The 60948-nt window shown below is 31.7% G+C and overlaps 6 protein-coding genes across 6 annotated transcripts; all 6 read right to left on the reverse strand.

Moving 5' to 3' along the window:
• Positions 1-13852: 13852 nt before the first annotated feature.
• On the reverse strand, positions 13853-18283 carry LOC133702426 (uncharacterized protein At4g06598-like). Its single transcript, XM_062126784.1, has 5 exons — positions 18095-18283; positions 16226-16958; positions 15144-15223; positions 14912-15034; positions 13853-14517 (listed from the first exon to the last, which is right to left on the reverse strand). The coding sequence occupies exons 2-5, from the start codon at positions 16936-16938 to the stop codon at positions 14327-14329; spliced, it is 1107 nt and encodes a 368-aa protein (XP_061982768.1). The 5' UTR covers positions 16939-16958; positions 18095-18283; the 3' UTR covers positions 13853-14326.
• A 3349-nt stretch (positions 18284-21632) lies between these two features.
• LOC133701091 (sm-like protein LSM2) lies at positions 21633-23901 on the reverse strand. Its single transcript, XM_062124886.1, has 3 exons — positions 23780-23901; positions 23537-23695; positions 21633-21953 (listed from the first exon to the last, which is right to left on the reverse strand). Exons 1-3 carry the CDS (start codon positions 23780-23782, stop codon positions 21834-21836), a joined length of 282 nt encoding a protein of 93 aa, XP_061980870.1. The 5' UTR covers positions 23783-23901; the 3' UTR covers positions 21633-21833.
• Positions 23902-30708: 6807 nt separating this feature from the next.
• Positions 30709-42192, reverse strand: LOC133701150 (phospholipase D delta-like). Its single transcript, XM_062124971.1, has 11 exons — positions 41549-42192; positions 39174-40455; positions 38622-38738; positions 38342-38536; positions 36328-36594; positions 36165-36233; positions 35850-35997; positions 35303-35451; positions 34660-34830; positions 33724-33921; positions 30709-31234 (listed from the first exon to the last, which is right to left on the reverse strand). The coding sequence occupies exons 2-11, from the start codon at positions 40125-40127 to the stop codon at positions 30941-30943; spliced, it is 2562 nt and encodes an 853-aa protein (XP_061980955.1). The 5' UTR covers positions 40128-40455; positions 41549-42192; the 3' UTR covers positions 30709-30940.
• A 1630-nt stretch (positions 42193-43822) lies between these two features.
• On the reverse strand, positions 43823-46574 carry LOC133702085 (multiple organellar RNA editing factor 1, mitochondrial). The gene is made up of 5 exons (XM_062126283.1): positions 46136-46574; positions 45959-46056; positions 45788-45853; positions 44689-45566; positions 43823-44296 (listed from the first exon to the last, which is right to left on the reverse strand). Exons 1-5 carry the CDS (start codon positions 46495-46497, stop codon positions 44285-44287), a joined length of 1416 nt encoding a protein of 471 aa, XP_061982267.1. The 5' UTR covers positions 46498-46574; the 3' UTR covers positions 43823-44284.
• Positions 46575-51193: 4619 nt separating this feature from the next.
• On the reverse strand, positions 51194-51948 carry LOC133700802 (ferredoxin-A-like). The gene has a single exon (XM_062124460.1). It carries the CDS (start codon positions 51819-51821, stop codon positions 51375-51377), a length of 447 nt encoding a protein of 148 aa, XP_061980444.1. The 5' UTR covers positions 51822-51948; the 3' UTR covers positions 51194-51374.
• A 1244-nt stretch (positions 51949-53192) lies between these two features.
• LOC133702292 (transmembrane 9 superfamily member 1-like) lies at positions 53193-60412 on the reverse strand. The gene is made up of 12 exons (XM_062126604.1): positions 60111-60412; positions 58964-59159; positions 58741-58845; positions 58395-58412; positions 58208-58305; positions 57972-58124; positions 57663-57800; positions 57208-57374; positions 55476-55570; positions 55020-55393; positions 53900-54173; positions 53193-53555 (listed from the first exon to the last, which is right to left on the reverse strand). The coding sequence occupies exons 1-12, from the start codon at positions 60204-60206 to the stop codon at positions 53488-53490; spliced, it is 1782 nt and encodes a 593-aa protein (XP_061982588.1). The 5' UTR covers positions 60207-60412; the 3' UTR covers positions 53193-53487.
• Positions 60413-60948: the final 536 nt, after the last annotated feature.

A 60948-nucleotide genomic window follows, 5' to 3' on the forward strand; every position in this document is an offset into this window, starting at 1 on the left:
ATATATGGATAAGAATATGAAATTTTAACTGAAAATATATTTTTTATCAATAATTTAATTGCTTAATTTCTAAAAAAATATCTATTTTAATCACTGTAAAAATTTTAAAAAATAAATTTAAAAAATCATGTCGCAAAGCATACTTTTTGGTATCATAGAAAGCAGGTTGTCTACTTTATACATATAAAACCAATATATAACATTTTGAATGTATGCTTGGGAACGAGATTTAAACTATGATTTTTTTTAATTTAAAAAAATATTATTTAAAATTAATTTTTTATGAAAAACTATCTGATAATATTAAAATAATTATTTAAAAATAAAAAAATATTATATATTTTTAAATAAAAAATACTTTAAATCATAACCACTGTACTAAAAACACAATCACAGTTTCTACCCACTATTTGCCATATGTCTTCGTGAACGCCGCCATCAAAACCACCGAACTATCAGGTTATGTCAACATCTCCTGTGGCATCCGGGGGGACCACCGTGATGAGTGATACGTGGTCACTTCCATCTGTCACCACATCATCCTCACCGGGACAAAAAAATGGCGACTCCTACTAACAATAGAATTCAGCACTGCCCCATCACTATCAACAAGCCACCATCTTTACTGCATCATTTAACCCACCGGAGAGGCTTGAAAGTTTTAATAAGAAGCATTTCTAGCATGGGATTGCTTAAAGAATTAAAGATGAGGTCTCTGTTGCAGTGTTGTTTAGCTTAATATATTCATCCAGAATCCAAGATATTCGAAACCAATTGACCGTCACATCAGAAATTAATTCAATTCCTTTATGTATATTGAATCTTGGTTCATCAATATTTACAATTGTGTTTGGTAGAAGTATGGATGGAAGTTGGCTACTGCCATGGAAAATGGTCCAAAAACCACAAGATACAGGGGATCCGTGAACAATGAGCCAGTGGACCCTTGCATCAGGAAAAAAAAAAAATTCTAGCTTCATAGTAGCTGGAAGAAACACGAGGATGGTACTGCAAAATGGGATGTAGAGGATTCCTAGGGAAACCAGGAAGTGCAGAAATTGGAGGCGTTCTGAGAGACCCATAGGGTCGTTTATTGTGCGTTTTCTCTTGCATGATTGAGGACATGGATTCAAATGACACTGAAGTTTGCCCCATTAAGATAGCATTAGAGATTAATTGGGTTGTGGAATCAGATTCGGTTAGCAGCCAGGCCATGGAGGATGCTGTATCTTTAATTCTATTTCCATTAATGGCAACTCTGAGAACAGTGGCCTTTCTTCACGTTTCGAGAGAGGGAAGTTGAGGCATGTCATTAGCAAAGCAGAGCTTGATTTCATAGCTAGTTTGACTATTACCTGTCCTGTTTTTTTCTTAATTTCTTTCCGCTGTTTCAGCCACTCACTTGATGGCTATTTTCTATAGCTTCCTTTTGAGTTAACGAACAAGGAAACAACAAATTAAAGGGATTACAACCAATCAATGAAGTCTAATGTAAGATTAACACTATTTTTGGCTAGTTGGTCTACTGCATAGTTAGCCCCTCTGTGTGAGTGAGCGTGTAAAAATTGTTTCCCTCAACTGTCTTCTTAACAATATATTGAAGCTCATAAAAGGTAAGTTTCCAGGATCTTAAGCTTGGGCTTTTTATATCGCCAGCAACTCTGCCTCACTCGAATCAATAAAGCCAGCAGTGCAGGAGAAATAACACATGAACCAGTCCCAGCGGGTCCTGGTTTCCCCCATTGATGCTCACTTGCATGGCTTGTTGGAAAAGACTTTTAGTTATTTTTATTAGCTTCAATATTACATTCTTTCGATTCAAAGCTCATAGGGCACGAGGGGCACACATACATTAAGAAGAAAAGGAAAGAAACTTGAAAACCAAACAAGATACTAATTACACAGTAATATGCATGATATTGATTACCGCTAAGCAAATGGCCTAACTAGCCAGCTAGCTATAAGGTTACATTTACAAACTACTAGTGCAGTGGAAAGGACTATTTTCGTATGAACAACGTGTACGTCAAACTCTTCAAAGACCATACAGGGGAAGATCCTCGACATCGACCCAAACATCTTGCCCCATCAAGATCATCACTTTCCGTTGAGCTCTAACCGTGTACCTCCTGACCATGTCATCTCTCTCCATGAAGAAGACAACCCTGTCTTCGGGAGCAAGGCCTTTCTGCTCTACAAAACGATGCCAAGAAGAGCGTAGAAGAACGGGTTTGGGGTATGCTCCAGTCAGACGGGTTGACAAGCAAAACCTCCATACATTATCAGTAGCATCGACTGCTTCAAATTTCATCATATGGGCTCCTTCAGGAAATGGAAAAGCCTCAAGGACATGGGTTGGAACTGAAAGAGTATATCCTATATGGGTTGGTTTTAGTTTCTTCGTGAAGAGATGTACTTGTTCCATTCTTTTCAGGAGATACAAGATTTTCTGTGAAGAGAGAAAGCTAGGGTACTGGGTGTTATATTAATAGACACTAGGAAACAAACTCAGGGGGGGGGGGGGGGGGAGAGAGAGAGAGAGAGAGATGCCACATGTAACTTAAAGAGATATTTGATCACAATGTGTGTTTAACCAATCATTGGAGTGTACGTAATTATTCCTAATAAATTTTGGGCTTTTAATTATCTTTATCACTAATCAGTCATTAATAAATATGTGTATGTGATTATTGCAGTTTTAAAATAGCTGACAATTTAGAAACATTCCAAGTTTCCAACCCTCTTTTCACCCATTGATGCCCCTTTTTATGTTTTTTGGTTTGTTTTCATCTCCTTCTCGACCGCGTAAACCAACAAGCTTTAGAAAAAGTTTGCAATGGTTTAATGGCCGGCCAATCCAACGAGTGCGGTGGTACAATATTTCAGTGGCCCACGACAATAAGCAATTCCCAGCTGAGCTGTATCAGAGTGTGTTCTTCGATAGATCAGTTTTGTGAGCCATCAAATCTCCCATATAAGTTAAAAATAGATTGCTCTCCATGTGATTGACTTAATTTAGAAGTCATAAGGGTACCTATGGCTAGGGATCTATAGAGATAAAGTGAAGTGGGGATTTGGTGTTTTCGACCATTTATCTCCTAAAATTACTATTTGTAATTGTGACATTTAATGAAAAAGATGGTATAGATTGTTGATTTATGCGTCACTAGTTTATATCAATTATTTTTATTAAAATAACAATATTTTTTTAAAAGGAGATATTCGACCCGACATAATTTGAGTTTGATTTAATTAAATAAATAAAATCATTAATGTTTTATTGGTTAATTAAAAACTTAGGTTTCAAATCCCAAGTGAGGCTGGATTAAACAATTATGATTATAATGAAAGGGTTCACAGCCACATTCATGGCCATGATCTCACTTTCAGAATCGTATTAAAGGAACTTTTCTTTTATCCTTTGCTTTGAAAGTCTTGAAAACTATGATTAATTTGAGCACGACCTGGTCAGTTATTATATATTAATTATTAGAAGCTTCATTGCACTTCTAGCATTTACGTATCGGACACAAGGTGCGGGCAGTTTGAGAATGTATTTAAAATTATATTTTAAAAAAAAAAATTATTTTTTTAAAAATTATTTTTTTTATTTTCTCATATTATTTTAATATGTTAATGTCAAAAATATATTTTTTAAAAAAAATTATTATTTTAATATATTTTTAAATTAAAAAATACTTTGAAAAATAATCATTATCAAAACATCAAACTCGTAGTTAATTTCCTCCTTCAATATAAACATTATTTCATTGCCTTGAGGAATTTTCAGAGTGTAATTTCTAGGTTATTTACGTGAAAATATAATGTTAAGAATATTAAATTAAAAAAAAACAGATGAAGACATTGTGTTGACTATGAGAAATCAAGCTAGTACTATCTCAATTAATACTATGTACATGTAAGAGTAATAGGTAAGAGTAATGACAATTTAATTTCTAAATGTAGCTAGCTATAGTTTTCTTCACTTTACTTATTAACAATCTCGGATATCGTTTTATATTTGGTGTACAGTGTATTTTTGTATCTTTTTATTTTTTTTATTTTTAAGTTGGTAGGATATTTCCAAGTTATATAAGCAAGAATAGAAATGGTTTATATTGTTTTTTAATGAGTTTTTAAAAAAATATTTGTAGCTATTGTAAAAAAAATAATTAGATTTTTATAATTTTTGTAACTATTGGGTCAAAGCTAATTTTAAAAGTTATATCCAGGAAATTTGGTTAGATTTTATTAATTTTATACGAGTTAAATTTTATTTTACTGATTTTTAAGCTCTTAATTTTATTTTATACTTGGTATAATTTGACGAGTTGTAATTTTCAAAATTTATATTTTTGTGTAAGTGTAAGTATTTAATTGCACACAAAAAATCAAAAACAAATCTATATGCAATCACTTTTCAGTACACTCAAAAACTATAACTTATTTGATTGTTGTATTTTAGCTATATATAACCTTATGAAAAGCTTGTTTGGCAGTGTGGTTGTGGGTGTTTTTCAAATAATTTTTCGTGTCAAAATGCATGCCAATGATGTTTTTTTATTTTTTAAAAATCATTTTTTACATCAACACATCAAAACGATCCAAAACGTACAAATCATATTAAATTTTAGCAAAAATAAAATTTTAAATTTTTTGGAAACGCGGGTTGAACCGCGTTCCCAAACATGCTCGAAGACATGTATGCAGTGCTTCCTCTTAATATAAAGGTCACATGTATTCTTGGGGTATGAAGATCTTGATTTGATTGGAAAAACCAAGTCTTCATGAAAACATAAAAAAAAAAAAAAACTAGAAGAATTAAATAGTATAATTATGAACATAAGTTAATTTTAAGAGGTATAACTCAATTGATCAGGTCTTGGATTTGCTCCTTAGAAGTTACCAGTTCGAACTCCACAAATTTCAGGGTCATCACTGGAGGCTTACATTGTCGTTAATTTCAAGACCCGTGAGATTAATCGAGATACGCACAAGTTAGTCCGGACACCCATATTAATCAAAAAAAATTATGAACATCAGTCATGAATACTAATTAAATTAAATTCACATTGATGTAAAAAAAATAAAAACATATATCTAGCCTCAAGATTTTAATTATAAAGTACCTAGACATCAATATCTCAAGCAATAGCTACTATCATAATGATGATTATATCACTCCAAACAACTTTGGCTCACATGGACAACTTTAGGTTTTTCCTTTTTGACTATCCTAATATATAATATAGTTATTTGTTCATAATCAATCGATGTTAATGTATAGTGATTATTCCATAGATTTCGTAAGGATTAAGATTCCCAAAACAAAAAATATAAGATGTTCTTTTTTTTTTTGTAATCCGGGGTGTCCGGGCCAGCTTACGCGCACCACAACTAATCTCCGGACTCACTAAACACCCTGCAAGCCCAGTAGACAGGTAAGATACCGCGAAGATGACAGGCATTCACGCTGAGTCTCGAATCCAGGTGACAGAAGCAAGGAAACCTTGCCTCTGCCACTGGGCCAGAAGGCTCGATGCAACATAAGATGTTCTTATATATACCATTAGAGATATAGCTTCAATTGATAAGTGGATTTGTATTATAGTTATTGCTCAAAGTTTCGAATATCTTAAATCATGCGATCGCAAAGACTTGTAGTTTGTATGTTTTGAGAAAAAGGAAGGGAAATAAGAGTAATGTAAAAAAAAAATTAAGTCCCTTTTATTTATTTGTGAAAGAAATAAAAATAAAAAATCAAAGGAAAAGGAGAGGAAAATAAATCTTCGAGTTTCTTTTTTTTTTTTTTTGTAAACACAAGTTTAATTGATTTCTGCCCAAATTCAGAGAAAATTGGAGTAAATAAAAAAATAATAGGATTTTTCTCATAATATCCTCTAAAAAATTGTATTCATTTATTTCTTTTCCATCAATAATACATCTAAACAAACAAATTAAGCTTCATTTTCCCTCACTTTTCTTTAACCAAACGAAAATCCTTAATTTCTTCTCCTTATTTTAGTTTCTCTTCTAACCATCTCTTGCCATTTCTTATTTTCCATATAGATTATTAATTTATTTTTAATGTAAATTATCTATTTAAAATTTGATAAAAAGAAACTTGTTCTTCATATACCAAAGAAACTTATTTTCCACAATCATGCATGCCCTCATTGCAAATAATAATAATAAATAATAATAATAATAATAATAAGGTTTAACAGACCATTACTTCTTTAATAATTAACTTTGCTGATTCGAAAAATAAATAAAAAAAGACTAGTTAAAAGTTATTCATGCCATTAGACGTCACAAGCGTGGAAAAAACTTGAACGGTTGGTTTAGCGCCTGAAAATCTCGAGGAACCTGCCGACCGGGAAGTTTCCTCGATCGATCCTTCCACGACCAAGTCTATTTTATGTGGAACCCATAGAAGAAATTTGTGGCCATAATTTTTAGGTTTCTCAGTTAAGTAAAAACATGGACCCCCAAGGGCCAGTAAAGGTCGCTAGCCAGGGAGAAACCCAGGGAATAAATATCCCATGCTAAAATTAATTATTTCTATCGGTTAGCGTGATGCTCAAGCAAGACATGACCGTTGATCTCACACAATTCTTATAACCGTTCGACATAAAGATAACGTTGTTAAATGTGTAGTTAGCTAATTAGCATAGCTTGGATTAGATGAGGTTGTTTTCATGCCTGTTTTATAAGACCCCAAAGTTGTTGTTTTAGAGTTTCTTTTAATTTTTTTTCATTATTTTAAATTCATGTTTTTAATTAGATTTGAAATATTTATTTAATTCGGGTTTTATTAGTTATAAATAGTTTTTTATGTTATTGATATACAATTATTGACTTGCAGAATCATCAAATTAAGAGCTGCGTTTGAAAATGTGCGTCGACCCGTGTTTCTGTAAACCTTTAAATTTATTTTTTTAGCTAAAACTTAATTTTTTATATGTTTTGGATCATTTATATGCGATAATCTCAAAAATAATATTTAAAAAATAAAAAATATATTATTTTAATGCATTTCAGATAAAAAGCATTTTAAAAAGATAATCGCAACCACACTTCCAAATAGGCCCGAACTATGTAATGTAGACCTAATTTTAGAGTTTGTGAAACCTAAACTTTTTTTTTCATTTTCATTATACTACATTAATTAAAATAGATTAATGAAGCATAGAGTGTCATGCACTATATATATATAGTCTCGAAGTGCTATATGTTGCACATGAGGCATTAACATTTTAGTTTTGTACAGTAGGGAAAGACAAGTTTGTTCATTCATGGAGATTGAATGCTAAAATTCTTGTATTTTTTCAAAATTTTATTCATACGTGGATTAGCAATAGTGACTATGTATATAATTTGCCTCTGCCAAAAAGTATGATCTGACCATATATGTTCTTGATTATGATAATTTGCAAAAGGTCGGTGAAAGATACTTGGTATACTTTTAAAGCCTTTAATTAATGAGCTACCAATATTGTGGTTGTTATTTTTAATGCTGGACATAATTAATTAATTAGGTTAAATATCAATTGAATGAATCAATTTTCAACTTTATATCCTACTATAGGTTCATCGAATCTCATAAAATGCTACTATCATAGTTTTAGAAGTTTATTCAGTTAGAATATGTCAGGAATGAAAGAGTTAATTCAAGTTAACTTATTTAAAAAACAATCAATGAATTTTGACTTGGTTTTACTTGAGTAAACCCGGTCACGAGTTAACCCGGATATTTTATTGGGTCAATTCTTTACCTCATCTTTTTAACCTAGAATGGTATAGACACTAGGTTAAACAAGACCTGAGTCGACCTACCATGATGATTCAGGTTTTATAGTAGAGGCACTACGATGAAAACTACTTAAAAGATTATAAATTAGGTCCGATATGAACGCTGAAGCGCCTTCCCCTTTCTTTCTTTTTTAATTTTATTTTTTTCCCTTTTGATTTTATCCTTTTAAGATCTCATTCTATAAGATAAAATTTTCAATTGAATTAAAAAGACAATTTAAAGTAAGATGACACAAATGTAAAACATGGAGAAAATTTATGGTCGGTCTCAAAAAATTTATAAATCTTATTTTGGTTTAAAAAAAAAATTTTATTTTTTAATCTCTGAGTTAGAGAAAGAAGAGATAAACACATCAAATAACAACGAATGAAAGAGAAATTTTTCATTCGATCACAATCCGACCATAAAAAAAAAATTCTTGTGTCAATGGATTTCTCTTCTCGAGGGAAATTCATTAGAGCTGGTCCTTCCCTCTTAACAAATCAAGGAAGGCAGATCAAGTTCAATTTTTGTTTTATGAATTAGATTATTATTCTTTTTCTAGTGATTTTGGAGTTGTTGGGTGGTTTATATAGCTCTTATTGTAGTTTTGACATGTTTTAAGCTGATATTTTTCTATTTTTTATCCCTTTTTTTTTGTTATTTTTTGTTGTTTGTCTTCTATTGGGTTAGCCCCCTATTTTGTTTTCCAATATCACTCCTATCATTTTTTAATCTATAAATAGTATATCAAATTACAAATATTTTTTAATTTCATCCCTTATGATTTTATAATCTTTTAAATTTAGTCATCATTCTTTTAATTGCTATTTGTTTTATTTGGAATAATTTTTTAAATTGTATTTTTTTCAAATTTCATCATCCTTAGGTTTTTTCTATCAAATTGTATACTCTTTTTTTTTATGTTTTTTTTTTCAAGGTTTTTTAATTAATATTTTTTTACAATTTCATCCTTCAAAATTAAATTGATTGAGAATTAAGCTTCTTGATTGAACCTAGGTATATGATTTCACAAGTTACAACTTTTAGAAATTAGACTGGGTTTAAGAAGTTGGATCAAGTTTGCTTGTTTTTCTTCCTTTTTAAGCAGATGTTTTCTTATTTTTATCTTTTTTTTAGTTTTGCTTTGTTATTTTTTGTTATTTATCTTCTATTGGGTTATTCCCGAGTTCATAACCAAGATTACCAGTTTTAAATGTTAACGAAGGTTCACTTTTGTTTTTTAAAATTGATATATTTCAATTTCATCCTTCAAACTTTTTTCCTTACTTTTTTTTCTTCTATGAAATTATCTCAATTTTATGCTCATGGTCTTCAAGTTCACCTGATTTAATAGGGTTTTTTTTATTTATTTTTTTACAGCTTCTCTCTACAACAATGAGTTGTTTAATAATTTGGATAGGCTCAGATCTGGTTTTTTTATATTTTTTTTTATTGTTGCTTTTTTTGTTAGTTTATTTTTTGTTGTTATATTTGTTTTCATATTATTTAAATTACAAATTGAAGCAGTAACTCAGGATTTAGGTTTCTCTTGCCCTAGCATTTGTTCTTATTGTTGAAAAAACAATTACCCTGCACACAGCATAGTGCGGGCAACAAAACTAGTAAAAGTTCTATAGTTAATAGTATTGAGATTAATTTTTAAATGACTTTAATCCATATACGTTAAATCTAGTTAAAGACCCAAGTGTTTGAGTTATTGGATGAATTTAAAATAAGATTGTTTTAGTAGTTTTTTTTAATAAAATGATGTTGTTTTGAAAAAAAAAACAATAAATAAAAGTTAAATAATATTGTTTTAAGCAAAAAAATCTTTTAAAAAATTATATCAACCTCAAGAAATCTCACTCGAGTTGATCAGATCAACATCAACCTTGCTATTGATTGACCCACTAGATTACAGGGTTTAGCTAGGACAATGTCTGGTTTGAGAAAAACAACACGATCTAGGTTGGCGTCGCTGAGTTGACCAGGACAAGCTAGACCAGGATTAATAAATAATTACCTACTAGGACAAGGCTAGGCTTCATAATCATACTTTAATATAGGAGAGGTTTCGTAAGTTCAACTGGACACAAATAATGAATCTAAATTGTCACATTTAGGGGGACAAAAATGATGAACCTTTAGCATCTAAATAGTTTTAGGTTCAACTATATATGTTGCTCGCTCGTAGTGGATTAAAAAAAAAACTTTATGTAAAAAAAGTGATAGATTAAAAAAATTTAAATCTCAAATCATTGGTTAAATTGATAATTTAAATAATATAAAAAAAAAATAAAAATAAAATCACAAAAAACAATGAAAAAAAACACTTGAACTTTTTCGGATTATTAAACAACCCAATACTAACCTAATTGAAAAAAAAACGAGTCAAACTTAAAAATAAAAAAATATCAGCTTCAAAAAGGAAGGGGAAACCAGACGAACTTTCTAAATCTAGTCTAAGCTAAAAAATTTGCAACTTGTTAAATAATGGGTCCGAGTTCAATTAAAAAACTAAAATGTCATTCAGTTTAATTTTAAAGGATGGAATCGCTGAAAAAATATTAATAAAAAAAACTTGCAAAAGAAAAGGAACAACAACAACAACAATGGAGCTTAAATTTGACAGAAAAAAAACTCAATGAGGATGAAATCTAAAAAAAAATTATCCCAAACAAAAAACAATTGTATTTAAAAGAATTAGGACCAAACTTGAAAGATTAAAAAAATAATAGGAGGTGAAATTGAAAATCATTTGTAATATTATACATTATTTATAGATAAAAAAAATGATGGGGTGAAATAGAAAAAAATTATTGAGGAGTAACTCAATAGAATCAAACAAAAAAAAAACTAAGAGAACAAATATTAAAAAAAGAGAGTTAAACCATAAAACATAACAAAACAAAATTTAAAAAGGATAAAAAATAAGAAAATATCAACTTAGAAAAGGAAAAAAAACAGGGCAAGCCCGACAAATATTTTAAACCTGGTTTAAGCTCTAAAAGTCACATCCGATGAAATTTTTTATCCAAATTCAATCAAAAAGCATCATTCTCATTCAATTTAATTTCAAAAGATAAGATCGGTAGAAAAATATTAATAAAAAAATTGCAAAACCAACAAAAAGAATGAGAATAAAATTTAATAGAAAAAACCCGAGAAGGATGCAATTTAATGAAAAAATAAAAAAATAATCTCAAATAAAATAAAGATCAATTAAAAAATAAAGATCAAATTTTAAAAATTAAAAAAATCATATGGTGAAATTGAAAACATCTATAAAAAACAAGCAAACCCGGACAAATATCCTAAACATGGTCAAATTTTAAAAAGCTCGTAACCTATGAAACCCTGGATCCGGGTCCTATAAGTTTATTATAAGTCAATTTAAAAATATAAATTTTTAAAACTTGTCAAAGCAAAACAAAAGATAACAAAAAAAGCCTCGAGCAGACCCGACAGCCACCCCAAGTCAAAAAACACATGACCTAAAACATGAAATTGGGATGACCCTATAAATAAGAAAGTGTAAAAAATATCAGCAAAAAACAATTAAACAAATGCTTTAAAAATAACAAAAGTCAACTCGAGCAAATCCTTCAAATATATTACCCAGGTCATGAGACCGAGGTAGCCCTATTAATGGCAAATATGAAAAAACAAAGAAGCAAGATTATTAATCAAACAAATATTGAGGAATGAAATTCAGAACAAAAAAATCAATTAAAAAATGCAAAACAAAAACAAATTGCAGTTAAAAGAATTATGACTAAATTTGATATAAAAATTAAATGAAATTAAATGTTTAGGGAAAAATCAAATGAAATTAAATGTTTAGGGATGGAATTGTGAAAAAAACAATCCATTAAGAAAATGATTTAAAAAATAACAATTAAAATAATTAGGACCAAATTTGATATAAAAATTAAATGAAAAATAAATATCTAGGGGTGGAATTAGAAAAGAAGACAAATCAATCAAGAAAATGATTCAAAACAAATAGAAATTAAAAGAGTGAGAACCAAATTTGAAAACAAATTAAAAAATCAAATGATTAAGGATGAAATCGAAAATAAAATCCAATTAGAAATAATTAATGTAAATAAAACAATTGCAAATGAGAGAAGAAAAATAAATTAAAAGAAGAAAAATAAATTAAAGGACTAGTATGATTTTTTGTATGGCCAGCACGTAATCTGAGGAAGAAAGACAAGGAAAAGAAAGAAAAAAAAAGCAATTTTAAGCCAAACTACGCCGAACCACCATACACGCTCCACCAAGAACGGAAAAGGACACTAAGATGAATAAAATGATGCAGCAGAATCATAGTTACAATCATCGAAACCAGCCACACTCGCCGCTAGAAGGTGGCGGAGCGGCAACCATGCAAGGCACGAGTAACAGTTTTTTTGTTTTTTTTTCTTATTATTTGTACAAAACCAAATATGCCTTTAGGACTATACAACAATAACAAACAACCCATGATGAAATTACAATCATGCCCCTTAAGCCAATGCTAGAAAATTTGAATGGTAAAGGTAATATAGTATTTCTATTGTTCTATCAAATATAAAAATACAAAAACACCCTTGTATAGAAGGCATTGGATGATTTTATTCAATGGTTACATTAGTAATTTTACTATGCATTAAAAGAAACAATTACCAAAATAAACTCATACAATCCTTAAAAGACATTTATTTCATTGTGAAAATACCATCTTACCCCCGAAGCAAAGACAAAAAATAAAACAATCAAGAGGCAATATAGTAATTATAATATTGCAATGAATAGTAATTTATGTTTTGAAGCACAATAATATCGCTTGAGAAATTAGTTTTTTGAATAACTAGTTTAATAATCCCATTATGTTAAGGGTAAGGTTTTAAGTTAATTTCTAAAAAAAGATAAGAAATAGTCGATGTTATTAATGTGTTTTAAAATATCATGATTTTTTTTAATTAGTGTTAACAAATTGTTTTTATATATCAATTTATTTTTTTAATTTATTTTATTATGTATAAACATCATCTTTTTTATTTTTTTAACTAAAAGAATAAAAAATTGTTATTGCACATAATAAAATAATTAATAAATATATATAAATTAATAAATAAATAAAATGTTAATACTAATTGCATACAAAAATGGGAAATTAGTCTTTCTAATAAAAGAAAAGATAGATGTGTATATAAATATTTTATCTAAACCATTTGTTTTTATTTATTTTATCTTATAACGTTAATTTTAGTCGCTATGAACAAATGATATCTGCTTTTATAAATGTATCATGTAAATACAATTTATATAAATCACTCGAGGAAAAAATTAAAAAAAATTACAATAATTTCTTTGAAGTATTATGAAATTATAAAAAAAATTCAAATATTAATTATTATTTTAAAAAAATCAAATTATACAATTTTAAAAAAAAAATAAAAAAGGGTATTAATTAAGATTTAAATAGAAATTAATGAAAATTAAAAAAAATAGAGAAAGGCCAAGTGAGGGTATTATAAAAACTTATTTCTCAACTTGTTTTTATATATAAAACAAAACAAAAAAAAAAACTAAAAGATACTATAAGTATCTCAATATCCTCATTTCTAATTCTAAAACACTCTTTAATCACTATTACAAAAAAAAATTATAAATTTTTATCTATCTTTTTGTATCATGGTTAAATAAAAACTCCACCTCTATTAAACTCTTCTAGCAAAGATGTATAGTATTTTTAGTCATCCAAGTACTTTCCCTCTCCTTGATATTTTCAATGATTTTCTCTCAACTTTCTCAACTTCTACAAACTGAACGTGGAAAAATAAAATTCAACTTAAAATTTTATTTCGTAAAATCAGATCATGCAAATTGAAAAAAGTGGGGCAGCCAAGTATACATAATGTAGGCTCAAACGACCTATGATCAAAGCAAAATCAACAGAGCAGAGAACCTCATGATTCTGTAAACCTAAGCAAAGTATCAGGTAAATTGTAAGCCCTTCCCAAACCTGTGCAAAAGCAATTGTACCCAATATAGCTTTTCTCATCATTTAAACAGAGCAGGAAGCAAACATGGATTTCACTGAAAAGATTTTACAAGGAAGAATTTCCTATGAATAACATTACAGACAGTGCATACATATCGACCCTAACGATCCTTCACAACATTAGATTCCAAATAGTGTATCATCTAAACGGGTCAGAAATGAATACAAATTTCCTGATTTCTGATAACTTGAACATACAGGAGAGGCCAAAATAGGAACCTCTTTCTTAGTTATCACCTCCGGTGAGTCATCTGCCTGATCAATGACCACCAGGTGCACATGAAGATATTAATCAGATTAAAAAAGGACAAGAAAGAAGAGAAACAAAATGTGAGAATCAGGTGGAGAATAGGATGAATGCTGGCCTTTATCCCACTCAATGGTAACAACAATTATGGTCATATGGTAACAGCTAGACTTTGCAAGCCCGACGCAGGAAAAGTAGTGGCACATCAAATCTCATGGCTAAAACATGTCTAAATGCGGAGTGAACCAGTCACAGGGTCTCGGCTAGAATTGGCATTCATAGAGAGGTTTGCAAATTGGGAGTCCAGGTCCCTGCTGTTACTACGGCGATGGCTAGAAGGTTTCATTTGCTGTGGCTGCTGCTGCTGCTGATACGAGGCTCGTAGCCTTCCAATCTCCCTCTCCAGAACTTCATGCTCCACTGAAAACACACCTCAAAAAGTTTAGGAGTAAAAACATGAAAAGGATTATATACATAAAAGCATATTCATTCGTGATGATCAATAAACCCGTTCTCAATCCATTATCTTTTTTATCTCAGTCATCTTGCTACATTACTTCTATACCCTAAAATCTTCAGAATAGAACTAACTAGGCCTAAAACTCAGTAATTGACTCTTTGCATTTTTATATGCTAGCATTATGAAAAATAAATAGGCCTAAAACTAATTTTTTTCAAACAGCTTCTCACAATGAGAACAACTTCTTGACTCTTAAGAGTTATATAAAAGAAATCTACAACCAAAAGTGAGAAAGATAAAGGGACAATATATATCAACACCTTAACTGTCAAGAAGTCAATAATTAGAGCTTACAGTATTTGATAAGCTGCTCCTGGGCCAAATTTTCTAACCGTTGCTTAAGAGCTTTATTCTCCATGCTTAGAATAAGATTTTGCTGATTGACAAATTCGAGCTCAGCTGAAACTTCTGATCCTTCTGCCTGTGAGGTACATTATGACATCATAAATCTTGCAATTCATTCAACACTCTTACAAATTAAATGGAAATTACACCTCACAGGCAGCTTCTGCAGAGATAGAGATACTTGCCTGCAAAGCTTGTACATTTCTTTCCAGCTCAGCTATGTACTGAAGTTTACGGACCCTGGAGCGCTGGGCAAACTGCCTGCATTAGATATCATTTTAAGTGTTATAGACAAAAGTATCGCTTTTCGACTCATTGTAGAGTACATGAACTTTCTCATTTCTGCATATCATTCATATTATAAGTAGCTATTCTAGCTTCTACAAACAGGTCTCTAAAATAACTACCTCTAAAATAACTACCAAACAGAAACATCTAACAGTCAGACATCATACCAAATTTCAGATTGGTTATTTACACATCAGAAATGTAAAAATATCATAAGCCACAGCACATTCATAGATCAGAGAAAGAAAGATATCTGTCGCCGACAGATATGATTACCAAGGAAGTCAAGTAGAAAATGCAGAAGGAAGAAACACATCCTCCTCAACAAGATGAAAAAAAATGTTAAAGAGTTATGTTTAGGAAAGAATAGGATCTTATCTGAATCTACCCTAGACCAGTACACAATTCTTCACAACTGAAAGCACCGAGAGGTGGTCACAAGTTCATATACAGTAGACAGAATGAACTGTGATATAGAATTTTATTTTTCTTTTCCTTTCGTATTAGTCTATTCTTTTTGGAAACTTTTGTCCTTCTTGAGCTAAATACTGAAAGAATTATTTGGTGCTTTATTTTAGTAGGGTCACAAGTGCGTTGAGTCTATGGATATCATACTTGTAATGCTTCATATTAAGAATCAGAGTTCATGAATCAGCTCTCCAGTAATTATGCTTTAAGGTTGTGTCATGCAATCTACCTACATAAATAATTGATCCACATAATGAAATAATTGAAATAATTACATTACTATTTGTAATTCATCCTTACAATAATACACATTTGGACACCATTAATGGGGCTTGATCCATCCAGTGCATCAAAGAAATATGCATTGAGCACAGAAAGGAGAGGAGGGCACTAGTAAGATTAAATGATGACACCAATAACGTGATTTCATTCATGCTCCATGTCCAAGTAATATATCAAAGTAAGCGTGAGGTATTGAATAATGAAGAAGAGTAACAAAGGACATACTGTTTAGCACGTTTTGTATCAGTATCTGATGCAGAAGATTTGGAATTTGAACTGTCCTTTTTTTCTAATGAAATTTTTGGATCATGTAGACCATCGAGTGGATCTTGCTTTTCACTCTCCGAAACACAATCTGCTTCCCGCGGGGCACATGATGATCCTGAACTCTGCATACCAGCATTCTCCCTGACAGAGGAAAGACTACTTGGAAAGGTAGGGGCATTTAAAGATGAATCCCAAACCCTATTCTTCTGTTTTGTCAAGCTCATTTCAGAATAGAGAGAAGCTTGCCTGACATCTTGGTGATGATCAAAGTCATGAGATCTCCAAGAAGGTATGGACATCACATTTTTATATATGTAGTCATCCTGTTCTGCATAATCTATGTTAGAAGCATTAGCTACATCTATGTACGCAAAGGAGTCACTTGATGAACGCCTATGACCTCCTCTACGAACAGGTGTCTCTGGCTCATTAAGAAGATCATCAAGCCACGAAGGCTGCTCCTCTATGAAGAGAGTCTCAGAAGAAGTTCGCTGATGATGTGTGTTTCCCTCTCTAGGCTTTTGAGCAGTTTTTGATCCAAAACTATTGCTGGGAACATGATCAATGTAAGATGGCGAAACACTAGGAAAAGGACTTTTTGGAGGAAGTAATGGATGTTTCCCTGAGTATATCAAATTTCTTATGTTCGCTGACCCCTTGGAATTTGCCATAGCCAAAACACTAACAGTACCTGTCAAGGAATTAGATATAGAAAACAAATCAGGGTTTTTAATGGTAATTTGGTGAAATTTTCTAATGTTTTATGGTCTCTCAAACACATCCACACAGAGGCCTCAAAGAGAGTAATACAGATAACATCACAAAATATTTCGTAAAACCCATATTCTCTAATAAAAAAAACCACAATGAACAAGAAGGGGACAACATCCATCCACCAAAATCTGTTCTCTACATTTCTCATGACATTCAAGGCAGGCATAATAACAACAGCATACCAGATCAAAAGCAGGAAAAATAAATAAATAAATCAGATGTCACAAATTCAGCAATGAACTTTAATAATCACCGGTTACCATCCATTGGATTTTGATGATCAACGATTTACTTACGCTGACCCTCTTAATAAGACAAGGTTTCAAAAGAGTAAATCGGACCTGAAAGCAACTCGTGTGCTATCTTTCCTAATTTAATCAACTTTCTTGTGTTCAATTTCATCAACCCTTTTGGTCATGTTGGTGCCAGGCCAACATGCAGTCTTACAGAAACTAATTTTACCACGTTTAATAGAAAAAACAACAAGGCTATCAATCCAAAACCAAAAGGATATAATAAAATTAAAAAGAACAATCAAGAAAAATGCAAACAGCAATTCCTTGCAGCATCTCTCACAACTTAAAACATAAGTTAACAACAGAATACTCAACAGAAAAACACTACATTACAGCCCTCTGATTGTAGAGTTTTTCTTGTTTGGTTGCCACGAAAAGGAAAAAAGATTTCAGTATGACACTCTAGACTAAACAAACTTATTGATTTTCGTCGATCTGAATGTAAAGTTCACGTTTTTTCAGCTCCCAGGAAAAAAAAACAAATAACAAATAACCCTCAATTTAAAATAGCAAATTTCTCTTGATTTCCTAATTTTCTTGGCAACCAAACTAGAAAAATTCTACAATCAGAGGCGTGCAATATCTGAAACAAAAAAAAAACAAAAAAAACAAAATTTGTGATTTGTTTTAAAAAATTACTGCAATGTGTTTTAAAAAAAAGAGCTAAATTGAATCAGAATCTCAACTTTTCTTTATGAAAATCAAAATCAAAAACAGATTCGCTTGGACACAAAAAATGAATAAATAAATAAATTACCTTTTGGTGGATTGAAGAAATTAAGATCTCTAAATGCAAATTCAAACAAAGAGAAGAGAAATCAAATAAACTGAACAGTGTCTTCCTAATTTAGGGTTTTTTTTTCCCTCAATGCAGAGGAGACCTCTCCTCTCTCTACTCTCTCTCTCTCTCTCTCTCTCGATCAAATGGGCTGGATTGAAAATCTAGACAATTGGAGTTATACTCTCTTTATATTTCACTTTATGATATTATTATTATTCGGAATAATTACAGCAGTATTATTTCTTTTTATTTTTTCGACGTAAAAGGTATTTGTGCATTCATTTAAACTGGTTTTACTCAAGCGATTTTAAAAACGCATCTTCACATAAATTAATATATTTAAAATAACTTAATAAAACTAGTGTTTTTAAAAAATTTAAATTTTTTTATTAAAAAATAATTTTTTTTATATATTTTGAATCATTTTAATGTGTTGATCTCAAAATAATTTTTAAAAAATAAAAAATATTATTTTAATATATTTTAGCATGAAAAATAAATTGAAAAACAATCATAATCACACTTCTAAAAAACACACTAAATAAATCCTTGGTGATATTTCAAAAGTAAAACAATTATGTAAATCTCTTTTTTGAGTAACTGTTATTAGTGTTTGTTTATTTTTTATTTTTTATTTTTTAATCAGATGCATTTTTATATCAATTTACTTATCATTAATGCTAAATCTCTCTCTTAAATATTTTGAAAATGCATTATATATCAGTTTAATGCATTGATTAAGAATAATATATTTCAAAAATAGTAAATTCAAGCCTAGCCAGGAAAACCTAGGGCAAAACGTTATGATGGGGGGGTGCATGACTGCCTTTAGGGCATGGACTGGATCCATGAAGGCCAATGAAGCATGTAGCTTAGTTGGCATTGAGGGTGGAGGTGCCATTCTCATTTCTTAAAATAGGAGTAATTCTTATAAAGTCAGAAACTAGCTGTGATTGTTTTTAGTTAATGGTTTAATGGGTGTGTGCATTTCAATCAAGACGGCCAATGTGGTGTCTAATTGAGCTTATTCAAAGATGTACTTTGTTTCGAGAAAAATAAACGGATTTTAACGAGATTTTTTTCAGGTTGACTAGATTACAAGTTAATTTAGGCTTTTTATCAGATTACACCCGGTTAATTCTCTTTCTGTTTTTATTAAAATTCAACCTAGCTGAATCTCTGGTTCATCCCCATCACGGATTAACTAGTCATGTCGGTTTTAAAATAGTAGTTTTTAATACATGTTTTAAAAATGTATTTGTATATTTTTAAAATAGAAATTACATAGAAACATATTACAATTTTTTATCTCAAAATAACAACCGTCTAAAACATAGAATCTAATTGAGCTTATTCATGTAATTTGTTTCGAGAAAATAAAAAAGGTTCTGAGTAGGTTTTTTTCAGATTGACTAAATTACAGGTTAATTTAGATTTCTGATCAGATTATACCAGGTTAATTCTCTCACTGTTTTTATTGAAACTCAACCTAGCTTAAGCTCTGGTTCATCCACATCATGGATCAACTCGTCATGTCGGTTTTAAAATAGTGATATTTATTACATGTTTTAAAAATGTATTTGTATATTTTCAAAATAGAAATTACAGAAAAACATGTTATAAATTTTTTTTTTCTCAAAACAACAACCGAACATGGTCTAAAACACATGAAATAAATCTATTTTATAATATCTTTTAAGTGAATTTAACTTTCTATTCACACAATCTCAATCTTTTTTTTTTCGGAGCAAATATAAAATAAAAGTAAATGATGGGATATTCTTAATAAAAAATGAGATGAGATGAGTTAATGACGCGTAAAGGGTTTGCAAGTTGGTGATAGAATATGATAATTATGGTTTAAATAAAAGAGAGGAACAGCGCATTATTATAATAAAGCGGAGAAGAAGCCAGCCAGCCAGCCAGCCAGCACCCACACATAAAAGTGCACAAGCAGACAGCAACACTCCATACCTACAAAATCCAACATGTCTCCAACCCCCAAGATTTTATGCCTCTTGTTGGGATTACAGTACAAATACAGACAGATGTTATTTATAATTTCCTTTTTTTTAATTAATTTTTTTATCGTTTTAATGGGTTAATATTAAAAATAAATTTTTAAAAAAATATTAATTTAATATATTTATAAATAAAAAATATTTTTAAAAACGAGGATTATTGCTCCAAACACATGTTGCAAAAGTTGCTCATCTTCATTGCTGAAGAAAAGAAGAGTATCGCACTTGAGGGCCTAGCTGTTGTGGTCAACCGTATAACTTGTTACGCCCCCGTCCCGGGTTCGACCCTCTATGTGCACGTCTGTCACCCCCGCGGTGTCTAACCTGCCCCTGAGCTTGCAGGATGTCCAGTGAGCCGTGGGGAATAGTCGTGGTGCGCGCAAGCTGGTCCGGACACCCCACGTAAATAAAAAAAAATATATATATATATATATATATTTTGGTAGTCTAAGCATCTAAAATCACAAGTAGTATTCCTGCAAGCCTACTCTTCTCTCTGCTTCTTCTTCAACTTCTTTATAATTTTACCGCAAGTAATATACCGCATGGCATATGGCATGCAAGTATACTATGATCATATTGTAACTTGATAATTAATTCAAAATAATATCAAGATTAAGAGTTGAGAGGATTAATCTAATTTTTTTTCAAATCAACTAATTAATAATCAGAGTTTGAATCGACCTACGTGCTTATCCGAGTTTTTGAAAAAATGACTAAAACACATCCTCTTGCTCTTGATGGATCCAATCAATATATAATCCATTTAATGACAATAAAGGCTTTTATGGTATAGATTTTCAATAAAACGAGACATGTAATTCCAATTTGAGTTTTTGGATGCTTAGCAGTTAATTAGATGTTAGGGCAACATTAGTCCCTTTATCTGAAATCAATCCAATTTTCTGTTCACTTTTATAGACACGTGAAATTTCTATGGATTCCAATTTCTTAAAGGAAACGTTTTAAAAATTAAAATGAAAAATAAATTACTAAAAATACTTTGTTTGTTTATTTAGGCTGATTTTATTATTTCCACTAAAATACTATTTTTAGTAAAAAAAATTATTTAATTTTATAAGATCCAAATTATATTCTATGATTTGAAATACCTTCCAACATAATCAAGCTCCGATCTCCATCATAGGAATTGTACCCCATACCTAGTTGCTCTCAATTTACGGAACATGACAGCACCGTCTAAAAAATTTAATTTTTTTTGGTTAAAAATTATTTTTTTTAATTTTTTTACATTTTTAGATTGATATACTAATTTTAAAAAATAAAAAAATATCATTTTAATACATTTCTAAATAAAAATACACTTTAAACTAAAACTACAATCTCAGACAATTAAAACAAATTGTCCAAAGACGCCGTGCCCGGCCTCTAAAGATGCTGCTAATTGCGAAAAACACTGCAACCTACATGCCGAACATGTACATAAAGGAAGAAAGTGCGTTCTAATCGATATCCTAAGCTTAGCAGATTAATTATCTTCTTTAAGCAATCAAATTGTCATTACTAAACCCAATAGCATTTTCTCTGGATTGCTAGGAAGTCTAACTTATATGTTCATGAACTTGTCACCAGTACAAACATCCAGGTTCAGAATGAGAAGAAAGCTTGTTCAAACTAAAGCAATTACATCAGATGTCCAGGCAAGTACTTGGAGAAGTCTAATCAAATGAGTGTCAGCCACCCCGAGCTTCCCTTCTCGTGGCATCGTGAAGCAGATCAACATCCACACCCTCTGGAGGAAGTTGAACATATCTCACTACTGATCCCCTTATGAAACAGTTCCTGACAGAAAGCTGAAATTTAACACAAAATCATTAGATCCAGCTAGCACAATCATATGGAAAATCCCAAAAACAAACAGGACTGTCAAATGGTAAATGTGAAGTAATACGGACATCTTAACTTGAAGCAAACAGAAGATAGAGAAAATAAACTCTGGGAAATTATCCACGGCATAACATCAATAACCAGAGTTCAACACAGTCTTAGTCCTCAAAACATTCTTTGGGTGTGTTTGTGTATATGTCAACACCTAAAGATGCACATCTTCATGCATTTATACAACAAAAATAGCACGCCCTCAAACGCAACAATGCATAAATATAGAGGACTTGTCAGCAGAACTCTGAGCAAAGATGAATACTGAGTTTCTTGCTCCTCGCTCGTGTATTGTATGATTGGCTCGTATCTCATAGGAGAAACAAATGAATATTTTTTTTTGTGATCCCTATTCAGAATTATTAAATTTGCAGGCATCAGTTTACATGTTTTTATAGGGAAACTATAAATGATTGGCCGGATTGACAGAAATGATATCCAAATACCAAAACCAAACTCTTGGTGACCTTTTTGAAATAGAAGAAAAGGAGAGAAAGAAAACAAAGAATGTAATAACTCTCTTCTATTCATAAGAAAACAAACATCACAACAGCAGAATACAAACTCATTGAAGGTGGCAAACACAGATACACATGGCTTTTTAGATGTGCTATCTTATAGAAAGCTTGGAAACAGATAACGACATCACCATCCCTTTGCAAATATAAAACCAGCCACAACATGAAATTCCAAAAATGTGATATCTGCACAATGTGATTTCTTAAAACTTTCATTCAACCCACTTTCATATCATCGGTCATCCTTAAAACAAACACCCAAAACTCTAGTAAATGGTTACTTGACATAATTATGATCTTCTAGAAGAATACGAAGTTGAGTCGGTGAAGGATTGTGATAATGCAATCCTAATCAGGACACAATTTACATATAATCTACAACCTGTATGTCTACTCATAATCCAACTTTATATGAGCAAGTTAAACCTCTATGAAGAGAGGGTTTCGATGCATAACTTGGGGTATGCACACACTCATTTGCTTTAAAATCTATCACAAGCTTGTTCTCAACAACAAGCTTGCTAACTTGGGCATCAGAGCGGTCTCCAAAGAATAAATCATGGGTCACCATGAGGTTTCAGCTGTTTTGTACGCACAACACTTGGGTCCAACGTTGGAAGGAGCAGAGGAGCTTGATATCGACTAGCTCATAGCCTTACCCAACCATTCTAAGTTTGTAACTCTTCAATCGCGTCAACTTGCAAACATGAAACCTCCACTATTACACATTCTATGTGGTTCTTGAAATCAAATCAAGTATAAACCTTATATTTCTTGAAATTGCGCCAACTTGCAAACACGAAACCTCCATTGTTACACATTCTATGTGGTTCTTGAAATTGCATCAAATCAGGCATAAATATTTCTACGTGGGATCTTAATTTAACATAAAGCCCAGTAGGGTTTCAAGAAAAAAAAAAACAAAGACGTGTAATTATTAGGGTTTTGAAAGAATTTAAACAAGAGAGAGAGTAAAGTACCATGTGAGGATACTTGTCTTGATCGACAACGCGAGTGTTTTCGAGCTTGATGTTGAGGTACTGATCCACAGAGTGAAGAGTCCCTCTTATAGCCAAATCATTCTTCAGCTCCACCGTCACTTCTTTCCCTACCAAATCCTTGAAATACGAAAAAAACAACTGCACCCCACCATAATACCTAAATCAAATCATATTCCTAGACTTATAATCACAAAATAGATTAGGGAATTAGAGATTAATTACCATTTAATCTTATCAGCTCTACTGCTTCCCTGCACTGCTTCAGTTTTTATAGAGGGCCTGCTTTGCTTTGCTTTTCTTTGCTGGGACTCGGTGTCCCTAATGAGCCACAGTCGAGTGTCGACTCAATGGGTCCTTATATTCCAGGCTTTGTTTTTTATCAGTCCTTATAGTTTTATTTGTTTCTAATTTGTCTTTATATTTTAGATTATTTTTTTTAATCTACCTTTGTTACGGGAAAAAAAAATTATTAAATGAATTTAGCTAAAAAAATTATTAAATGAAAATTTATATGAAACAAATTTCAAAAAAATCGTGTTTCAAAATATCTATTAAAAAACTTTTTTTTTTCTTTTCAACTTGATATCATTCTACCCCTGAATCAAAAGTAATAGTTAAAGTATTGAAAGGCATGCAAAAACTTTTCATTTCTCAGGCAGATTGCAAGATAAAGATTATTTTTTAAAATATTTTTTATTTAAAAATATATTAAAATAATATATATTTTAAATTTATTATTGATATTAAAAATATCTAAAAATATTTAAAACTAAAATATAAAAATAAATAAAAGCGTTATTGGAACATGGTATGAAACAAAACGCGTACCACTATTTCCAGCTATTTTTGTATTGGTCTATCTTATCAAGTTAACCTTAAGGGATAACTCAACTGGTCAAGTATTGGGTATGCTCCCTAATAGTCATGAGTTCAAGTTCTCTGAGTCTCAGGGTCATTAAAGATTTACATGGTCGTTAACTTCAGGGCCCGTGAAATTAATCAAAATATACACAAACTGGCTAAAACATCCATATTAATTATATATATATATAAAAATTAGTGGAGCACCATCAGTTCTATTGAAGACAACCTTAATTTTAATTTCCTACCTTAATTTTTCTTCTTTTTTTTTCTTTTGTTTTTCCCTTAAAGTCTTGGCTATATCAGTGGCATGCTTCAACAAAAGAAAGACAGCCTTAATTTTTCTCTCAATAGATTGCAGTACTTTCAAGTGATAGAAATGTCTTCTATTGACAAGTTCCTTGTAGATAATATAGCTGGAGAAGAACTAGGCAGGCATCGGAAGTGCAGAAACCTTGTTGTGTTCTATGCTAAGGTAATTAATCTCTTGGGAGTTCAATTAAAATCATTTAAAATTGTTATGTTTACTATGTTGCCCGTTCAATTTCTAGTTCATGAGATATCCTTTTTCCAAAGTCTTGGTCATTCACTTGTTATTGAGGCCGTTTGCACTATTATAATTTTTTAAAAAATAATCATTTGTCTCTCCTTTGAATATATTCATAGAGGTATTTGCTTGGAGTGTGGTTGAATTTTGAAAGTGTGTCCGAACCATAAAATCATTGAAATTGATGTTTTTAATTGATTTTAGTATAGAAATGTTAAAATTATTAAGAAAAAAACCATAAAAATATTAAATTAATATGTTTTTAATTGACAAATACTTTACAAAATATTATCTGGATTGCCTAACACACTCTGTAGCTCGATATATTAACTTCAGTTCTTTCAACAAGTTTTTTTTTGCTTTTTTTTTTTGCTTTTCTTTCTATTTTGAGTGGAGTGGAATGAGGCTGCACATCCTAATTAAATTGGAACTACTTTTTATATATTATATTTAAAAAACTTATTTGTTAGAAAGAAAAATATTTCATAAAATGTTTAACTTATAACTTATTTGTTTTTCCCCATAAAAACCGTACGTTTTCAATAACTTTACCGTTCACTTTTTAATTATTAGCTTATTATTAGCTTAATAATTGCTTGTTTTTTTTATGACAGGGAGAGTGAGAAAAAAACCAAAAACTAAAAACATTAAAAAAATTAAAAAAGATAATTAAAAAATCTGAACCGTGAAAAAAAACTGATTAAACTGATTTAAATTTTAAAAAAACTGATCGGTTCGGTTTTAGTTTTATAAACCTGAAACTGAAAAAACCGAACCGAACCCAAACCAAAAAAACCGGAAAAAAACTGAGTCAAACTGAAAAAACCGAGCCAAACTGATTTGAATCGATTTCAGTTTTTTTATGTAAAAAATTTTGATTTAATTATTTTTTTATAAAAACTAAACCGAATCGAAAATGATCACCTCTAGTATTAGTATTAGGTTTCAATATATATGGGTATTTCTCCTCGTTATCTATGCCATTACATGTGTTTGTTTTTTAATTAATAATCAAACAATTAAAGGGCATAATTGAATAGGTCATACGATTCCTTAATTGGATAAGGGTTTAATTAATATAACTTTGAGTTTTTGTGCTCATGGTGATTTAACATGGACAGTGATAGGAAGGATAAAAGGGATCTAAGGAATAAATCTTGGGTTATATGATTATTTATTTATTTATTATTAATATGGATGTACCTGGTGTCAGCTTGTATACACCTTAACTGATTACATTAACCCTGAAGCTAACGACTATATAAACCTCCAGTAGCAGGTTTGTGAGACTCGAACTAATGACTTCTAAAAAACAAACTCTAAACCTGACCAGTCAAACTATACCATTTAGGGTTGGTTATATAATTTTATTTATTTTGATATTGCCATATTATACCTTTATTTTCTATGCAATAAGCCTTTGAGGAATTCGTAGGTCAATGATGAGTTATTTTTTTTTTTAATGTATGATGAAATTAAAATAAACCAAGAAAACTGATATGTCAATGATCATGTCGAGGCTACTTGTTGCCTTGCATGCTTGATTTGCCTACCACTTGTAACTTTGTTATGATAAATTGCCTTCAGATCTAGTTCTATATCAAGATCTGAGATCAATTTGTTTCCAGAATATTTGTAATTAAATTCTTTTTTTATTGTGATAACTCTCCATTGGTTTGGGTTTTCTAATTCAATTTTTCCAGAATATTTAATTTTCTAATTAAATTCAAATTTTCATTCAAAAGATTTTAACGGGTGGCTCATTTTACATCTTTTATATAACTCTAAAATCCCACTTTCTTGCAACCTTTTTTTATATATATATATATATATAATGATTTTTTTCTCCCGGGTGGTTAGGCCTCTTTAAGACTTTGATATTAATTATTACATAGAACTTGATAATTCAATCAAGGCTTTCACCTAAATGACTACACGGATAATTTTTTTATTATTATGTTTTAAAATTTTTTAAAAAAATTAATTTTTTTACTTTAAATTATTTTTTTATATTTTCGTATTATTTTGATGTGCTAATGTTAAAAGTAGTTTTTTTTTTGTAAAAACATATTTTTTTGATGCATTTCCGAGTAAAAAAACACTTTAAAAAACAACCACTATAATATTCTCAAATACTTTTTGAAAAATATTATTTTTATATTTTTATATTATTTTAATACGTTGATGTTAAAAATAATTTTAAATAAATAAAATAAAATATTATTTTAAAACAACCGTTCTCATTAATTCTACGCTGTTATTGATCACAGACGCAAAAGTTCTGGACATTAGGGGTGAGCAAAAAAACCGAAAAACCGATTAAACCGAGAAAACTAGAAAAAAAATAACCGAAAAAACCGAACCGAAAAAAAACCCGATTAAACCAATTAGAAAAATTAAAAAACAAGCCGGTTCGGTTCGGTTTTGGTTTTAAAAGGCTGAAACCGAATAAACCGAACCGAACCGAACCGGTTCAAATAAAAAAATCAATAATACTATAAATACCTACTTTTCAGCTTTCCCTATCTCTTTTCTAAACCCTAGCCAGTAGCCGCCACCCATGTTTTACAATCTTCATCTCTCTCAACACAGCCCCCACCCCCAACTTCACTCTCAACCTTTCTCGCCCATATTTCTCAATCTTCATCTCTTAGCATAGCCCCCCCTCCCATCTTCATCTCTCAACCTTTCTTACATCCCTCCATCTTCATCTCTCAACCTTTCTCACAGCCCCGCCCCCCTCAACATCTTCATCTCTCATCTCTCTCAACCTTTCGTTAAGGCTTTAAACACAACCCCCCTCCTCCCCTAAAGTAGATCTGGTGAACGAACCATCATTATCTCTCATCTCTCAAATCTTTTTGTCCTTTTCTTTAAGCATAGTCGACTAAGCTCATGGATTAATAATCAAACAGCAGCTCTAGAGGCCCCCTCTCTTCAATCTTTATCTTTTAATTTTTGTCCCTATTTACTTTTTTTCTGATTTCTGTAGATCTATTATGTATTCTTTTTCTATATTTATTTGCAAGGTTGTTGATTTGTCATAGTATGCTCATATTGTGATTACTGTAATGGATGTTCTGAGAATTATTATTTTCAAATTTTCATTTAACTCCTGTTCTTTCTGGCTTCTTGATTTTCAATTTCAGAAAACCTGCTTGATATGCTTGGCCAAGATGAAATCGGTTTTGTCCGGTTTTTCCTTTCAATTAACCGAACCGAACCGAACCGAAACTGTTCGGTTTGAACCGGTTTCGGTTCGGTTTCGGTTTTGATTTAAAAATAAATAAATAAATTGGTTTGGCTAGTTTTTTGGGTGAAAACCGGACCGAACCGGAAATGCTCACCCCTACTGGACATCATTTCCATTTCCATCATATATTCTGTTCGAGCCCTCAATACCCTTCGTTGCTTCCTTTCGGAGCTTCTATCTTTTTTTATATATATTTTTTTTTAACCTGACCGGTTCCAGTCCTGGATCCTGAATCGACCCGTCGGGCCAGACCTGATTTTAAAACTATGGTTAGAATTAACAATGATAATGTGTCGATAATGTGTCAGTATTTTTTATTTTAAATTAATTATTTTTTATATTTTTGGATATTTTAATATCCATGTTAAAAATAAATTTTAAAAAAATAAAAAATATATTTTTTTTAATATATTGTTTTTAAAATAAAAATTACCATCAATTATACTTACAAACAGTCCATTAAAAAAGGTGACGTGTTTAAAATCAATATTTTTGACAAAAGATGACCGACAATGAGTGAATAGCAAAGTGCTTCCCAACGAAGAGGATACTCCGAAAAGACAGGGATTCTCCCTTTACTGTCTCCACTTAAATGTTGATGGTTCATATGCAAAGCTGCAACTACTTTCTCCTCGACAAGTTCAACTACTTTTCTCGACAAGCTCAAGTGAAACGCCTCTGTTCTTGGCTTGCTGGCTGGGACATGGCCCACTGATGCAGACTCGATTTATATTACAGCACGACAAAAACACTAAAACTGAAGGCAAAATCATCACAGCACTCCTCGTATTTTTCTATTCATCATTATTGTATAAAAATCATTTTATCCTTCCCAACAGAATTATTTGTGGTATTTTACTATTTTCACATAGTATATTGATTATTATTGGTTTGTTTAAGGATATTTTTGTCTATTTATTATTTTAATAAATAGTAAAATAATCAGAATATTTCCAATAATAAAAAAAAATTAAAAAAGTATTGGGTAAAAATGTTTAGGTATTTTTATTTTTATTTTTTTGTCAAAGTTTTTATGGCTTTCAATTTTATCCTTCAAATCAAGTTTATGATTTTTTTTTATTTCAATTTCGGTCCTTTTAGTGATTTATATATTTTTGTCATTTTTTATTTTGTTAAAGTTTTATTTTTTTTCAATTTAACCCTTGATTTTTAATTTGTATATATAATGTTTTTCGATTCGGTTTTTCTACTTTTAATTTTTTCTTTTCTTTTTCCTTTTGTCAAAGTTTTAATGGCTTTCAATTTTATCCTTCAAATCAAGTTTATGATTTTTGTTTTTTCAATGATAATAATGATTGCAATTTGATCCCTCTTCTTTTAATTTCTTTTTGTTTTCTTTGGTCCTTTTATCAAAAGATTTATGATTTTCAAATCAAGTTCATGATTTTTATTTTTCGATAATAATAATAATGATTATGGTGGTGGTGGTGGTAATATTAATAATAATTATATTGCTAATGATGCTAATAAAAATAAAAATATAAATATAATGTTAGTTATGAAAATAGTAGTTATAACAACAATAAAATAAAAGTAGTGATGAAAATAATAATAATAATAATATAATTAATGATGATAATGATGATGATGATGAATAGTAGTTGTAGTGGGAGTAACACTATTACTACAACTACTACTAATACTAATAATAATAATTAGAATAGTTATTGTAATAATATTGATCATAAAAATAATTGTGATAATGATAATAATGATAATATTAATAATATTACTTATTAATAATAGTAATAATAATGATTTTGATCTTTATTATTTGAATTGTTATTTTTTAAAAAAAAATTGTATGATTGAAATTCTTATAGTTCAATAATAATAATAATCTTTTTGTATCATTCAAATATAATTCAAAGTACTAATTGTAATAAAATTCATTCAAACTTCTTAATGATCTAACAAATCAAAGAATTTATTGATTATTTCTTTTCCTTAGGAATCACAATTCATTTTACAATATTTAATGGAATAAGATTGACTTTTATAGTTTTAGAATTCAAACAAATTAAATTTATAATTTTGCTGTACTTTTTAAATTGAAGATTAAAAAAACTGTTTCTTTTACCATATCCATATATAATACTACAAAAGCTTATCATGAATTTGAAGCTACTCTATTCATATTCGATCATCCTTCATACTAATCAAATATTAATTAAACATAACAAGAGATATTTAATTGTAATTATTTATCTAAACTAGAACTTAGTGAAAATTATTATTAAAATTTAGCATTAATCGAAGATCATTTCACCATTCATACTCTTAAGGCCAGTACTTCATTATTCATCTTAAGTAGGAGAAAACGATGCAAATCAGGAGCAAAGAATGCACCATAAATCACCTCTCAAACTACTAAAATATTAATTGATAACAAAAAATTTAAATTAAAACCTTCAGTCATCCTGCATAATTATTTGTTTAAATTAAAATTTAATGGAAAATAAGGCTGAATTAGTAAAAAAAAAATATTTTCTTATGTAACACCAAATTTAAAAGTTTGTGTGTTCACAGAAATCAGAACCTTATGTGTACATGTTTGATGTTTCAACAATATTGTTACATGCATTATCCCCAGTTTCATGCTTCTTCCCTTGTGAACGTTCACTGCATCTGCACAAACTTTAACAATTCAGATTAAGTCATTCATGGTAAACTCCATAGCCTCAAAGCTTTAACTGGATATCTATGTGGTAAGAACATCAGGGAGGTTGGTGGATGCTCCAAGAACTTTGCCCCCAACATCAGGAAATGTTTCATGACCTTGTAAGGCACTCACTTCTCCACTTTTGCTCACTTGAATTGGATATTGCATCAAGTTTCCCCTCATTTCCTTACTCTCCTCGGAGACATATGCTTTCCAGTTGTGCCTGGAAGTCTTGTTGACAAGTTTCATGCATTCAAGGTTCTGTGGCTCGTCGAAAGCTTTCTCGAGGATGCCTAAGTGCTCTGCCCAGAGAGACATCCGGTAGCCATATACCTGCATATTCAAGCAATCAATTGTGAGGATAAGCAATATAACATTAGCAATTGTAATAACATAAGACATTATGTTAACTCTACCCTCTTTCAATGGCACTCGTTCGAGACAAGATCGTGATGGATTTGAAAAAGATATGGCAAGTGCGTATTAAGATTATGGTTGGGATCCTGTTTGTTTTTGCGTTTTAAAAGTATTTTAAAAAAAATTATATTTTTTTTCCTTCAAATTAATTTTTTTGGTGATTTTAAATCGGTTTTGATGTGCTGATATCAAAAATAAAAAAAAATTATTTTGATGCATTTCTAAGTAAAAAAACACTTTTAAAAACAATTGTTACCACAATACCAACCAATCCAAAAGATATTGACTTGGCCAAGTTCAATCCAAATCCGATCAGGTCAACACCAAGAAATTTTTTTTAAAATAATAAAACAATATCATTTTAGAAAAAAAAAATTGATCTAGATGAATTTAACAATCTAGTGACTAGACCTTTTTTATCAAGTTATGCTCCGGTTTAGGTCTAACAACTATTCTTATACTTAGAATAGAACCATCATCACTATTAAAACTTATCTCTCTTCCTCTTTTTCATTCAACTAACTTCTAATTAGTGAAAATCTTATCCCAAGTCTTTCCCATCATTTGATTGTTGTCTTCCTTCATCTTATTGTTGTCTTAACCACTAAGATATGTCATGTAGAACCACTTATTAAAAAAAAATTCCATAAAGGTAATAGATATAAAAGTGTTAGTGTATATGTCATATAATCAATTAGTTAGTTACAAGTGACATTGACTTTTTTTATATAAATATATTTAATTTATTAATAAAGACTTATTTATCTTTAATATTCATCAAATATTTGATTAATGAATCTAGAGTAAAGATAAAGTTTGTGGGAAAAAAATATTTTGTAAATAAAATTATAAAGTTGTTATAAATATAAGATTCTTATTGTATTAAAATATTGTTCCTAAAATGTTCCTGGTCAAAGCTCTATTAAGACTAGATATTAATTAAAACTGTTGAGACAGGTACATGTTATGTTCTTTCCTTTGTGAAAGGAAGCGGTTGTTCTTATAAACTAAAATATAAGAGATACCTAGAACTAATATGTAGATGTTTGTCAGATGACATGTTCACTGAATTGACTCGCATGAGAATTCTAGATAAAGAGATCATATGTGTCTATGAAAAGGCTCACGTGACGGTTGTGTAAGTGATCCTTAAACTTAATATCACTAAGTTATCTTATACAGAGTGTTATGTTTTGATCTTGTTACACGTTGTCCTAATCAAGAATAATAAATAGACAGATATTAAGTATAACATGAACTATATGAAGATATTCAATTAATCAAGAGATAATTCATCACTCTTAGTAAATTAAAAAAAAATATTTTATTTGTTTTTAAATGGCATTGATTGTAAATCCTTATGTAAGATGGAATGAGATTTGTAAAGAGTTTTAAATATTATTCAAAGATTCAATGACTATGGTGTTAAGAACAAACATGATTTGATATAGTACACACACTTCAAGCTATAATGTCTAAATCGAAATATTATTGATAAAATGATAAAAATTAAACTGAGAAACTAGTCACTAAAAAGTTAAATCAAACAACTTATGAATTTTCTAATATTTAAGGGATCATTACTGGTTGTTAGACATTGTACTTGATCTTCAAATATAAATCAATCAATTATTAAATTGATAATAAATTAATTTATTTACTCCTATTTTATTTAGGATTATGATTTATATTTAGGCAAACTTATTAGGAAACCTAATGGATGACACATATAAGAACCATTAATCACAAATTAAAATGAGATGATTAATCAAATATAACTTGATTGTAAATAAGTTTTAGAAATCAAGGACTAAAGTATAAATTATATAGGAAATTATAATTCTAGACCTAGAAAAATCAAATAGAAACTTAATTGAATAAATTTATAAAATTATCCTAAAATAATATATGTGATATTATTTAAGGGGCAAATTGATATTTTTGTCATTTATAGAATTTTTAGGTTTTCTTATAAATAGAATATTATACATCTTATTTTCTATGTATTTTAAGGTGAGAAGAGTACAATACATAAATACCTAAATACAAAAGAAAAGAGCTAACATTCTAAGATATAACAATCTCTTTCTTCTAAAAAGATTTAGGAGATTTCTCACTAGTGATTTATGTAAATTACAAGGCCGGACAATTAGATGGCTTATAGTTTGCGACAACCTAACTTTGAAGTATATATTCAGAGTAAAAAAGAAGTTCAAATTTTCAGGTAATCTTCGCATAAATCTCAAACAACTCTAAATCTATTTAACAGAATTCTTAAAATTCCTTAAAAAAATTTAAATTTATTATTTTTATTGCGTGTATATGAAAAAAACCCATGCTAACTATTCTTGATTCTCTGCATCTGCCATGTTTAATAGCTGAAAATAAGAGCTGAAGTTTCAAACCTGTCCATGTGGATGAGAGTTTTTTCTGGCCCATGTGTATGTCGGTTGGTAAGCCCCCATAGCGATTTCTGTGTCCCTTGAACCATCCAAGGATCTCTGGTTAATGTTTGCTGATCCCATGATTACGTATTCATCATCAACTACCATTCCTTTTGCATGTACATATATCATAAATCTCCGAAACTTTTGAGCTGCTGCCTGTGAAGAAAACCAAGATTTACTGATAAGGATATGTAAGAATGACTTTCTATGGTCAGTTCATGCATCAATCATCACCACACCAGTTTTCTGATAAAAATTTAGGCTGACTAAATGGCAAAATGTTTGCTATATTTCCAATTAAGTCCTGTTTTTCCTCACTTCATTCATTAGCTTTTTTTTTTTTTTATGATAGATGTTCGAGCTAATTTATACACATTTGGATTAATTTTTTCGAACTTTAAAATTAATGATTATTTAAATTTTTAATAGCTTTAAAATTTATGATATTTAATAGTATTTTTTCTTTTCTTTCTTGGCACATATAGCCTCAGCTAATAAAAGATAAAAAGCTTGTTTGCATACTTATTAAATCTTATCTGACTTCACAAGTTCAACTAGAAAATCTATGATTCAGGTTAAGTTGAACTAAAACAAAGTTTACATTTCATACGGACATTACAGTTGCAAGAAACAAATCAACGGTGCCTATCTAACAAAACAAGGATGAGCATCTGAAAATTAATTATGTTCTCTGGAAATTGGTGCCTATCAAAGAAATAAGGTAAGATTGATTTATGGTGTCTTTTTTTATTTTCCCTTCATTTACATCTAAATTTTAAAATTTCGATAGTTATGCCCTAACTCGTCTTCAGCATTGATTATACATTAACACGTGCCTTCATGTTAAGAGTCCAAGAACAAATTTTTATATGGTTTTGAGAATATATGCCATACCAGTGAACGATTTTCAGTTTGCTGATTTATCTCTGAAGAATCGTGTGGAGAATTTTCACGTTTACCAAGGCAATAAAAGTTCAAATAATGTTGTGGATGATACCGATAGGAAAGCCCGGCCTTTTCAAGTTCTTTTGCAATAATCTTGTACATCATGGCCATTGTTTGTCCCTGCAGTCATTCAATTATCATTTAGCTTCAGAAATCACAACGCAAGGCGCATAGATATGCAACTATGTTATTTATACGTTTTCATCAACAAATAATACACCACAACGCAAAAATAAAGTTGGAACCTCTTCTTTTCCCGGTTTACTTTTGTACTATTGCCGTGGATGGGGACGATTAGTAGAGATTCTAGTTCCTAAAATTGTGCTTGATTGCCATGTTAAGAAAGATAGGACTTAGGGCTCGAAACCATTCCATCACCGAAATGACACAGCTCACACACAAGCAAAAAGTAAACGGGGAGTTTTGCATGAGAGAACACAGGAGCGAGCTGCAGACCTAACTTAACCATGCACAAATGATATGAAGCTGGAGAACAACCTTGTGATGTGCAGAAACAGATGGTTTTTCATTATGGTAGAAAGTGTTTGCCATGTAAGAGATAGTTATTTCACAAAATAAAAATTAATCTAACCTGCCAATACAAAATTTCCTGCACAGGAGCACTAGTTGGAACACCCTCTGGCCACATTGGTATTACTATATACACTGAAAACCGCTCATTTGCTCTGATTTTGCTAGCAATTTTCAGTGCTAGTTCCATGGGGACTAAGTTATCAGCTCCTGTCATAGAGGATGAAGTTAAAACAGAAGTTTCCTTGTCATATATCCAACCAAATAGTAATATATAGAAGCTAAAAACACCATAATGTCTTCCCTGAGATGTTTGTTTTTTATTTATTTGATAGCGTTTGGTTACTGTTTCGCTACAGAAAAGTTGGAGACAGAGAAGACACATCTTGCTATTTTAAAAGGACAGAAATTTATTCTAAAATTGTCCTAGAGATATCTTTATATTATGTCTTTGTCTACATCCCTCCAACCACACATGTTTTTGTCCCGTCGGTATCTATTTCTTCTGTCCTTGAACACTAACAAAACGCAATAGTCTATTGAAGCAGAAATCAATAAATTTCATCACATTTGACTAGGAAAGGAAATCAACCTCATGCCTTTTGTACCTGCATTTTTGTATGATGGCCAATAATAGGAAGATCCAAGAAAATATTGATTCTCTATGTATATGAAGTGTTGTGCTGATCTTATTGCTTTTACATATGCTGTATGAATGCTCTTATCTACTTTCAAATTCTTTCCACACACAAGATTCTGCAAAAAAGGAGCAATGTTATTGAAGTAGGTTAGGTCTAGAATGTTATCACATAAACCTAAAACTACAAGCATAAACTTATCTAACATAAATCTGGTATACCCTCATCAAGAGAAGGGTTAAATCTAATATATATTAGCAGGCTAATCATAAAGCTAGTTCTAACCTGATCCACAGCTTCTTGAGTAGACTTTGGAAATCCCTTCACAGATCCTGAATCTATAGATCGGAATACCTATAAAAGAGAACAATAATTTTAATTTTCGTTGGCTCCAATAAAAGGGCTCACACATGCAAATTATATTTAGTAAAAACCAGTTAATGCAAACCTGCACATGCCAATTCTCAGGATCTCCTTCATCAGTGACATGCACAATTTTATCACCATCAGGACTAGAAGATGGAGTGAGTATCCATGAAATCCGTTCTAGCTTTATCAAGGCATCATCATGCCAACGAGTGACCTTTTTGATCCTACGCCATTTTGTGGCTTTTTTCCACCTTTGCTCAAAATTTGTCAATATATCATAAGCAGCTGGACCCTCAATTTTACAATGCAAGTCATGCCATGGTTGCCTTGGGCTTTTGGTATTAGACTAAACATAACAGAGAAAAACTATCAATACTTGAGCAAGAATAGAGAATTCCTTCACCATCTCATCTCATCACTCCAATTATACACAAAACCTCAGAAAGTTATCTAAGAATTATTCCCATTCCAAGCTATAGTACGAGATGGCATGATTTCTACCATACTAAACTGGGTGAAGTTTGACAGCAGTGCTAAGAAGAATAGCAGCACTGCACTTAGAAAAGCTCAATGGTAGGAATGATCACAAGTTTGTGAAATTGAAAGAATACAGGGTTGATTTTTGGTTATGAGACTATATTTATTGTTCTGAAGACAAAAAAAAAATTCACTAAATTCACACACATCCGAGACATAAATGGTTTAACGAAAATGCTCCTTGAAATTAAGCAATGGCATTGAACAAGATATCTATCTATCTATCTTCTCTTCCAAATATTCATACACGGAGACACTCACAATGGAAAAGCCATTAAACCAATTCTCCTCTGTGAATTCCGTACTTCTACCTCTTATAAAATTTTTGGTTTCTTTGTGCAAATGAACCACAAGTTTGCTACTAAGGATACCTTTTAGCATCTCTTCTGTTGCATCAAGTACTAGAGAGCTAGGCAAAAACCATCCAACTAGATGGTTTTGCAGTAAATCTAAAGTACTGTCCATTTTTAAATGAAAAATCTTATAAAACAAATCCTGTAGGCCAATCCCATTTCTGGGATTTTGTTTTAGCTATGCACCAGTTGATACCATGAAGACAACTGCATTAATCTTTTTCCCAATAGGTTAGTCATCGAGGTGAACATCAAGTTACGCCTATATTTTGTGCCATAAAAAAATACTAATCTTCAAATGGAGAATCTAAATCAATCATGTTAAAGTCATTCCAATCAACATGCATGCCACAATTTTCTTCAATTCTAATCCAAATATGCTCCCAGGCAATCAGTAATTACCTCTACTCATCACAACTTAAAAAAATAATTGGAGTAGTATACATTGTACATAGGCATATCTCTCAGACTTGAGTAAAATCATTTTTAGTTTGCAAAACACAAAGTATAAAAAAGAAACCAGAAATGTTAAAGTGCAAACACCATCTGCAAGAAAATGTTAAACTGTATATAAAATGTTTCTTCATTTAAGAGTTTTTCTTTTCCCTTTATGAATTGGCGAGAAAGATAGCAAAATAAAGTTAACATGTGCTTATATTTATCTTAGTCAGCCTTCCAAAAACCAGAATTAACATCCCACAAAGCACTTCGCCGATAAATCTGTAGAGACTTGCGGATTGGATTACACACAACAAGTGTTTCATGCCATTATACATATTCGATAACAACATACTGCAGTGTACCTCATGATATAAACAGCAAGTTGAGGATGCGAACAATTGTCCTAGCAGGTCAAAGATATTCCTAGCGTTCATATCTTAAATCAATACATAGCAGTGTGCAAATATTCGGATAGCAGATTTACGAAATGATTTAGTATGTGTTTGGTAATTAATGTGATTAAAAGTGTTGTCAAAATTCTTTTTGTCTGAAAAGACATTGATATTTTTTCAGGTGATTTTTAATAATTTTCACATCTTTATATCAAAACCATCAACAACATTCTAAAAAAAACATTAAATTAGTGTCTTTTTCAATACAAAAGGCACTTGAACGGATGATATGTGCCAAAATAAGCTGAGATGCTGTATGAACAAAGATCGTCCATGTAAATATTTCTAGATATGTATAGTAAAAACTTACAGGAAATGTAGGATTGTGAAAATCATTTTCAAAAACTGTGTGAAGATCACGAAAGAGCCTATGTTCAGGAGTGTCATATCTGCCATCACATAAATCCAAGCCACCAATGAAAGAAGTAATTTTTCGGTTGTTCCCAGAAGATTGAGTATCAAGAATCACGCACTTCTGATGGTGGCTAAAAAGCGTTCCCACAACCTGGACTAGAATGATAAGTCATATCAGAGAACAAAATCATAGGCCCAGCACAGTTAGAACAGATAAGATATGGAATTGGTCACACCTGTTGCTTGAAAACGCTAAGCTTATTGCTTCCATAACGAGGTGCAAGCACGCAATGGACACTAGAATGTTTGAAAAATTTCTTGGTTTCTTCATCATGAGTTTGCATGACACCATCCTGGATTTAAACCCACATAATATTTTTAAAATGGATGTATATATAATATGTGTATGTAGACATAATCCATGCCTATCCAAAGTATGATTTTGGAACTTGATAATAGCCTGTTAACTACTAGTCATAATTATCAACTACTGGATTAAAAAAAAAAAAAAAAAGGTGCCAATAGTAAAAAAAATCTTAGAGTTGACCCAGTCAGGGTCTCACTCAGGGTCAACCAACCTGCCCGAGTCACTTGGGTTTGACCAGCTATATGTCCAAAATGATTCAAAAACAAACTTGGTTTGGGCCAAGTTCTTGATCAGCGGGTTACTAGGATGACTTATTGAGTTAGATGAGGTTTAGTAACTATGCTTTCAAGTTGCATAGAAAAACAACTAATAAATTGTTAACATACACTGCAATGTTTATTAAGGTTTTGGAAGTGCTTACCGTTTTCAGACAGAATGTGTCATGTGAAGTTTTATCGTCCCATAGTAGCATAACCACACGGACCCCTTCTTCTGACTTGTACTTTAACAACTCTCCCAGAGTAAGCTCACCTCCCGCTGGCAATGGCTTTGTTGGCTCCCTCACCAGCTTGATACGGTGGTACACTGACCACCCCACAATATATATCAGGTTGTGAGCTTCTAAGATAGCATGGCATATGTCTTCCCAACAACTACTATGCTGAAAAACTTTCCCATCATCCAGGGTAATTTTAGGTAGCACAGCATCAGGTACATGAGCATCTTGGTAAAGTGTCACTGACCCTCCTCTCCGGAGTGGAAAATATGTATTGGGAACTCCTTTGTATTCCGGTCCATCACCGACACCATCTTTGTATAAAGGATTGTCTTCAACTGGCTTGAATTGAATGGAAAAATGCAACTCAGGGTAAGGTTTCAGGCAAGTTCCAGAAGTGCAAATGATAGGAAACCAATCATTCATAGTATTTCCAGAGACGATTTTCTCAACTGGTATTTCCACTACTCCAATAAGTTGTGCCCCAAGAAAATCATTGTCCTTGACATGAAACTCTACTTTGACAACAGGGTGGGCAACTGGGACACAGAAATGCTCATCCCACAAAGGGTTCTCGCAATTGGCAATCACTCTAGTCTGGGCTACTGTTGCCCCTGCAAGGCAAACAGACACGTAGGGATCACTAGTAATGATTGAATGTTTGCCTGAATGTGTCATGGGTTTGTGTCCACAAAGTGGTGAGTAAGATCCACACATAGTAAAACATTTTCTCATATTTTCTGAAGCTAGATCCATATTTGGAAGAGATTTAGCCTCTAAGATCCATATGTCCAATTCCCCATGCAAAAAAACAGATTCTTTAGAAGACTGAATTGCAGTGGATTGAGCCTTCCGAGGAACATTGGTTTCTGTACTCATTCTGTCTTGTTAACTTTGCAAACACCAGATTCTCAAGGGCCCTCCTATATTTGCCAAAACTATACCCAAATTTAATCAATCAGATGCTAACGTTATATTGTAGATAGCCAGCCCCCTGAGATGAATCGAGTCTATGTTATAGTTCCTTAATCCATGCAAATATAACTTGCATCTACATCACAAAGCTTGTGAAACTCATTGCTTTGCAGAAGGAACGAGCATCATAAGCAGTCAGAAAATATGGAAACACAGTGTTCTGACTTGAGCCCATATCAAATGCATTATGCAGAGATTGCAGTCTCCATAGGTTGACCCCAGGAATCTTCCCCTGCCAGGGAAAGAAAGATGAGGAGAAGCAAAAGAATCAGATTAAAGAACAAAAACATGTACATAACCTACACAACCACTTACTAACACCATGCATGCACATAAAGACATTAAAGACAAAAGAACAAACATGACACAAACCACAAAACATCAATCTGCTAGAGTAGCCAAAAGATTACTCAACTTCCTTCACATACCATGGATGTTCCACTATAAGAATCCTCTACATAAAGTCCAACGTTTACATTATCATTGATGCCAAATTGGTATTTATTCTAGACAAAACTAAGATGGAAGCACCTGAACTTATTGCGTGTTTGGTATTGTAATACAAGTTTTTTTTAATTGAGAATACATCGAAATTATATTTTTTTAAATAAAATTTATTATTGATATTAGTGCATGAAAACTATCCAAAAACATCTAAAAATATTAATTTTATATTTTTTCGGGCAACAATCAATTTAAAAAGCAAGTTATAATACAAAAACAAACACTCGCTAGTTTTAAAGCATTTTCATAAATTAGAAGTTATCTCTTAATCTTTCAAATTTCATATAAACACTATAGTTTTATTTGTCCTGTCACAGAAGTGATATATACTTATTAATCACACCATATCACTATTAAATTAACAAGAGCTAGCAGTATAACACTATAGGCTTAATTTATTCTAATTGATAATTAATTGAAGTCAGCTAAAACACATCTAATTTTTCCTTAAAATATATAAAAATTCTCTTAACCATGCTAATCTAACATAGTAATTATTCATGTCCCAGCTTTTTTCATCTTCCATGGAATCCAAGTTTGTGGATCAACTTTCCCAAGGTGAAACAACGAAGAATAAACTAAGAGCATATCAATCTCTCGTAACTCACAACCAAAAACAAAATCCAGCTCGAGTTCGGATATGGCTGTCCTACTTAAGATCCGATCAAGAAAATTCCTATTCGCGTTGCATGAAAGCTAGTTGAGGATACCCTAAGCATTAGATCATAAAAAGAAAATAAAAAAATATAAGTTTCACCATTACATTAAAAAGATAGCTATCAAAGTGGTGAGGTTATTAATAATAAACCACGCATAGTTACCTTGAGAAGAGAAGCAAGGAGGAAGATAGATGTAGGGATCGGAGAATGGAGAAAATGGATGATAATGAGAAGGGTACAAAAGTGGTGCAATGGCCTGAAGCAGTGCCAACCCACCATCTTTCGGGGAGGAGGAGGGCAGCGAAAATGGCGGGAAGTCTTGAGCTATTTTATGAGGATGGCTATTATTAGCTGTTCTTTAGATTTGTTTTGGCCATACCCACTAACCTTTCTAGCTTTCTCAAGTATAATTTTGCTAACTTTGGATGTTCATGCTTGTTAATATTAATTAGCGATTGAGTTGTAATACTCTAAATTAAGGAGTCCAGTATTTTACTAAACTAGCCCATTACCCTCACTGCGTGATTTTTTGTTTAAAAACAATATTATTAATTATTAGAATTCAAATACAATATTTTTTATTATAATTATAAAATATAAAAAAATAAAAAATAAAAAATTTGACAATTTTACCGTTAATCTACTATAGCTCCTCTCTCATTTTATTTTATTGTAGATGTTTATAATAGACTTTTTCTTTCTTGGCCCCATAACTTTCCGTCTATTTTTGTTTTATTTTTTAAACTTTATTTGTGTTCATCAAATATTCTAATGTTTAATTATCGATTAATTTTATAAAAAATAATTTGATTTTTAAAAAAAAACTAAAATTCAAGAATCAAGATTGAAATTGAAATTTCCAAAAAAAAAAACTTTACTTGTGTTTATTGTTTAAATGATGTCGAAATGTTCAATTTAGTCCTTAAAATTTCACATTTTACATATCTAGTCCTTATTCTTTGATTTTATGGTTTGGTCTTTCCATATATTTTTCAAGTCTAGAAAAAAGAAAACGTCTATAGAAAAAAAAAATGAGGAAAGCTCTTGAGTAGTTAAATTTTAGCCATCAATAATTATAATTTTAATAATTTTAGATTTATTTTTAAAAAGTGAAATTGATGAATGTGATTTCTAACTTTATTGAGGTCCAACAAGGTAGATTAAGGTTAAAAATAATAATATGATTTGATTTTGAGTTTTTTTGTCAAATTAAAATGTGTTTTGAGATTAAAAATAGGGTTTTGGAAGTATATATAATGGTTTTTCTATGTTTTTAAATAAAAATAATTGAGATTTAATCTTTTAAAATCTAAAAACTTAAACCCTAATTTTTTTCGCACCAGAATAAGCTTCAATGGTCACAAAATGCTGTAGACAAATGACATGAGAACAATGTTATTGATGGTATTTAAAAAATTATGCAGGAATGGGCTACATGTCTATCTTTAAAAAAAAAAAAAAAATTCAAGCGTACAAACCTGGCCTTCCACCCCAAGCTTGAAGCGTGCCTGGACTTTATTATTTTGGGCTAGACACACGGGCTAATATATACAGCCCAAGCATGTCTACCATTTCTCTCTCTTTTTTTTTATTAAAAAATAGCTTTATCATTTTGAGCTTATAAGGTTTTTTTTTAATAATATGATAGACTTTAGTAAAATTATTTAAATAATATTTGATATTTTTTCAATTAGACCATTGTTTTCAAGATAAAACTAACCATTACTTTTTTAATAGTTATATATGAACTTAGTATGATTCATTTTTTTAAAAGAAAATCCCTCATGAACATCAAATGCAATAAGATATTTGTTTTATTTTTTTATTGTAAATTTTTAAATGTTTTTATTCATTTATATATGTGTATGTATGTATGTATGTATGTATGTATATATATATATATGTATGTATGTATATGTATTATCAATTTATGGTTTTTTTGAAGTTTTTTTTAATTATGATAATTTTTTTATTAAAAAAACAATATTTCTAAAAAAGAAGAAATAATTTGTAAAAAGAGAGTTTTGATTAGAAAGGCACATTTTTCACTCCTTATTTAAATTCAATAGAATTTTTTTTTTCTAATTTGTATTTTAATTGCCTTCATTTTTTTATTTAATAAACCATGTTTCTAATAAAAAAAATTGTTTTTTTAACTTTTTTTCAAAATTTAAATCATTGTGTTTTCTTATGAATATCCATTTTTATTGCCATACAATTAAATAAGAAAATAAGAATTTATCCATGTTAAGATCGACTTTCCACTTTAGTTTTTAATTAATATTAATAACTCTTTCTATGATTCATATATTTTTCAATTTGTTTTATAATAACTTTGCCGCCCCACCTCATGATATTCATTACCACATAGGGAAACTGACTTCTCCAACTGAATTTTCTGTAAACAAATTGTCAAGAGACAGCTGTCAGAATCAATTGTAAAAGCAACCGAACTTGTTTTCTACTAGAAACTTAAAGTAGCATCAACATTTTATTTCCTAGGAGCTCAAAAAGTGAGCTGAATACAAAATACTTGCTTTCTAGTAACTAAACGTATGGTATGGTGACATTACAGAGCAATGCATGCACCCTAAAAACAAACCCCGGACTGTTTTTTTTTTTCCTATAAGATCATTCCCATTGAAATTGAGGAAAAAAGTTGACAGACAGATTGTATGAAGACATGCATAACCTGGCAACCTCATAGAACAGTTCAAGCAGTCCAATAAAAAACAGACGCATTCCTACTTTCCTAGTCTCATATAGGCAACAACAAACACAAGACTATTTACCAAAACAGACATCGAATGTTTATTTCCTGCTGACTCGTGACAATGAAAATTGAAAGACGAAGGTGATTTCCATTCTCTCTTCCACCTCAAAGAACCATCAGTCTTCTCAATATCCTCCCTGCACAACCCATTAAGGATGAGTGAAACAAGATGATATGGTAAATGGCAAAAAAGAGCTAGTTCTTTCTTGAAGTTGATATAGTGTTCAACTTCTCCTCGCATTTCAGCAGTATCCAGTTTCCCACGATAGATCAATTGGTAATTGCGTGATAGCAATCACAAGACTCTTGATGAAACTTTCCTGTCATCTAACTTGTAACCAGTCACCAGCTAACCTAGTTACACAAGATGACGTTTTAATCTATCAACCTGAAAACAAACCTACACGTCATCCATGTATGTAAGGCTCTGCAAACCATTCTTCCTCCATCTCCGGTATCAAACCACCCAGGTATAATCTAAAAACTAAAAAGAGGTTCTAGTTAATTACTTAATGGGGGAGTGCCTTACTTGGTCTGACCACCCTGGTTTCCCTGGTGGTGCATAGTTCCCTTGCTCTCCTTGCGTGCTCCTCTGCTCCATTTGTGCGGACCTTGGACCATCACCTGGGTTATGTTGTTGTCCATAGCCAGTATTTCCACCTTGCCCATAGTTTCTAATGGGAGGTTGCCTTACTTGGTCTGACCACCCTGGTTGCCCTGTTGGCGCGTAGTTCCCTTGCTCCCCCTGAGTGTTCATCTGCTCCATTTGTGCGGACCTCTGACCATCACCTAGGTGACGTTGTCCAGTGCCAGTATTTCCACCTTGCCCATAGTTTCCAGCATGGGTGGGGGAATAATTCCTGTCACCTCCCCTATAATCTCTTTGCCCAGGAGATCCATGATCCCTGGGATCTCCTTGCAGGAAGCTCCTTTGATCTGGGGCATAATGATTTCCATGCTGTCCTTGGTTGTAACCTTGCTGTCCTGGGGGATAAAGATTCCCCTGCTGCCCTTGGTTGTAACCTTGCTGTCCTGGGGGATAATGGTTTCCATGCTGTCCTGGGTTGTAAGCTTGCTGTGCTGGGGGATAAAGATTTCCTTGCTGTCCTTGATTTGTGTTCCTCACTCCAGGGGCATGATCCCTATTGATCATCGGCATACTACCGCCTGGCCCTGGAGGACCACGATTTTGCTGTGGTGGGTAATTTTGTTGAGGACCATAGTTACTACCACCTCCTTGCATGTGCCCTTGTTGACCGTGCTGGGGTGGCGGCCCTTGATGATTTGGCATTGGACCTCCTTGCTGGTTAAATCTAGGTGGACTTCTATTCCTCTCATACCGTCTTTCTCCCCCTCTGTGAACTGGGGGTGGTCTCGGAGTAATCACTCCATTTTCATACTTGTCTCCTGCAAAGCAGATTACATCAGTTTAAATCACCATCCTAACAAACCATATCATTCTGCATTTTAACTAACTTGTGCAATAACCAAAACTACCAAAGTTAAAGGACTAATACTAGCTTAAACAAGTAAAACAAAAACCCTACATATATCACGCAATAACCCAAATACAAATTTAACTACTGAACAGAACAAACAAATTTTAATCACAAGGAGAAAAACCTGACCTCCGTATTCCTTGTTCACTGGATCAATATACGAATCCGGTAGTACAAAAACAACCCCAGGAACATCTGTTTAAACCATCATACATAACAAGTCAGCAAGCATTCCAGACAATAACAAGGCACAAACTAAGAATGCTAAAAACAGAGACAAACCGACCGACAAGACCCGACCTTTAAACTTTTCTGACTCCTGTTCAGACATCAAAGCCTGAAACCCTTGATAAGTAGTTGTGCTACAAGCATAAATCTTCTTCTTCGCCTCCTCAATACTTCAAAAAACATCACAACAGCATTAATTATATATAGATTTCAAGCTAAAAATAAATAAATTAATAAATAAATAATAACCTGATGTTGAGTCCTTGGGCACAGATTCGTTCATAAGTAGCGACCATTTCTTCAGGGGAGGGTTTGGGATCTTTGGGGAAATCAACGGTGATGAGCCAGTGATTGTAATCGCAGCCTGGGAACAGAATTGTGTCCTCAGTGATTTCGTCTCCGTCCTCGTAAAGCTTGTACTTTTTCTCTGGTCTCGCCGTCGTCGTTGACATCATCGACACCCTGGTTCCCGTGAAAACCCGCGATCGGGAAATGATTGTAGGGGACTGTGCGGCTGGTGGTGCGATTGGTACAGGAATGGAGAAAGGACGTTGCAGTGTGGAAGAGAGTGGAGTTAGGGTTCGACGGAGGCGGAGGAGGCGGAGCGCCATGGCGTAATCGTGAGTGCTAGGGTTTTAGAGCGGGTTTAGGAATTTCTTTTCTTTTTGGTAAGACACTCACCCTCCCGCTCTAGTACCTGAGTAGCTGTTTTTCAGGATTAATTGCATATTTAGTCCCTCTACTTCGAGAATTTTCTTAATGTAGTACCTCTATTATTTCTTGGATTTTATGCGGTCCCTTAACTTAAGATGTTTTTATAATGTGATCCCTCCTTTAAGATTTCGTTTGAGTTACATACTAGTCCCACTTTTAAAAAAAAAATAGATAAATAATAAATAAAAATTAAATTTGAGAATCATTAAAAATAATATAAATATCTTCACTCAACTTTAAAAAAAAAAATTACTCTCCTGTTTCTCATAAAAGAAATATTTAAGTTAAAACTTGTTAAAATATATTTTTCATTTAAAAAAACTCTAAGAATATAGAATTATGTTATTAATGTTGGATTCCTGAATATTATACATGCAACATGAACAATAAAATAAAATTATTCAGGAGTCACTAGGATCCTGTTAGACAAATCCGGATTTATTACCTGAAAATTTGATTTTTTTCAACTTTAAATAAACATTTAAAGGTTGGGTGGTTGCAAACCACAAATCATCCAATTATACAACCTCCAATGATAATTCATATAAACCACAATGAGAAAACTCATAAATCTTTATTTAGAAAAGAGAAATTGTCATATCCAAAGCGTTAGCTTTCTATTCTGTGACCTACGTAAGTCTAACATACAACCACTAAAAAAAATAAAAGGCATGACTTACTATTTATAGAAAAATATGAAAAACTCTATAAATTAATAAAATATCAATTTGCCCATTGAATAATATCCATGTATTAATTGAGGATAATTTTAGAAATTAACCCAATCAAGTCCTTACTTGATTTTTCTAGGTCTAAAAATATAATTTTTATATTAATTATATTCTAATCCTTAATTTTAAAAATATATTTTAATCAAGTCATACTTAATTAAATTATCTCAGTTTAATTTCTGATTAATAGTTCTTAATATGTGTATCTTATTAGGTTCATAATATATTTGTCCAAATATAAATTATAATTATAATTAAATAAATTAAATAAATTAAATAATTTAATTTGTTATCAATTCAACAAGTAATTGATTTATATTTGAATATCAGATGCATCAATATATTGGTTCAAATATAAATTCTAATTCTAATTAAATAAATTAAACAATTTAATTTATTATCAATTTAACAATTGATTAATTTATATTTGAAGATAAAGTGCATTGTCTAGCGATGTGTCATGATTCTCCAAATATTAGAAAAGTGATTAGTGATTTAACTTAACATTTTAGTGACCAGTTTCTCATTGTAATTAATATCATTTTATCAATAATGTTTCGATTTAACATTAAAGCATAAAGTATGTTTGTCATGTTAAATAATGTTTGTTCTCTACATAATAGTCATTTATCTTTTGAATAAGATTTGAAATTCTTTTCAAATCTCATTCTATGTTGACCAAAAATTTATCGGTTAATATTATTTGAAAATAAATGGAATATTTTTTCTAATTCACCTACAGTGATGAATCCTCTCATGATCACTCAAGTACTTTCACTTGGTTCATGTTATACTCAATATATGTCCATTCGTTACCTCAGTTAAAATAACATATAACAGAATCAAAGTATAACATTATCTATATAAGATAACTTAATGATCTTAAATCTAAGGATTACTTACATAACCGTCATGTGAGCCTTTCCATTGATATATGTGATCTCTTCATATGAAATTCTCATATTGGTCATTTTAGTGTACATGTCTCATGATAAGTATTTATATATTAGTTCTAGGTATTTCTTATACTCCAGCTCATGAAAACAACTGCTTCATTTCATAAGGAAAGAACATGATATGTACTAGTCTTTACGGCTCTGATAAATATCTAATATTTAAGAGTGCATCAACCAATAACATTTTAGGAACAATGTTTCGATACAATAAGAATCTTATAATTATAACAATTTTATAACTTTATTTGCAAAGCATTTTTGCCCCGTGAACTTTATCTTTACTCTAGATTCATAAATCAAATATTAGATTTATTAATCTGAATATTAAAGATAAATTAAGTATTTATGAATAATAAATATGTATTTATATAAATATAATAATATTACGTATAACAAACCAATTGACTATATGACATATTAAACTAACAATTAATCTGTATGATTCATACAAAAAAGGCCAACCTAAATATGTTTGGCTAACTAATTAAAAGCTGGTCATGGGATTTATTTGGATCCTATATCTAAAGAATTTAAAGCTAGAAAAGTTAGAGAATTTTTATTTTGATGATGATGAACCTAGTTATAAAACTTAAATTGATATGTAGATTGATTCGAGATCTGAATTAGTTCGAGTTTGAAAAAATAAAAAAATAATTAATCTGGATGGTTTAATCAAAAAAACCATGTTGACCTATAATTTAGATAACCTGAGATAAAATCTAGTTAAAAATTAATTGATTCTTTTTGAAAAAAAAATCACATCAATCCGAGTCGACTCTCTTATCCTTTGACTCACACCTTATCATAGATGGATTTTATATCTATAATGATGAGGTAGCAATCCACCATAGTTTTCCACCGCGCATCTCATCCATGGAGTAGGAGTGGAGTTCTCATTTGGATGGTAATTTTTCTTGCTTTCTATATGTTTCGACTATGTAAAATTGTGATGTTTTTCCTAGTGTTTGGCAATAATTTTCCTTGCATGAATTGGCAAGATCTACCATTTAGCTCAGTAGTTCATGTTACATAAACTAATTCAACATAATGACAGTTGTGAGATCCATTCTTGCGCTCTGATTTAGACTTATGATGTGTTTGTCTGTCTCTTTCCAGAAAAGAGACAACGTTTGAAAGATGCATGGAGGACTAGCCCAACTAGTTTTCTTTCCTTTACTGAATCTATTACAGTTAATTTTTTATAAATTAATATTTTCAAAATAACAAAAATTTATTAATTAAGTGAGATATTATTTAAACTTTAAATCTAAGAAAAGACTGAATAAAAATATTATTTAATCGATATTACTAATTTATTGAGTATTAATTTATCAAGGTTATCATGCTATATATTCTTTAAGGTTGCTTGAGCAGGGCACTGGAGTTTAGTTTAAAAAGCTTGTAGTTTCCACAATCATGCTGTGGTATTCCATTCACGTAATTCAACATATTAAAAATAGATTAAATTTAATGGAAATTATATTTATTTGAAGTCATGAAAGTAAAAATCATAAATTTATCCCAAGTTAAGCTTAAAAGCAACTGCATGTCTAAACTCCTCCCTTGTTTTTTTATTAAGTAAAATAATTGTTTGATAATTACCTTCTACGTTAAATAAACTGAACTGGGATTCTTTGTGAAGCTCTATTATTTATATGAATAGTAATTGTTTTTTCCATTTCAACTCATTTTTCTCTTTTTAGTTTTTTTTATTTCATCCTTAATCTTTTGTTAACAATTGTTTTGCCAACACTTGTTCATGTTACTCTTAAACTGACCAAATTAACTAAATTATATTGGAATAATTCTCAAACAATTTAATTTTAAACCTGGTCTTGATAAGCAGTGCGGTCAAATAAGTTTTTTCTATTAATTTTATTTTTTTTTAATTTTATTTTCTAACATTTTCTTACATGTCGATCGGGTTACCTTTAAACTGACCAAGTCAACTAAGTTATGGTAAAACAACTCCCACCCGGTTTAATTTTCTTTCATTTCTCTCCTTTTTTCTTTCTATTTTTTCTTCTTTTTTTCCCTCAATTTCTTCTTTAGATATTTTTTAACAGTCATCCAAGTTGTTTTTAAATAAGTTAAATTGATCAGATCACATTATGAGAACCTCTATATTATTTAATTTAAAATATGGGCTAGGTAAGGAGTCGGGTCGAGAGGTTTTTTTTGTCAATTTCATCTTTTTTTTCCCCAAACTCGGATATTTTTAACAAGTTAGTACGTTTGCTTTTGGATCAATCAAGTCGACTGGGTAAAGCTGGAGGAACTCTCACTAGACAAAAATTTTAAAATTAAACTAGGAAAAAAATTAGTTCAGGAGATTTCAAAATTGACCAACTCGATCAGGTTTTAATAACAATATCAAATAGTTCTTCTTAATTTTAAAAAAATTAATCCGACCTACAACATAACATCACGAGAACATGTAAACTAGTATAATATAAGTGATTTCACAACAATATTATTTGGTGGATAGGAAAAAATATAAATTTTTTTCTTTTATAGTTTTAATCAATCAATCTATCATCAAATCCAAGGTTAAATCCATTTGGTAGGTTAATTTTAGTCAACTTGGATTAATTGAAAAACAACTTTGTTTTAAGATTTTTTTAAAAAAAATTAAAGATTAAAAAGATGTTAATTTGAACAAAAATAGAAAATCAAATTTTGATTAGGTAAATTATATCAAAAGTTTATCAATCAAATTAATTAAATGACGTCGAATCAACTACTCCTGTATGGATTAATTTGAAACTCAACCTAGAATAGGGTTTGGTCGGCTGGTCTCACGTAGACCTGAAACGAGTTTAACAAACAGTGGTTTTGACATCAACAAGAACATCCAAAAGTAAAACATAAATTCCGAAATATACTGTAAAAATCAATTTCAAGCATAGTTCGAACTTCGAATGCATATAAGATTTATCAAGTCACAACAGTTCCATTCGAGACTACAAAATGAAAGAAGAAAAACTTGAAGAAACTCAACAACAAGAAAGATTAGCAATGATCATAGATATCTCCCTCTCGAACACACGGCCTGATCCCGACGCAAACAAAATGAGATCTAAGTAGTTAAGCACTAAACTCTTCCTCTTTGTGTGTCTCAATGACAACATCAGACGTAGGATAAGCAACACAAGTGAGAACCCAACCTTCCGCTATCTGGTCTTCATCAAGGAAGCTACCATCAGACTGATCCACAGTCCCTTGCACAACCTTGCCAGCACATGAAGAGCAAGCTCCAGCCCTGCATGAGTATGGGAGGTCCATTCCATGCGCCTCCTCAGCATGGTCGAGGATGTAGACGTTTGTGGGGCAATCAAACTCCTTCTCACCGTCAGGAGTGATGAGCTTCACCTTGTGCGCTGCCATTGCTCGAGCACGTCCTCCCCGACTGGCCTTTATGCCAAAAAGCGCCTCCCCCACGCCGGGAAGAGCCCGCAGGCTTGTTACTGGCTTTTGTCTAGCAAACGAGGTGCTCACCATGGCGCTGGTACTGAGGGCTGCTGCGGTTGCCATTCTTCTTCAATCCAGTCTTACAGACAAGGCTTTCGGATAAAAGGACTCTCTCTCTCTCTCTCTCTCTCTCTATGTGAATGTGGGAGTCTAAAGGCAGTCGGAGGCTCGTGGAAATGGTGTGGCTAGGAATGAGAAAGGTGAAGTAGCATGGAATAGAACCTTATCTGCCACATGGCAACCTTCTGTGGCTTGCGTTATCTTTCATGGTGTTAAAGGATGTAACTACGACCTTTTGTGACTTTTGCGAACCGACTCGATGGACTCCAGGACATTAACCGCATAACACGTTGACAAATAAATTGCATACGTGTACCTCCAGTTTGTTTTTGTAATTCAACCTTCATTTTATCTCTCGATCACATGTCCAGTCCCCTTTGCTAACTACCTAGTTTATTTCAACTGCACCGCGAGTCAAATAATTATTTTTATATATAAAAAATATATATACAAGTTTTTTCAATGCGATAGAAAAATGTGATAAAATTAAAATTAAAAAAAGCACCATTTTCTTTTAGTTTTGTTTTATAATTTTTCAAAAAAAAATACAAAAACAAATTATAAAAAAATGAAGATAAGAATAAAAAAATATATATAAATAAATTAAGTGTGGAGTAATAAATATACTAACTATAAAAAATAAATAATAATATTTTTTTTCAAGAAAAAGTGTAATAAAAAAACTAATTTTTTTTTTAAATTAAGATAAGAAAAACATAATGATAAATACAAGAGAGTGATACACATGCAATATCAAGAAGAAAAACTAAGAAATTTTATTTTTCTAAGAAATTATTAAAACTACATATTTGCCATCACTATCGTAAAAACTAAAAAGATTAAAAATTACATCATTTCTACAGTGAAAAAAGATTTTCTTTCAGTACATGTACAATAATAGCTTTAAAAAATCCCCTAAAAACTCTCTTTTCAACAGGGGTTAAGATCAATTATAGTTTTTTTTAAAAAAAAAACCTACTATTTTGCAAACTATAACTACAAAAACACACACTTGGTAAAAACAGGCAGAACATAATTCAAAATCCCCAGGCTACAAAGTTCGACAAATACAAACCCTAAGGCCATCCTGGTTTTGAAAATTATGAATGTGCATTCAAAGGGCTCAATTCATGTTTAGGGGAAACCAGAAAACTGGCCCTGCCGAGATGTGAAGTACTGTTCAATAAAAGTTCCCAGAGAACTACAAAAATAGTATAGATAGTTTTTAAGCAGCGCAGAAAGAATTTCCAGAACCTGAACATGACGATTCTTCCCAAGATCAGTAAATAATAAGAACAAATTCAACAAAAAAAAAAAAAAGGAAAATAGGTATCAGTCCTTCGTGTAGCGTACCTACTTCCATGAGAAAGCGTATAACAAAATGAAAGGTGTTTGATATATTTTTCTAGCTTCACAGATTACAAAAACAATCTCTTAATTCTAAATTAAGACCTTCACTTACAGCCGGGGAAGATAACCAAAAAACATCTCAAGGCTTCCTTTTTTCCAGAGAACGAAGAATATACCCCCCATCCCAAAACCCTGTTATATCTGTGAATTGTTGAGTTCCCCATACATGACCAGAGGCTTCATCTCGAAAATCATTGTCTCAACAATAAGAACAAGCTCTGAGGAAGCACTTTGAGGTCTACATTTCCTCGCTGAAGTTCTAGTCGCATTTTATGTTCTTATAGATCCTCCTCACAAACAAATTTGAGCCTAAATAACCAACAGCTCCTGCACATGAAAAAAATAATAATCATATCAATCATTATGAGAAAGAACCATAAAAAGGGTACAACGATAAGGACATCCTTGATCTTGATCCCTGATTCATGGCCAATTCAGTTGCAAATTGCATCAATTACTACAAAAATTGCTGGTATTTGCTATCAACCAGCAAATGATTGTATCAGGGGCCTCATCACGAATTTACTAGAGGTCAAAACTAACAACAAGTATAATCTGTTTCCCATGAGCAACAAGGAGGATTTAATGAGAATGGACATTAATTCAGTCAACACAAAGGCGATAGCAACTAGGGCATTGTGCAGTATAAACAACAAAAATACGAAACTCACCACAGAGAATTCCCAATCCAAGACAGAACATCAAAGTGTATCCAAAATAGAAGCTTGTCTGGAAGAAGCCCGACATCTTAGTCTTCACATAGAAGTAATATATTGAGTACAAGTACACATAAACAGCTGTTGAGGCAGCAGAGAAGAATGAAGTCCACTGCCAGTGATAGTTCTCAGCATTAAGCAAGAAATATGTTCCCACAATTGTCACACAAACTGTTACAATAATGAGAATCAGGAAAACAAGCAGCATAAACCCGTACACATAGTAGACCTGTCAACCAGCAGCAGAAGCAAGGTTAGTGAGCTGTCAAGGAAAAACATAGCTTAATTTGTATCATCATTTGTTTTTTGGGTTCTCATCCATGAAAACAAAAGAAAAAAATTAAGTGATCAGAAATATTTTAATATACATAAAACAAATGATAAAAAATTAAGTGATCAGAAGCAAGGTTAGTGAGCTGTCAAGGAAAAACATAGCTTAATTTGTATCATCATTTGTTTTTTGGGTTCTCATCCATGAAAACAAAAAAAAAATAAGAGATCAAAAATTAAGTGATCAGAAGCAAGGTTAGTGAGCTGTGAAGGAAAAACATAGCTTAATTTGTATCATCATTTGTTTTTTGCGTTCTCATCCATGAAAACAAAAAAAAATTAAGTGATCAGAAATATTTTAATATACATAAAACCAATCTAAACATGCCTTCCAATCAGTTAAAAGGCAATAAAAAACTAGAATAGGGGGTACCCGGGAAAACTTTTCAGTATATAACATATTTGCAGCATGCTTTTTCTGGGTAGGAAAAGAATTCCGTTGCAGTTCTTCATTCGTTTAAAAAGATTTGGTCAAACACAGACAAGCATGTCCGTGCCCTTAAGAAACAGAACTCAAGATAAGTCATTAGGCAACAAGGTTTTTCTAGAATCAAACTTGCTTGAAATCATGTGAGTATCAAACTACTGTCATACACTTTTAGATGACAGTTTTATGCCCTCAAGCTGATACAAAATTCGCACCACAAAAACACAGTTAAAATTAAGGGTATCGAGAAACAATCATTATACATGAGATTGAGATATTTTTACTTGTGCCAATCAACAATAAAACAAAAAATTTCACCTTGTAATTCCAGAAGGATGTGAAGACAAAGTACATCTCAATGAATATGCTGCCAAAGGGCAAAAGTCCTCCCATCATCGAAACCACAGATGGTGTGAGGTACCATTTCTTCTCAGGAATTGGACGGGGAATGGTTTTCACACGACATGGATTGTTTGGAGCACCACTCCAATTTCTTCCAACAACAGTGCCAAGAAGAGCCAGAGGGAAGGAAATAAAAGCCCATATTACAAAAACTACCACAATGGTGCCAAAGGGAATGGCTGCTAAAGACCCATAGAAAATGGCAATTGTGTTCAGGATGAACCCAATCCCAAAGCACATAAATGGAAAGAGACAAGCAGTGAGAATCATCGACTTGATCCAATTTTTGCCTGGCAACCACAATAGAAACATAAGCAAATGATGAAGACAGAAAACAGAAAAATCGGCTGACTGATGGATGAAGATACGTACCTCCATGGCGAGAGTACATCCCTCCACTCACATAACCAGCAATGAATGATGTGAGAGCATAACATGTTATGAATGTCGTGACAATAGCTCCTCTCCTGCAACACATAAATACCATCAAACTTTACCACACAAAACCAATGATTGAAAGGGAAGGAAAAATTACAGCAAAAAGAACCCCCCAAAAAATAATTCACTGGTTACAGTTTACATAATAGTTTCAAGACATTCAGTCTCCAACCAAAGACCAAAGTAAATAGGATAATTTACAATATCATCAAGTTAATGGACAGATCAAATCACTCTTCACATTAAAAGTTCTTTCACAAATGTCCAGCATATCCTTTCCCTTTTATCCACTTGGACAGCATTTTCAGCAGCCAACCACATCCAAATCCAAACAAATTCAACGTCACCATAAATCCATGATAGAATCATTTAAAGATGAACACAACCATTCAAAACCAATATGCATGATTCATTATCAAAGAAGATTGAAGTTATATTTGAAAAGCTCAAAACACAAGAACATGCCTCTCAATTTCAGTAACAGGTACACCATGACAAAAAATGAGGAAGCACGATAAAACTAAATTTGTTGTTAGCTAATGAGGCATTAATTCCAGTCAATGAAACAGCAGAGCCTGAAATTGCATTAACCAAATGAATCCAATTCTGTGTCTGTATTTGTAAATGTATATTGAACTCAATCCCAGCACACAGCCAAAGTATTCCAAGAATCCAAAGTTGACTCATCCAAAATCCTTGCCAAGAGAATTCTCAAATGCTAATCCACTCATTAATTTCTTTATGCCAATTAAAGAACACCAAACTTGCACCACCAATTGCACTGAATCCATGGTTCCTAACCCACTGACACCATGGCATATGAAGGTGATGTCAACATCTCAAACATCAATGACAGAAGAATATCATTTATGGCCATGAATACATCGTTTAGAAATTCATGCACCACTATTTTGCAATCCGTCATTGACAAGAACACGGTCAAAGGGATTCTCAATCTCCACAGCTAACCCTTCCCTCAGATCTCCCTGCTGATAAAGTTTAGTCCAGGAGAATATCATAGTCTTGTGATAACAAGTAGGGGGTGGTTGAATAAATAGAGGAAAGGAGTACAGGTTCGCTACATGGATCTGTTGGGTAAAGATTACCTGCAAAGAGATGCATGCCCCTTGGAGAGTTCTGTTTGTTTTGGTTTGGTGGTTTGTTCAATGAGAAAAAAAGAGGAAGGGAAATGTTAAGGTTGTTTGAATTAAAATTGTTTGAATCAAACAGAAAAAAGATCTAACAAGTACATAATGGCAGATTGTAGACATCCTAAGAAGATGAAAGGAGGGCATATTGATTCCACACGGGGAATAAAATTGAAGTCAACAAATCTTTGGCAGTTGTTTTAACATGTAGCTTGCAAGACAACTTGTATACAAATCTTAATTGGATACCATGTTAAAAAAGACTGCAGAGTATAACAAGAGGAGAAATTCAAGGGAACTTCCAGGAAATTGCAACCACTATGCATCCCAGCAACATAATCCAAAGAGATGATAACCACAATAGATTGTAAGGTCAAATATCAAATTTACCTGCTTGCTAATTAACTATCAATGATAAAGTATAAAACATATAAATATGATAATCTGTATACGATAATAGAGACTATCTAAGTTGACAAAGGTTAATCCATGTGTTTCAGAGTACAATCTCAACATACCCGACATACAACGTTCCAACAATTGCCATCAAGATGACAAGAAGCACAAGCAACGCTAGCTGAGCACCTGTTCCAACAACAGCTGAGAGAAGAACCATACTGCGAGGTGGCCGGAAAACATCTCCATGAACAAGTTTCCAACCAGTCTCCTCACTAACATCTCTTTCCTGAGAAAAATGTCAGGATAATTTGCACAACTTCACAAGTTACAGTTCTATTGCAGTTACTTACATGAGGAAAAAATATATTGATGAAAAAAAAAACTGCAATCTGACAATACGAATCTACTAGAATTCAGTCTTTAAAAAAAAAGCCAAAGATAAAAAATTATTCTCAGGAAACCTATCAAAATAAACAATAACAATAATAATGAAAAAAAAATATTCTCAGTAAACCCATCAAATAAACAATAACAATAATAACACCCATTAAATTAGAATATAGGGAAGCATTACCAGAGATTCCACAAGGTCATCATCTTCCCGAGCATATTTTGCATAGTCATTTCTAAGAGTCCGCATCAAAATCATTGACACTAAACCGGTGAGAAAGATAACCATCATGAATGAATTGAAGATGGAAAACCAATGGATCTGCACTTTCAATTGCATTTACAGCAAAATAAGTAAGAGTTAAACAAATTACAATTAAACAGCCAATGATCCAACAAATAATCAAAATGCTTTTGTAGAACTAATGATACTTTTTAAATCAAGAACAGCAAACAATTGGAAGCACAAAACTGAACCAACATCACTTTTTACCTGATGCTCAAAGAAGGGGTAGTCCAAATAAACATCAAAGCGACGTGCAAAACTAACATTAGTCAAACTCCATTTGACAGAGTATGTCAAGTCCAAAATTCTCCCAGATTCAAGGGGCTTTGCATTTTCTTGTGTGAGATTGACGTGAATAATCTGCAAGCAAAGATGCTTTAACATTGATAAAAAAAAATAAAGACATTAATAGAAAGTCATATGGAAGTTCAGGATCCATAAACCTGATCTTTATTATATTGGATAGTAATGCTCTTGTGCGTGAAAAGGAAATGCTTGCCATTTTCACCATTCTTATCAGGACGCAATTCACCAACAAACCCTAAAATGTAATAAAGGATAAATACAAGAATAAACTATCCAGTCACGTTGAGAGAAAAGTACAACAATACAAGTCCTGCGAGTACATACCCCATAATGGCAGATCATCTGAACTTGCAATCAGAATCCCAAAGATCATGAACCATGAGAAAAGAGGCCAGAAAAGTAAACGGTGAGCATTCCGACATGCAAAGGAAATTTAGTCCAATGATATAGTTCAAAAGATCACATAAACCTCAAAAAAAAAAACAATAATTTTTCTCAATTGCATCCTTGAATAGTAGAGGGAAGCGGAGGGAAGGATGCACAGGCAGAGTAGAGGAATTGTGAGCATTAAATTAACAGAAGCCTGAACACACTGATATAGAATAAAAATACACACCCAATGCTTTCACCCACATCAGGAACACATCTGAGAATACAGCTCAAAACATACCCACAAAGAATTCAAGCCAATAATTGTTCTCAATTGCATCCTTGAATTGTTTGACCTTTGCTTCATCAAGCTCAAGCTGACAAATGACACCTTTGTCCACATTCTCTGTTAAAAACAAAAATATGGGGGGGGGGGGGGGAATAGGTGTCAAAATAAATGCAACAAAAAATTTCTGGACACATTCCACCAGACAAGTTAATGTGCAAGAAAAGAATTTACATACTCCCAAACTTTATGTCAATCTGGCTATCAATAAGCTCATTGCCACCAAGGACCTCACCGAGGCCACCCCATTTGTGTGTAGGAACATCACCAGATGGATGGCAAAATGGAAGGCTGTAATAATTGTATGTCTCTTGTGGATTGTTATAAGGACCCACTTTATTTACCCAAAGTTTAACGGGTTCCTCTTGTCCATACTGCAGACATAATTTAAAAAACAAAATTGCAATTGGGGGTAAATTAAAAGCATAGTAAGTGGTTGACTAAAGAATTCATTTCATTTAAATAAAACCATCAGGAAAATCATTTTGACCCCGGATCATATGAGAAAAGATTGAGCCAAGTTAGCTCACACCAAGTCAGAAATCACATCTTATTATTAAAAGATTAATAGAAGAAACGTCAGTTTACTACCGAAAATGGAATGTGTGTCCCTCTCTATATGGCCAGTCACTCTTTCCAGTATTCTCTCATCATCCAAAATCATGCATAGTCAATTATTCTCATTCCCCCCAAACACATATGAAAACAAAAGTTTTAAAGCAAGCAAAAGATGCAAACCACTTCAGCATTCCAAGTCACAGGTCCACTACAGCTAACATTTGTTCCCAAAATCTTTCCTCAACAAATCCAAACTCGATGGCTCCTAACTAAGTTCATCCTATCCATAAAACATAACATATTGAACCCAGAGTGAATTTCCACATCAAATCTCACCAACAAACACAATACACACGGAGCACCTTTCACAATGTAATGCATAAACTGCCATTTGCGAAATCAAAACTCGATCCATGAACACCAATCAACCTAACATTTAAACCCATTGTTACGTTAATGTTTTTAGGTATCAAATCTAAATAAGTTACAAAGACTGTTTCCTAATGAAAAACCAGCCAAATAATTCCCTAAAATATAATCCAAAAAAGACCAGGTCATAATCAGATCCAATTTTTCAATAATTCGATAATCTAAGCACCTTTCACACGAAAACGACGCAAAAACTAACAGATCTGAGTCAAATTCGGGAACGAGACACATAAAACCTGAATAACGAGATCTGCGAGTTACGACTGACTCAGTACACCTGAGTCAAAACGAAACAAAACAGAGCAAATAGGGTTTGAGTTATCAAATCTTCCGTTTACCCTGTGATCTGCGTCGAAGGCGAGAGCGGGAGAGAGGATAAGGAGGGAAATGAAGGCGAGGAGAGGAAGGGATCGAGCAGTGGTTGCTGAGGACATGGCGATCGAGGGTGACGGTGGGATCTGATGGTCCAGATTCGATCAGTCAAGTCGAATCAGATCGATTTTTTCTCGTAAATCTTTTTTCAAAAACGGATGAATTCTCTCGCTTAGCTCTGAATTTTTATTTTTCTTTTTTTTTCCTTTCGGGTAGAGAGAAAGCGGGGGGGAGTGGAGACAGAAATGTGAGGCAAGGAGTTATATTTGCGACTGACTTGTTAACGCTTTTTTATTGGTAAGTAAACGATTTATTTAATTATTTATGTCCACAGCAATATGAATGAATATATATAATAAGTGTATATATTTTCTTTTCTTATACGCCCATCCATTCCGTAGAATTATAGTCAATAACTTGATAAATTGTCTAAGCTACGTTGTAGGCTTTTTATTTTAATTCATAAAAATAATTATTTTAATTTTTTATTTAAAAAAATTATAAATACATAAAGTTTATTTTACAGTTTATAACTAGTTACATGACCCGCACGATGTCGCGGGTCAATAGTTTTTGCATAAAAAATATTAAAAAAAAGTTAAGATTTAAAAATATTAGGTTTTTTTGCAAAACTATACCCAAAAATCTTGGGTGTGGCTACAATGTCTGACCGAAGAGTAATATTTATAATATTAATAATAACATTAAACTTGCATAACCCAAGTTTAAGTGGATCTGACTGCAATACCAGACCCATTAGTCTTTGATGTGGATCTGGCTGCAACGTCGTGTTATAAAAGTGTG

The sequence above is a fragment of the Populus nigra genome, chromosome 8, assembly GCF_951802175.1.
Source record: "Populus nigra chromosome 8, ddPopNigr1.1, whole genome shotgun sequence".
Taxonomy (NCBI): domain Eukaryota; kingdom Viridiplantae; phylum Streptophyta; class Magnoliopsida; order Malpighiales; family Salicaceae; genus Populus; species Populus nigra.

Bases quoted from the DNA above. Each gene is read 5' to 3' on its own strand.
- LOC133702292 (XM_062126604.1), bottom strand. From the start codon at position 60,206: ATGTCCTCAGCAACCACTGCTCGATCCCTTCCTCTCCTCGCCTTCATT. The intron at 58,125-58,207 runs GTTTATGGATCC...CTTTGCTTGCAG, and splicing joins TCCAATATAATAAAGATCAG to ATTATTCACGTCAATCTCAC. The intron at 55,571-57,207 runs GTATGTTGAGAT...TATGTGTTGCAG, and splicing joins GTTGGAACGTTGTATGTCGG to GAGAGGAGCTATTGTCACGA.
- LOC133701150 (XM_062124971.1), bottom strand. From the start codon at position 40,127: ATGAGTACAGAAACCAATGTTCCTCGGAAGGCTCAATCCACTGCAATT. The intron at 36,595-38,341 runs GTAAGTTTTTAC...TGTTATGTTTAG, and splicing joins TTCACAATCCTACATTTCCT to TCTAATACCAAAAGCCCAAG. The intron at 34,831-35,302 runs GTTAGATTAATT...GAATGACTGCAG, and splicing joins AGGAAATTTTGTATTGGCAG to GGACAAACAATGGCCATGAT.
- LOC133701091 (XM_062124886.1), bottom strand. The intron at 21,954-23,536 runs GTACTTTACTCT...GTTAAATTTCAG, and splicing joins AAGACAAGTATCCTCACATG to CTTTCTGTCAGGAACTGTTT.
- LOC133700802 (XM_062124460.1), bottom strand. From the start codon at position 51,821: ATGGCAACCGCAGCAGCCCTCAGTACCAGCGCCATGGTGAGCACCTCG.
- LOC133702426 (XM_062126784.1), bottom strand. From the start codon at position 16,938: ATGGCAAATTCCAAGGGGTCAGCGAACATAAGAAATTTGATATACTCA. The intron at 15,224-16,225 runs GTATGTCCTTTG...TATCTAATGCAG, and splicing joins GATACAAAACGTGCTAAACA to GCAGTTTGCCCAGCGCTCCA. The intron at 15,035-15,143 runs GTATCTCTATCT...CCTCACAGGCAG, and splicing joins TGTACAAGCTTTGCAGGCAA to AAGGATCAGAAGTTTCAGCT.
- LOC133702085 (XM_062126283.1), bottom strand. From the start codon at position 46,497: ATGGCGCTCCGCCTCCTCCGCCTCCGTCGAACCCTAACTCCACTCTCT. The intron at 46,057-46,135 runs GTTATTATTTAT...TGTTTTTTGAAG, and splicing joins GCCCAAGGACTCAACATCAG to TATTGAGGAGGCGAAGAAGA. The intron at 45,567-45,787 runs GTCAGGTTTTTC...TCTGCTTTGCAG, and splicing joins AGTGAACAAGGAATACGGAG to GAGACAAGTATGAAAATGGA.